Below are 57,871 nucleotides of genomic sequence, written 5' to 3'. Positions count from 1 at the left end.
TTTTTTTTTTTTTTTTTTTTTTTTTTTTTTTTTTTTTTTTTTTTTTTTTTTGAATAGTAAGAAAGTATGAGCTTAGACTAAGGTGCTTAAGACTAAGTAAGCTAAACAAAACCCTAGAATGGGATACCTCTAGAATACCGTGCACTTAGGCTCGTGAAACAATTACAAGCGGCCCAAATCCCAGTATTCTAGACCACGACAAGTTTGTAAGACCTTGCGCGAGAATTCTAGAGATGAATGAATCCAAGTCTAAACCACCAAGACCCGTCCTAGAAAGAACTAGTAGTACACCACGGTGTTTGTAGACAACCGAGGTAGCCGCCAGACTTGAGTAGTGTGGATAGTGTCACCAAAACCTCCACTTCCCTCTCTGCTCCGATACCGTATCGTCGAGACAAAACTCCGATACTAAGATCGTTGAGCTAGGCAAAGCCGAACAAAGAAGTGTGACCTGTGCCTCAACCTAACAGTGATAGCTAAGGGGTATTCTGAACAGGACCCCTAGGCCGTAGGAACCCGTCCTTGGGGGAGGGAGCATGAAACCACGTAGGGTGACTTAGTAGCTGACCGATACACAGAGGGTTCAAATCCCCAATTTTATCGGTTAACCTCCACACATGATGTTTAAGGAGAAATACTTATTCAAAACCAACCATACTATCCCTTAGTTTTACTCGGCCACTTTTTAAGGGTAGAAAAGAGAGAGTTAAAAGCTTAGTTCACCCTCCCTAAAAAGTTAAAGCTTAGTTCACCCTCCCTAAAATCCCGGGGGCTTTAGAGTTGATCCCGGCTTTAGAGTTCCGAGACATGACTGTGAATACCTACTTGCATACATTTTTGTAACCCATACACAATACTTTTTCACTTTTCTCATCGCTGTGACATGTGACATCACATTTATAAGCTGTGACATTTATAAACCCTATAACTTGGTGCACCTATTGTAGCTCTATGAAAAGTTTAAAGCCAAGCCTTCGAGAAGCATGGACGGTTGAAACTACGATAAAAAGTTCAAAAACTATCACGCTATTATATACCATTCTCTCTTATAATATAAGATTGTATCCTTCATTGTATGCATTAGTAACTTAACTCATTATCCACCATGTCTGAAAAAGTTACTGTACACAAAACAAACAAACAACAGCAAACTGCAACCTCGTAATAGTCGCAAAAGCAACTGAATTACCAAAAACAAAAACGACACCAGAAATGTGTCTGCAACCACTTCAATTTGCCGATTCCTGCGGTATCCGCACCTCCGCCTCCGTCCCACCGTGGTCCTTCCCCGGCCTCCCTTGCCCCGCCGATTGGTCTCCCGCTTTCCCCAGCCACGACCCCACCGTGTCTTTCACCATACCCACCACACTCCTCCCCGACTCCGTTACACTCCCTTTCGTCGGCTCCCTAAATGCACTTTCTCCAACTTTCACCACCTCCTGCTTCCTTCTATTGAAAGCTTCCGAAATCACTTCCGACAGGGCTCTGTCCTCCTCCCCTGGCTTCAGCTTCTCTGTCACTGTTAAAGCTATCTTCGATGCCACAAAATCCTTCGCTGCCACTGCTTTTCCACTAACGGCTGAACCCACAGCTGAGATCTTCTGAGCGTAACTGACCTGATCTCTGCTTTGATTCTGTTCGTCGTTTACTTTCATTTTTGCAAATGAACCCAAAATCTGCGATTCCCCTGCTTCTTCGCTCCCTAGTTCAAAATGAAAACGGACAGAGATTGAAAAAAGGGTTTTTTTTTTTTTTTTTTTAATGTAAAATTAGTTACCTGTGCTTGCGGGATCGTGAACTTTGACCTCGGAATTACGAGGGTGAAGGTGGGTTTTGTCCTTAGGCGCGTGAGGATCCTCCTCCAACTTACTTGGAGACAGAGGCATGGTCGTGTTTGAGGTATCAGCAGAGTTATCGACGGAAGTAAAGAGTGTGGTAACTGCAGCAGGGCGACTTGTCGTTTCTTTTGGACCTGGAGGAGGCATTCCAATTCCGACGCCTTCATGCTGCCTTTCTCCACCCACACCGCCCCTCATTGCGGCACCTTCATACACTGCCCATCGTATAAAAGTTCAATGTAATTTGGGTTGAGGATGGTTGGGAGGAATTCTACATTAGATAATTTTAGGAAGATGATGGGTTTATAGGAATATTCTCCCCATTGGTACATACCGTATTGGTATGTGGTTGGATTTATAAGAATATTCTCTCCATTAATGTGAGACTAATATCGTACCATTGTGAAGTCTCACCTTCGCTAATTTAGTGGAAGATGATGGGCTTACCGGAATACTCTCCATTAGTACGAGACCAATATCGTACCGTTGTGGAGGCTCATATTAGCTAATTTAGTGGAAGATTATGAGTTTATAAGAATACTCTCTCCATTGGAGACGAGACCAATATCGTACTATTGTGGAGGATTGTAATTTCTAACCTGGATGTCATGTTCTTAATTTAGTCATGTTAATAGAATCTTCAAACGTCGAACAAAGAAATTGCTAGCCTTGAAGATGTAGTAAAAAATGACTCCTATGTTGAACAAAGAGTGTACTTTGTTCGAAGGCTCCAGAAAAAGGAGTCGAGCCTCAATTAGAGAGAGACTTTTAAGGGCTACATATTCTTCCGGAGAAGCTCTATGGTATACTTTGTTCAAGAGAAGTTTGTTCGATGGAAGGAGGGTTAGGGAGAGTCGCTAATTTAGTGGAAGATAGGCTCCAAAAAAAGGAGTCGAGGCTCAATTAGAAAGAGACTTTTAAGGGCTACATAGAAGTTGAAGCTCTATGGCATACTTTGTTCAAGAGAAGTTTGTTCGAGGGAAGGAGGGTTAGGGAGAGTCGACTAATTTAGTGGAAGATCGTAGAAAATACCAACCATGAGACTCACATAAAAGTCATGAGAGATTATGCTCAACGTATACCATATCATACCATATCATTCCATTTGAGTTATTTTTTAAGCATCTAAAAGGGAAAAGAGATACCAGAATCTTGAAGGACCTCATCTTCTTCTTCATCATCGTCGTAGTCATGAGGATGGTCATGACCGCCATGCTTTGTAATATTGTCCTTAATCTTCTTAGCCTTAGCCTTCACTTTCTTCAACACTGACTGCTTCTCATGATGCTGCCCATCTTCTTCCCCTTCCACGCCTACCAAAATGTCATTTTTCCTGTTTTTCTACGCAAAAAACAACCAACTACAGAAGAAAAAGAATGATACCTTGGTGATGTTGTTGCTGAGGGGCGATTTGGGAGTCCATAATGAAAGAATGTGACAAGATAAGTATGAGAGATAGTAACTATAATAAGGAAGGGAAGAGGGTATGTCTTAGAGGGAGTTTTTGCATGGATGTGTGGCCGTTTAAGAAGAAGACACGAAGTAACTAGTTAAGGGTAATGCACACGTAGAATACAACGTGGCATGTCACTACTGTGGGAATCATCCTTTTTTCCGTAATGGATAATTAGAGACTGAAAGCCCCACCACCACAAACTGGGGAGAAGGTAATCGATGTTTATATTTTAATCCTGTTTAATTTTGAGTCTAATAAATTATGATATTGATTGATCGAAAATCGAGATCCAAATCATCGAATTAAGGAAATAGTTTTGATTGGATTGAATGGAGTTGGGCTAGTCAATTGGGACTAGTCGTCGAGAAACAATTATTGGCGCCTGTGTTCTTTGTATGACCATTTCTTTTGTAATGACTGAACGTTTTCTTTTAAAATAAGATTGAGAAAGCATGACATGTAATGGATCGGATATATATATATAATATATAAAAAAGTTGTCAGCCGAACTGATTGCCGGAGTTTTCGTTCGCACACGACCCACAAAGGGCGGCCGAAGGCTGGGATGCCACAGAACTCGACCCCGACCTTCAACCACCCCAAAACAACCTGCAAAGAACAAAAAATAGAGAAAATCGAAGAGGACAGATTAAATCTGACAAAACTCCGGCGAGGCCAAACCATACGAAATTGACGTCAAAACCTCCAATTTATGCAACAAAAGTAATCCCAGAACATTTTACACACATCAGGGGTCGATTTAGATGAATCCTATACGTTGAATATCGTCGGCAAGGGAGACAGAACGTCAGATTTCCGAACTTCTCCAAATCCGGGAGTGTGAGGCCTTTACATACCAAATCAATACCAAAAACGGAGTTAGGGGGAAGAAGAGACTCGGGAACGGAGGAAAAAGAAGGGAAAAAGGACGTCGAAACGACGTTAACGAGGAGAGAGAAAAGTGGCTGGAAAAACGCGCAAGCAACCAGGTGAAGAAGACGAAGTCCGACCCGAGGGTTGGATCCTGCAACCCGAACCGAACCCAATCCCCTTAGGTCAACCCAGTACCCGACGGTTCCTGCGGCCCAGTCATTTCAGCCCAAAACGCGTAAGCCAAGTTACGGCCCAACCCGACAGCCTCGACCGAGACTCGCAAGCCCAGTCCAACGCCGACATGCCCAGCCCAACCCACCTGCACTTTTCCGTCAGCCGGGTCGGCCTGTCACCTATGAACGACCCGTCACCCGCGAACGACCCGAAACCCGTGAGCGATCCGATAACCCGCGCCTCAAGGTATAGTAATGACGGCATAAGGTCTCACATGTGTGTTCATGCATCTAGGGGGATACCCCTATCCCATCACGAGGGTACGGACGCGTAGATCCAATGGAAGGACAACAATCGTTATGTTTTGCATAGCGCTACTGTGACGGTTACTAGTTTTAACGGGTCCCGACATAAGGGGCTCCTAGAGTATGCCCACCAGATAAGGAAAGTGACCCAGCGGTGTGCGAACTAGCTGGTGAGCCCATACTCGCACGTATGGGCTGTGTGTAGAGTATATGATACACGTCCACGATTACCCGTTAGGACAGCACTGTAGGGAAAACGAAACGAAACGAAACGAAAGATAGGTCCCATCATTTCATTGCATGTGATTGTTGCATAATCCCGACAGGGGGTCACTTACTGAGTATTCTAGAAATACTCAAGCCTCGTGCTACTTTACTTTTCAGATAAGGGCAAGGCACCCATGTGACATCGACGGCGGCATCGTACACCTCGAGACAGTGGCACATGCATAGGGTAGTTGTTTTCCATTTCATAGTCTAGGTTGAATTCGGTTTGCATCATTAGTATAGGTTAGTATAGGTTGAATTGTATTTGCATAATAAACTATAGGATAGTATAAGACATTCATTTTGATTTTATTCCTTTCCTTTATTCCAATAATGTTCTTTTCCTTTCTTTCCCTTGTAATCATTCTCTTTCACAAGATAATAAAAGGCGAGTGTAAATTGCATTTATGAACCGGGCCTATTTAATGTATATTCAACATTTCAAGGTATAGTAATGACGGCATAAGGTCTCACATTTTCAAATCACGACACATGGTTATGGTGCACATCATACTTCCATAGTTTTTATGATATAACCTTCCTATGAGACACACATACGTATACATAGACATATCATTCATTCTTATCATACATGACTTATCAAATGTCTCGTAGTTATAACTTGAACATGATATCATAACATACCTGAATTTTACATATTGGAAGGACATGCATCATAGAAAGATCATAAACATCACATGATAGAAGTAATAAAATTGTTATTCATCCAACATATAATGTCATAAATCAATTAATCACAACAAGCTATAATATCTTGTACTTAAATGGAAGGTCTGGTTTTTATAACATATGAAAAAGAGTGTTTGTATCTCTTTGGTGTTTCAATTGTGAGGGAGGTGACAATCAATTTCAAAAAAATTCAAAGATCGATAAACTAAGTTAGTTAGGAATCATGACTTTACACAATAGTATGATATTGTCCACTTTGAGCATAAGTTCTCATGGTTTTGCCTTGAGCTTCCCTAAAAGGCCTCAGACCAATGAAGATGTATTCGTTTACTTATAAACCCATGATCATTCTCTAAATTAGTCAATGTGGGACTCACTCCCAACAATCCTCCCCTAAAAAAAGTACACTATAAACCTCCCCATGATCGAGGCTCGACTCCTTTCTCTAGAGCCCTTGAACAAAGTACACCCTTTGTTCGACAATTTAGTCACTTTTTTACTACACCTTCGAGGCTCACAATTTTTGTTCGATATTTGAGAATTCTATTATCATGGCTAAGTTTAGGGCATGACTCTGATACCGTGTTAGGAATCACGACTCTTCACAATAGTATGATATTGTCCACTTTGAGCATAAGCTCACATGACTTTGGTTTGAGCTTCTCCAAAAGACCTCAAACCCATGGAGATATATTCCTTTACTTATAAACCTATGATCATTCCCTAAATTAGCCAATGTGGACTCACTCCTAACAATCTTCAACAGAAGAGACACACCATTGTTCACACTAGCTATGGAGGTTTGAAAAATGGACGAAGATGTCTCTCCCATTTGAGTCGTCTTTGTCGTATCTTGCTATGGTTGAAATAATTACAATAGTTTATTATTAATATTTTTAAAAGTATATGAATTTTGTAAATAAGATATTTTAAAAATAGAAAGAGCAATTCCAAAAAGGGTACTATCTTCTTTTCTCTAATCTCTAAATTTAATAGAAATATCATTAAAATGTTCTCTAAAAATGGAAAGGAAAGGGGAAGAGGAATGAAATGAATTACATCGCAATAGGGGTACTTTTGTAAAAAGCAAAGCTACTTAACTAAATTTAAAATTGGGGGATATATAATGCCCCCATTTGCAGCGCCAAATTCAGTTTAGCTTCACCGTGACCGTTGTCGCTCTTTTCTCTGTCTCGCTCTGTCTTTCGAAATGCGAACTCGGTTCCTCAACATTGATTTCTTCGCTCCAGGAAACGAATCCTTCCACCGCCTCCCTGTACCTCACCTCGTTTCTAATCCACTTTCCACTGTCGGCGACCTTCTCCACTTCGATTTTCTCCCTGAAATCTCTCTTGGAATCGACAGCTTATCAATCGATTCTGCTATCTCCAGGTTCTTTGACGACGTTCTTCCGCGGAGAATCGAGGATGATGATGTTTATCGCGATGCTGGTTGTCAGTCTTCTGGATTTCATGGTTCCGCGGAGAGGATTTTCTCTTCGGAAAGTGTTGGAACTCGACTTCGGGAGGTAAAACTTTTTGCTCAATCAATGCTATTCAATTTCATTACAGATCTCGAGTGAATGTTCTATACTTCTTGTGGCTGTGAAAAAAGATCTGTTCGTGAGAGATTCTACGAAATTTATGTTTAATAGCGTAATAAGCTTGATTAAGTCTAGGAACGGTCTTTAGCTCAATTTTTACGATTCTCAAGGCTATCTAATATTCTTCCGAAGATATCCTCATTTCTGCTTTAATTACGTGATTATATTTTTAAGAATGTTTGATTAATCACCCCAACTTAATGGTGTGAAAGTTATCTTATTTATAATCAAATAAATTACAAGGATATAGAAATAGTAATACATGGAAATAACTTCTACCTATAGTAGATATTTACCTTATAATAAAATATCAAATATAATATATAGGTAAACTATAATTTATTACTAAATATTCTTTACAATTTTTATGTGAATCTAAAGTGGTGATGAAACTCTAAGAGTCACGTCATTGTGAGGCAACAAATTGTCAACTGAAAGGATTGTTAAAACATGAAATGATTTCCAATGGATACTTTTATGCATGATTTTCATGTAAAGCCAATTTGAGATGTTTCGGATGAACTTTTGTGGTTTTATGTTTCTGTCTTCCGATCTAACTTTTTCACAGAAATGCATCTTCAAAGTGAAATATAATCTATATCATACAAAAAGCCTGCCATACAATATTTCTCACGCTAGGGAACCACAACCACGTAGGGCAATGTTGTTTCTTAAGATGAGGAGAGCGAAGAGAAAACTTGGTGTCTAGGAGAATGACTTCTTCCTTCACCTGTAGTTATCAGTACTTGATTTGATTGCAAAATGGCACGTTTGCTGACAATGATTAAAATTGCTGTTGACTGGATCGTCTCTATATTGTCGAACCCAACTAATGTTACCTATCAATAATTTAACTAGATGAGCTGGGACGAAATAACAATACTCTAGCAGTAATAGTGACCTTTAAAGTACATTTTGATTCTATTTTTTGTTTAACAAATGTGAATACTAATATACAACGTCAAAATGAGTTAATTTTTATCATACTTCATAACATTTTCTTTTCTTCTTCAACAATAATAACAATTATTATTAATATTGTATAGATTTTCAGTAATGTTTTTATTATTATTATTATTTTTTTTTTTTTATGTACATCACCTTTGGACAACCTTTAAAATTGTCATCTTAGACCCCCGCTTCTATCCTGATACATTTATTTAAAAAGATAAAATTAAGATTGAATTGGAGAGTAACCATCGAGTCCTTGAGACAATGTTTAAAATTACTACATCATTGGTTAAGAAGTAGCAACTCTTGAGATTCTCATATTGATGTATCAATACTGCTACCCAGATTATGGGCATTCTTTCAGGGTAGTTTTGTGATTCTCAAGGTATTATCTTGGAGGATCTCGTAATTTCTAATTTTATTCGTTAAATAAATGTTTCTCCATTGAAGGAAAATGTAGTTATGATTCAATAGTTAGGTATAAATTAGATCAGTATTAGATTGAGTAATGTCACAGAACGCCCATCATTCTAACTAAAAAGAAACCTCCATGATTTATTTTGCAACCTGCACTAGGAGAACTAGTTAGAACCAATCTTGACATACCATTTCTTCTTTCACCTTTTTTGGGCAAGTTTCATTTGTTTTTCCTCAAATAAAATAATCATTATTATGTTTTTTTTAACTCTTCATCTTAAACTCTAAATATTTTTCTTTAAAGGATTCTGGTAGTGGTATGTACCTCCATCACTTAGTCAGCGTTTCCTCTTTCCTTTTCTGGTTCATTTTTGTGGATTGCAGGAAGAAGCTAAGGGTACTTATGAAGATAATATGGAGGGGAGTTGGAAGAATTTTGGATCTGAAACTTCAGAGATGGAATTTGTAAAAGTGCCCTTCTAGCTTTCTTGAGATAAATTATTTTGTTGCATTGTTATGATATAATGAGGATTTGAATATATAATCTATGTTGTGGCAGAAGGATATTGGGACTGAAATACGGAATAGAAACTTTTCAAATGATATGATCCAATTTGAAACACCTCAGCTTGATGCGTTCTTGGTATGGTGTATGACTATTTAAACTGAAGAATACATTTGTGGTTTATTCTACTTAACTGATCTTTGGTTACATTGTGTTAATTGTTTTGTTCATATCTGTAGGAAAATGCCTTCTTGTTTGAGGAGGAGGAGGTACAAATTCTGACGGCAATGCCAGAGGTTGAATTTGATCTAGTAAGTGGAATATCCTTGTAAATAATTTCCGTAATTGATGTGATAAGCTAGATTTTATGTCGTCCATAGTGTTGCTAAAGAGAACAGGAATATTAAGACTTTCAACATTTTTTCATTCTTAGGATTCTGATGGACAATGGAACAAGAAGTGATGACATCTTGTTTAGAAGATAGTATTTGGGTACAAGAAAAATAATTAAGTTATTATAATTGATTGATAATGGTATAAGCAGTTACAGAATCTGGTTTAGAAGGCCTTAGTTTAGATCAAGGAAGATGATAACGTTATTATAATTGGTAGACAATGGATTAGGATGTTACGAATGACATTATTTTAGGATAAAGAAAATTGTAAAGTTATTATAATTAGACAGACAGGTGCAAAACGTTCTGCATGTCTTTGCACCTATCTGAACTCTGAAGTGAAGATTTTGCTTGGAAGAGATAACGAGTTTTCTCTCATTCTTATTGTGAGATTAGAGGATTGACAACTTAAGATGTATTGACTGAGAAATAATGATTAATTCGTTTAGCTTTTTCATAATGCACAGTATTATGTGCATTACTCAACTTTTTATTTAAGCCATATTTATGAAGAATTATCTCGTCAGTGGCTGTTGAAGGATATTTGTGTGATCCCATTAAATAATTTAATGGAACTAGTTGACTTCCTAATTTATCCTTTTGGATTTATTTATATTTAGTTAACTAGTATATAGAGATTTCAATAATATAGATTATCTAGTGATTTAGAAACAGCATTTCTCCCTTATAAAAAGGGACATGTAATTTTGAAAATTAATAAGAAAAGAGTCAATTTATACTTGCAACGTGGCTTTCAAAAGTTTACATATATTGCTATAATGCTGGTGATGCCAGTGTAAACCTAACTATCGGCAGGTCTCTCATAGCTATAACTAACTAACTTTTCTATTCAAGATTTTCTCTACTATTTCTTTCACATAGATGAACTTTCTTATTTTCCGGGTATCCTCTCTTCTTATAGAACTTTAGTTTTTGTGTGAAGTCTGAAAATCTAAAAAAGTCACATGTATCTTCCTCATGTTTTTTTTGTCTTCACAATTTTTAATGGTTTCTCGTTATAGGTAAAATGACGATAATCTGGATATTTATTGCAGGAGACCCTTAATCAAGGGCTTCTTAAATACCCTTCCGAGGTCAAAGAATCAATTTATGATGTTGAAATCATTCCCTCAGAATATCTCTTGGACCAAGAATCTTGCTTGTTTGAAGATGATTTTGCTCAGGACCAGAAGCTATCGCATCAATTCACCTTTCCCTTTTTAGAAGTAGACGAGATGGTTCTTGAAACTTTGGCATTCTTGTCGTTGCAGGATGAACTTTTCTTTATTCTTGAGAATACTGAATCAGCTCACAGGATACAAGATGATAATTTACTTGTCAATAATGAAGAATATTTGTCCTTCATGCGTTGTGATGCTGAAGAGTTTCTTTCAGATCATTTTTTGAGGCCATGTGCTGTTTCTGAGTTGGCATCCCCTGACATATCTGGAGGATCGTCTGACTTAATGAGCATGATGGAAACTTTAGAGATTGCAGTGAGCTCTGAAGTTCAAACAAAATCAAGTTGTGATTTGTCTGTAGAACCAGCTATTTTTGAAGAATTCCAGCTGCTGGACACATACTCAAATCAACATTTTGGAGTCATCTTTGATTTGGAAGTATCGGCCATGTCAGAAATTACTGACTGTACATCCATTGAAAACACGAATTTCAAGAGTTTCAATGAATTGATTGTTTGTCATGAACTTGTCCTTGTAGATGACAAGTTCAAATCATTACCTGTGCCTATACTATCTAGTCAGGGATCTGAAAAACCCCTGAATGCCTTCATAGAGGATGTTCTAGCCAACCTAAATAAACAATCATTATCAGCTTCCGATGGCATATATTTGGATTGGCATCTATTGGATGGAAGTAGCTACAGCTCTGGACTTTATTCTTCGTATCAGAATATGTTGGAAGAAATTAATTTGAAACCCGTAGAATTTGACCGGGAACCTTGTGAAAATGATGGTATATTTTATAGATACGTTTTCTCAGATGATGCTTTAGTAAGGGAAAGAACAGAAGACAAGGGTGAACTAAAGGAGTCTTTTCCTGAGGGTATTCCAATGCTTTCTGGTCAAACTATTGACGTTGCTTCAAGAAAATTATTGAATGAAAGATGTCAACAAAAAGAAAGGCAAGGTCTTGCAGCTGTTGGAAATTCCGAGAAGGCTTTATCGTCATGGAAATCAAAATCAGAGTCCAACGATCTCAAGTTTTTCTTGAATTCTCAAAAACCTGCTGGTGCTAGAAAGAGTGAATCTGTATTTAGTGCAATTGACACCAATACTACTCTTCCCAAGGTTTCACGTGATGGAATATTGACTAACAAACCTTCTATGTCCAGTGCTGATGATAGTCTGAAGCAATTGAATGTTGCAGTACATCAAGTTTGTCTGTCTGATAACATTCTACATCTCATTAATAACTCTGAGAAAACTTATCTCGCTATCTTGCAGAATGAGACAGAGCTGAGGAAGAAATATCTTCCATATGTAGCTGAAGATTATTTATTAATGCTCAGCCTTCCGAAACAGAAGTTGATAGACTGTATTAAGAAAATATATCTGCAAGGGACCAATACTTACTGGGAAGAAAAGATAATGACATTAGCCACGTTATATGCCACTAAGCAGATAGTTTGGTATTTGTGTTTCTTTGGTATCCACCCAGCTCATCTATATCTAAAGAAGTTATGTCAGAGCTCGGAGTGCTTAAAATCGAGGTTGGGTTTCTTGGTGTCATCGATTGAGGAAGCAGGAAAAATGGTTGACAAAGAAATTACCATATCGCATCCGGCACTTACTACTATCCAGGAAATCTTATGCTCGAGGACTTCTACCAGTAGTCTCAAAGTTCTGGTTGTAGCCAACCAAATTTTCTGGTGGTCATTGAAAATATTACTCGGGTCCTTGGGGATATCCTTTGCAGAGATAAATTATGGGAGTCTTACAGATGAGCAAGTATCTAACGCAAACGCTATGGTTGATGACCTTGCTTCCAATTGTTTATTGGTATCCCAAGAGTAAGTTCCAGATTTAGTAAGTAAACACTTCACAAGCTACTTGTTGTAGGTACATGTTTTAAATGCTAAATGAAACTAGAAACTTAACATGTAATGAACGATGAGGGAGGTTTGCATGGATAATTAAACATTCACTCCTTAATTATCAGTTGTTGACTTTAACGTAGGTTATATGCAGCAACAGATGAACGCATGTTATGAGTTTTATGATATCACTTTATTTTCTGCAGTTAGGTTTTTTTCCCTAGTGCATTATAGATATATTTTTTTCTCATGCTAGTATTTAATTTTTTTTTCAATGTTCATCATTCAAACGAATTATAGCCATAAATAGGGAATATTCAATGTGAAATATTATGCATTTGCATGTAGATAATCCATCACAGGCAACGTTTAAATGAAAAAAGGACTAGGGAGAATACCCTACGCAATGACACCAAAGAGAAAGAAAACCTATTTTCATCAAAATCTTTTTCCTTTATGGAATATTTGGCATCCAGGGCTAGATATAGTGTTGTATATTTTAATTTAAAACTAATTTTATTCCTTAGTTTTTAATTGATGAGAAGAATACCTTCTCCATGATATAATGGATTTGACTTGTACATGCCCATTGGAGTGCTTTTTATTTTTTATATTTTCACCTTGAGCTTTAGTGTCATAGAGCACTTGTTTTTTTTTTTCAAAATTAGGTCTGTAAATTGTTGCCTTTTCCTTTTGGTATTAAAACAAAAAAAAGCAAAGAAACTAGCTGATGCTCAAGCAGAGATTCAAATTCAAGTGTTGAGGTAAATTTTCATTTTTTAACAATTGTGAATTGTGACATGGTGTTCCATGCTTCTTGTATGAGTAAAAATTAAATCGAAATCAGAACGTATGGAATCCAAATGCGATAATCCTGGTATTGCAACTTTCAGAATATTTTTTCATCCAATTTCTGCGTTTTGACTTTGCGTCGAGTTCTCAATTATTATTATAGCACATTCTAAATTCAATAATGTGCTTGGAAGAACTGAAAATGTTTGTTCTTCCCCAATTTCAAGGTACATATCTGGGAGTTTTCCATTCAATAAATTTAGCATTGTCTTGGAATATGGAGGTCTGAATGGTTCTTCTCAGATCTCCGCTTACTTCTCAAATTTAATCGACATGCCTCATCTACACTTCATAATGTTGGAACTGGATAAGTGTGGCAATTGCAAAGCATTTTGTGAAGGTGTTGATTTTCCTCAACATAATGAACTGACAATCGTAAGTTTGTTCCTAATTCATGTTTGCGGATATATTGCTATTAAGTAATGCCAATGATTATTATAGGATTACATGCTTTTATTGAATTGGAAAAATATGTTACCATACCTATCCTTAAATTTACAATTGATTAATTCTTTCTGTATCTGTTCTTAGGAAGAGAAGTCGTTGGTGGAGAATCAGACCATGATGTTGGAGAAATTGTTGAACTTTTTACCTGTTGAGGAAAAGTATATATTGGCCTCTTCGAAGAAAACAATAGAAGCAGAGAATCGCAGAGTGCCTCTGCGAGCACCGGTAGTACCAGTCTCAGATAAATCACAACATACTGACCTTGTGTCCTTTCCTGAGGCAATTATTATTGTGAACACTCAAAAATTTGAAAAGGAAATGATTGTATGCAGAAGAAGTTCCTATCAAAGAATTCTTGCATTGGAGAAAGAAGGAGTGCAAGTTGTGGAACGAGATCTGTGTTTGCCTGTGGATCTAATAATTGCTCCTGGAATTTGCTTATTTTGGTATGACTGCACAAATATTGACAGGAAAGGCAGTACTTCAAATGAAGCTTCTTTGTGCTTGAATTTATGCATAGAAAATATTGCAACAGATGTTTTGACCTCTCTAAGTTTCGCTTTTCGTGGTTGCGTCCTGGTAATTTTTCTACTCTATGAAGACTGTTTATTCTTATTATTTATGAAGAGACTATTTCCCATTACCTTCGTTTCTTCCCTTTTCGACTCCCTTCCTATGCATTTGACATTATTGTCATAATTTTATAACTGAACTACTTTAGCATACTCTTGTATTCTTCTTGAAGATGCCAGAGTTATCTTTAATTTTTGTTGAAAGTTAGAGACATGATCTACCTTCCAGCTACAGGCTATAGCTCTGATGCTTAACATGAAAAATCATTGTTTTAGTTATGAGTTAGGAAGGTGCCAAAAATAGAAAAATTTGCTAAATTGCACAGGAGGTCGAACCAAACGAGGGAATTTAACGGCTTGTTTTCATGTCTTGGGAAGAGGTTTATCAGAATCTAGGGAATTTGATTGAAGCAATATTTTAGATATAAAAAGTCTGCTTCTGTGAACTTGTCCCTTCTCTATAAACACTGGCACTTGGTTTGTTCGTGGAAAATAAGAGTCCTTAATTTCCTGGAGTTTGCAAACAGGCTTGTATAATGTTTTTCATTTTCTTTAATCATTCAAGACTTGGTTCGTATTCACTCATTTTTTATATTTCAGTTTTGAAAAGTGATGTCCAAATTTGTGCACAAATGAAAAGGAAACTTTAGTCAAGTGATTACAGTGTATGCAGGATTCTGTCATTGTCTCTAAAATCTTATTCATTATTAGCTATACTTCAATTCCTGCATTTGCTTGCATGGACATGGAAATTTTTTCATCAGAGTGCAGGAATTAGTTGGTTACAAGACCTCAGTAGACTGATTGTTGCTTGTTGTTGGTATATTATAATCAGGTGCATAATCCCTGATATTGGTTATTCTCTCTTTTGATACAAATAGTAGATTTCTTTTCAGGTTTTCGAGGGAGAAATCAGTTCCCTATCCATCGTAATGGAATCATCAGATGGACTTTATGCTGCAGCAGCAAGTTTAGAAATTGATTTTCAGCTCTTCTGTTCCTATTCATCTGAGTTGACGGATGAAATTATCCTAGGCTGCATTGAAAATGTTTCTAAGTTGATGACCAGGCGCATATACCCCAAGATGTCTGAATCAGAAACTCTTGCTGAATCATTTCTTACGAGTTTCCCTTCAATTAATCCTTTGATAGCTCACGGGATACTTTCTTCAGAAAGCCTTCTTGCTGACTTTCTAGAGTGGCCACATGAGCGCAGGCTCCATGCAATTAGAAAATATAGTATTCCCGATGACTGTATCTCTCTATTTAGTGCTCTGTGCAAATATGGTGAGCGGGAGGATTCAAAATCTGTGATGACAGACTGCTCCTCTTCGCTATCTTCTGGTGCTGATTCAGAAAAGTGTCACTTTAATGGTAATTCTGAAAGGAAGAGAAGAAACTTCACTGGTGGTACCCAATGCATTGAGAAAAATACGGATTGCTTGTATTCCAATACGCTGAATCCGTTCACTGCTGGCACTGCAGAAACTTTAGTAGCATCCAAGTCATTTGGTTCTCAACTGTTTGAAGATCCCGAAATATTTTGTGATCTCAAAGGTTTATCTTCATCTGTAAATAATTTCTTTGATCAAAACCATAATCTAGCGTCTTTTGATGCAACTGTATCGATGGATCCTACCAGGGTCTGCAAGCCACGTGATTGTTGGATCTCCACAGCTCCTGAAATATCCGATGAGATTAGAAGACGTTGTTCATCATTTGTCCAAAATCAGGGTTTAGACCGAAGTAAAAAGAAAATACACAACTTTCATAATATGAATAAGTCTGAGAATCACCATGAGGAGCTTATAGCTGAAGTAGACAACCTGATTGATAACCCTGTATTAAAAGATCACTTTGCAACTATGGCTCCTATGAATTTCTTGCCTTCGATGCTTGATAATGAAACAGATTCATCAAGAAAGTCTAAAATTCAAAGAAGATTGTCTTATGGACAAAGCGATCACCCTTTCTGTGCAGTTGATGTTGGGAACAACTCGAGTTCAGATTTTTGGAGTTCTATCAATTTGCATGGACAGAGTTCACGAGGATTAGACAATCAGTTTCCAGATCCTAGTTTCGAACCCAGTATTATGCCTCTTAGGTACAAGGATGATCATTTAGATGAGGGTTTAATACAAAATCCCTTAAGAGATTCAAAAGTATCGTTTTCACTTTCAGAGAAGGATACATCACATTCTGATGTAACCCCATTGTCCGTTGCTCTCCGTTCAAAACATCTTCAAGAAAGTTCACCTTGGACTATGGAATTTCTTAACCGAATTAGGGAAAAGAGCAGAAATCGTCAGCATTCGGTTCCACGTGGCTCATCTTCACCTTTTCCTGAGAATTTGGGTAATGTAAAAAAAACTGTTAAAAGAAGAAGTCCCTCCATTCTTGAATTTTTCAAGTACCAAGGGGGAAGCACTCTGCGGAAGAAACCGGAACAAAAGAGACACAAACCATCAACACAATCATCAAACTCATCCAAGAATGTATTAGTTGCAACTCGTGAACTTTCTTCAGGGACGCCTATCGATAAAAGATCAAGACAGGTTTATATGTGCTTATTTCTGATACCACATGTTAGACAGTTTTCTACATTCTTTAAAACAATTTCTCTGAAATCACTTTCAGACTTTATCTTATGCAACTGATGGCAATGGGAGCCAAACTAAGCTGGTCTGGAGCAATGACAATTATGGTTTAGGAAAAAACTCACAGAAACTTGGTAATAAATGATCCAATGGAACACTGCATATGCTGGCAAACTAACAGGTCATTATTTCTCTCTTTCTTCTTTAATTTTGTATCTTTGAAGTTATAAAATACAGTAATTATGCTTAATGAGCAGATTTTCATCAGCGAACTATTCTAATACAAACTGAAATGGTGATACTGCAGCTTAATCGCAAAGATATATCCTTGATATTTCATTGGTAAGCTTTATTGGATCCACAACCATATCTTTTAATAGTAAATTAGAAGCATAGAATTCTCATATAGACATTGTCCCATCAACTACTCGTGATTAGTGGCAAACTGATACTAGCCTGTAGATGAAACTGTTATTTCTCTTTTGCGTAAAGAATATGCTCTTTTACTTTAGAAGCCTTACGCCAGAAAAATTAAATAGAACCATTTCTTCAAGTAATGCCAATAGTTTTAGTTTCCAAACATACAAATTTGGAGTTGTCTCGATTGGATCTATTTTCACCCATACATTTGTGACTAGAACACAGTGTTAATTTGTAGGAAGTGTTAATATAACAATTTTGAGAGTGATGTTTTGGTAATTTATGTTCTGTTATTTCAAAATCTGTAACTTGCGAGGTGCCACACTGCAACTGCGCTGTCGTGACCTTGACAGAGAACCAAAGCACTGGGATCATCCTCAGATGTGTTCAAACATCCTGTATCTTGACAAGCTTAGAATTTTATTATGTTCATACTCAAATACCACTTTACCTAATTTAATCATGAAAGGAAGATTTCTATCCATGTTTGGGAGCTCCTTATTCATGATTCTAGCAAAATGCACTGCATTGAATTTGTTACCGTGTCGAGATGAGTGGATAACTTAAAACTGACAGTTTTTCTCTTCATAGATGGAATCATGATTTTGATCATCTTAATAAAACCCTTACCTAGAATGGAGGCTCAAGAACATAAAAGTGTTGGCTATGATTATACCCTTTTTACCTAATTGTTACCATTAACTTTCTGAACCCAGCACATTGCGACCTTATTGGAAGCTAACTCTATAGGAAAAAATATCTGGAATATAAGGCCCCCGACTTGTAGTTTGGTGCTGAAGCTTGAGGGTAAGAAAAATGGGCTCGTCTCCCAGTAGAAAGAAACAAAAAAAATGAGGGAATAATCTTCTGACAGCAAATATCTATAATTTTCTAATTTTCAATAAATTGGTTATACCATACCAAGTTTTCTGTTTAAGCACTCGATATTTTCCTGCTGAATATTCTCAATGACTTGGTGAAGAACCAGGTAAAAATACTAATTTCTTTTACTATGTTTAAGGTTTCGCACAGTCATTACAAGTTGTTGTCTTTCGCCTTCTACTTCTGCAAATTTGAGACTTATTTCTGAATATCTCTCTTCGATTTCTTTCAGTTCTCTTTCCATAGTTTGGTTCTTCTCCTTAAGAGAGGACATTTCAGTAAGGAGGTCAATACAACAGTCATCGTTACTTTTACCAGAAGTTGACAATTTCAGTTCCTTATTTGATGAGTTTGAGTCCACTTTCCTGCAAATCAGAATTAACATTTGTATATTTAAGTAAAGAGCCATTATAAGACCCATAAAATACAAGTAAATTATGGAAATGAACATGCTTCTGATTGTTGAACTGATTGACTGCTTATACCTTCCACAAAGTTCTCCATGAACACTGTTCTGGTTCAGTCTCTCTTCTTTATTACTTGTTTTGGTGATACCAGAACGGTTGATGTCCTACATTTCAAAGACATCTGATGTGTTAGAAGTCTAGAACATGGATGAAGTTATATAAATGAAACAAAAAACAAGGTCTAACAAGGGCAATATTAGCCTAGTATGAGGCAAATTCATTTCATTTTTTATTTTTGATATCTCATTTTTCGCAGAGAACTATGATAAACACTAAGTTCTTGACAGTCTTTTCACATGCTCCAATAATGATGATCTGGAATTTATGTAGATGGAGACAGGAGTCACCCTGATGAGGTATTCTGAATGTGTATGATTACTTATAATGCTTCTCAGTAGAAAAAAATACGTTAGGTAGCTAAGTTAATGTAGTTTTGTACTTGCAGCAAAGCTTTGACCATTTAGATTAATTCTGAACATAATCTTGTTCTCTAAGTGACTGTCGAGATGATTCTTCTCTAGAACAAAGATAACTTTGTATTTACTACAATACTAGTTCCTTGCAGCTGCATTGCTTGCTGTCATACATTGACAGTAGATATTATCTTTCTTTCTTCTATTTCATTTTTGAATATATGTTTAATCATAAAAATTTAGTACTTTCTAACAATATAAATGGTGGGGAGGACTTGGAAAACATCAAATTTTCGGAATTGCGTGTAATATTTTGTATCTGGATATTTAGTTAAAGGGCTCGAGAACTACCTGAAGCGATTGCATCACCTCTTCTGAAGCTGAAAGCTCCTGCATGGTATGAGGAAGCGTTTGAGATACATTATGAATTGATGCTGAGGTTAGATTCAAAGCTGAAATTTCTTAAACTTCCAAATTGATGTTTGACATGCAAGAAGTTCTCACCTTATTTTGTAGTTCTAGTTCGAGTACCTGTTTTCTTAGGTTTTCTTTCTCAGAATTTTCTGTCCGTGATTTCTTCCTTAGCTCATTAATTTGTGCTCTAAGGCTTTCCATTTCAGCTAGTAGATTGTCAATTAATCTATCTTGCTCGTGTTTGGAAGCTTTCATTCTAATCAGCTCTTCCTGTACCTTTTTTGCTTCTCTCTTCGAAAAAGCGATCTCTTTTTCTAAAATTTCCCTTTCTTTCCTTCTTTCTTCCGATGCTTCCATTTCAGAAAGTGAACATTCAGGTTGTTCGCTCTCTGCCTGCTTTGCAATGTGCTTTTCTGCATTTAGCGTTTCTATATTTGATTTCAGCATTTGGATTTCCTCCTCCTGATAGTCTTCATGCTCTTTCCCATCTTCAAGTTGTCTGGACTTATTATCTAGCTCCATTGACATGTGATGCATTTCATTTGTTTTTAACTCTAGCTGGAAGGAAAGGTCATGCAGTTTTTCTTCGCTCTTTTCTGAATCTTCATTAGATTTCTGGAGCATTTCTTTCAATACTACTTTCTGCAGACGCAATTCATTTATTTCTTTGGCAGATTTAATGATTCTCTTTTCATTATCATTTAACTTGGAAGCCATTTCCATTGAAAACTTTTTACTTCTCTCCTGAAGAATGACGGCTTTTATGGCATTTTTCCATCTTGTCTTACTCAATGCTTCTTTTGCTTCTATAGCCATTTTTTCCAACTGAACATTGGCATGTTTGATGGCATTGAATTCGTCATGATACTCACGAGTCTGCTTTTCCAATTCTCTCTCCATGCGCTTGATCTGACCTTCAAGCTCATTGATTGAGATCAAAGATTCTGAAAACTCCTCAGTTTGTATTCGGAGTTTTTCTTCTAGCCTTTCTATTTCAGATTCCATTTCTTTTATAACAGCCAATGAACCCGAGTATTCATTCTGTTTTCTGAGATATTCTGCCTTGTTTCTCTCGAACTTTGCAGAAATGTCTTCGTTTTCTTGCTTGAGGATTTCATTGTCTGACATGAGTTGTTCTAAATGCATCTCTAGCTCTTCTATATTCTTCAAGTGCATTTCTATTTCTCCATTCAAATCTTTGATCTCCTGTTTCAACATGTCCACTTCCTTGACATTGACATACCCTTGAATCAATTCTTTTGGCAATTTTGGGTTCTCATCATTATTCCTTTTACAATCATAAGCAACTTTTCCATCACTCTCCAAGGATTCTAAAGTTCTTGAAAGATCAGCGATTACCCGATTCTTTAGCTCAACCATTTCTTCTAGATCTCTCACTGCAAGAACTAAATCAGAGTTGGAGTCTTGTGTTTTCTGCAGTTGAAGCTGTTGATCAGTTCGTAATTCCTTTTCCTGCTTAAGCTCTTCCCGTATTGCGGCCAGCTGAATCCCTGCTTCCTTTATCTCAGACTTCAAAATTTTGGAGTCCTCTGCCTCATCATTACATTTCTTCAAGAACTTGAGTTGTTTGCACTCTGTTTTGAGTGCATCCCTTTCCTCAGTAAGGCAAATGATTTGTCGTGATAGATTCTGCCCTTGTATGGTCTCCTTCGTGACCTGTTTACGAAGAGACTGCAACTCCATTTCTGTTACTTCAAGCTTTCTCATGAGCATAACATTCTCATTTCTTACCCTTTCAATCGAACTATTAGGAAGCTGGTGCATCTTTTCTCTTGAATTGTGTTCTTCAATACTATTTCCCGAGTCACCAAAACTTCCGTCTGAAACTGAACCCAGTGACCATTCCGTATTTGATCGCTTATGCGCTTGGTTTTTCACCCTAGTGGTGTCGACCGTTGCCTTAGTCATGGAGTTCTGTCTAAGGGATGACAAAAGGGTAGGACTTTGGATAGCATTCTTCTTTGATCTGGAATCCTGTTGAGTATTTCTTTCATCGTTACAGTATGATGCAAATTTAGCAGAATTACAGCCAAGGGATACTTTAGAGTTGCCATTTTGTTCTGCATCCTCACGTAAAGTACTTAAGTCGCCATTCTGCAATCCCACCAATATAATTTGGATCAAGCGAATGGGTCAACCTATCCTTAGTGATTACGAAGTTTCTTTTATTGAAAATGAAAGGGAAATCTTTCTTCAATCAAATTGGTTTTAACTTCAAGGAAACTATTCTTCATTAAAATATGTTTCGCAGGTGCTGTTCCTAAATTCGAAATGAATTGGAAAATTGGAATGAGACCTTACTTCTGTGGGATAATGGCTTCCTTCTGTACTTGAAAAGCTAAGCTGGCTATTAAAGAGGTTCTCATGTTGACATGTCGCAGCGCCGTTCTCTTCATAATCTCTGTTAATTGGAAGCTAAAACTTCATAAGGTGAGGCAGATGGAAAACAAGCAAAAAAAGAAAGGGTCACACTGTAAATTAAAATAAATCTCAGGTTCTTGTTATTACCTTTGATCATTATCTCCCTCCATTTTATGAATAGTCACCTGTTTAGCCAATTTCCATGAATATCAGGAACATCCACATATATAAGAAATAATGTCATGGCAGTTTTACTAGACTTCAAATTTCTAGGTACAGCTCAAGTGGATGAGAAATATAGAGAACCAACGTGTAGTATGGCGCCTGAGTTTGCGAACTTGAGAGGAAGGGAAACTGTCATGGGTTCAGTTTCTGCTTCAAAATCTGCAAAATCAATTGAAGCTTCGCCCACAAAGCCAGATTTTGATGATCCCTGCACATACACACAAAATTTTACAACTTGCTCCACCAGATGGCTAATTACGAACTGGAGAGTATTTGGAAGTCTGTGTTGCTATAACTTACCGTTGAAACCACAAAATGGTAAATTTTCTCATTGATTTTTCCTGTTTTTATCTCCCTAACAAGCTTGACTGTTTCATAAACAGGATTCTCCCACACACAAGTTCCATCTTGAATAGCAGCTTTCTCAAGCTTCACTGTTGCCTTTCCCACATCATCTGGCACCAAAGATATCATCAAAGCCGGTTTCTTCAACTTCGGCACCTGAAAGAAAGCCAATAGTACTGGGTAAGATCCTGTCCCTTACAAAATTGAGTTGAAAAGTTCATACTTCAAATATTCTCTAGCCATCAGCGTATTATCTCGTTAAAATTACTGAAAATTTATAACTAATTAACATTAATATTTTTAGAAAACCAGTAAAAATTACCGACATTTCATGTTGAGCAGAGAAAAATGTAGTTAACTACTCCGGCTTTCAAAATCATTACCTCTGTTGCCTGGAATTGCAGTTTGAATACAGCTTTGATCTTCTGCTTCTTGCTCCATGATTTGAACATTTTTCAAATTCTGTTTCAGATCTCCAAGAATGAATCTCTAGTTCCTGACCAGAAAACCCACCAGGCTCTTATCGAATATAAAATGTTGTTTAGAACTTGAAGTCGGTCTGATGAATTGTTCTGGTTTGAACCGGAATGAATTCTCTCCTCCCTGGTCGCTGCAATATTGGAAAATCCTGAAAGCAGCAAAAAAGATGGGGGCCTATAAAAATTAAGTTGTGGAGATGGAGATGGAAAAGATGAGGCGAAACAAGTAAAGAACTAGTTACGTGGGAAGAACAACTGAGAAGTTTCTCTCCCATGGCAATCAAACAAGCAGCTGTGCACTATTGGAAGAGGAACAACGCAGTGCATTATTATTTACTTTTGGCTGCAAAAGGCAGCGGTGCAATGCTGCCGCTATTTTCTAAATGACAAATGTGACCCTCTACTTTAATGATACCTCTCCATCAACTAAATGAAAACTTTATTTCAACGTTGGGAACAATGCGGGTCACGAGCTTTTGGCCTTCCACGTTATTCCAAGCTTGGTAAAATTTCTCACATTCAACTGTTTATTTATTTATTGTGTACTCTTAAACTTTATCATTGGTCTAAAGTTGGTAATATTATCTTCGATATTATAAATATTTCAAAATTTTTTAAAAGAATTTTCTTGAGACTTAGAACATGGTGTTTGAATTCCAGTTCTATTCTGGAGGGCATTTTTGTAATTTTCTCTTATATATATTCTGGTTAACACTCATTTCTTCAACAATTTTCTTCATTAAGTTGCAGTTTGGTGCCTTGTTGACTTCAGGTTGTTTCATATCAATTTTATATAATAATTTCAATGGCAGTTTAGAGTTCTCTTTTCCAGAGCACAGTGGTCCTGCACTGTTGAAGTGTGGTTACAACCATATTTATATCTCCAAGGTACGGCGACTCAGATGGCATACTATTCAACATATTGATTACTGGTTTAGATCTATAGTATCAATGTTTTGACTAATTAAATTAAGTTATATTTAAATTTGAGTTCTTAATTTCATCTCATTTAGAACCTGGTTCGTTCAGCCTATTTCGAAATTTTATTTGCCCTACTAATTAATAGCCTTTCTGTCCTTTTCTCTCTAATTAGCTGGATTCAGAGTGACCTACAAGTTTTTTTTTTTCCTTCTTTTTTTCTGTTTTTGATTCTTTTAGGTTAACATTCACTTTTTCCCCTTTTGTATTTTGAGTCTACAATTTAGTTGCCTTTTATTCTACTTCTTTGTTTATTTATTTGTTTAAGGTGATTTTGATGTGATTCCCCACTATTATTAACATTAGTACATTATCATGTTTTTAAATTATTTTGTGTTATTGATGCTATGCTTACGTTCCATCACTTCCTTCAGACTAGTCATATTTTATTTTATTAATTTCTTTGAATTTTTTGTGGTAGATTGATATTAAAGTTTTAAGTTTTAATTCCTCAAGGTTAGTATTTTATAAGTGAAGCTTGAAATAAAAATGTCCTATTTCAGTTTTTCAGGTTGTGGTAGATTTCAAATTCAGCCTCGAAATTAAGCAAATGTTGATCACTAATATATGTGATTCATGAATCCAGCTAAACTGGTGGGTACCTTTACTTTTTGTTTGAATTTTTGGAAATTTATCATGTGCAATTAATAATACGTGACATATTGTTGTAGATTACCATTATGTGTAATTAATGAAGAAAACCCATCATGTGTTAATAATCAATATCATTCTAGAAAAGGCTAGTTTTGATAGGGTAAATAAAATTGTCAGAAAAAATAGAGCCATTTGAATCTATAAAATGACCAAATTTTGTGGTATTGAGAGTGTTTGTAGGATAATGTTGTGCCTACTTAGTTTGCCAAAGCCACAAAAGCTGTATAAGAAAAGAAAGAACCTCATGAATTGGTAGGTCGCATTATTGGTTTGTTAAGGAAAATGTGTGTAAATGAGACGAAACACGTGGGGTCATGTGCCATTTCCACTACATATATATATACATATATATCCATTAATCGATGTGGTGTGTTGGATATTGAATATAGATTCCAGCTGGTTTGCTCGTGGAGGTTCCGTTCTTCATTCTGCCATTAAAAAGACCCCACTCCAAGCAATTATGGACGACGTAAGTGCTCAAACTTTCTGCTTTTTATTTCATTTTTTATATTTAAATTTCTAATCTCAATTGATGCTAGATGTCTTATCAATTCCTTATGAAGTATTAAAAGTAAAATTCAATTAATTGAGCATTATCTGTCTCTTATTAAAGATTTATTATAAATTTTAAGGTGAAATTATAAATGGAAAGTTACTTTTATCCTCTCTTTTAGTTTTGCTTGCATCAGACCTTTGCTGAAGGATAATAAAGTGAGTGCTTAAAAGCTAGATATGCATGAGAAAGTGAGTGGAATCTGTATGTGGGTCTAGATTTTGATTTGAGAGTAGATGAGCCAATGTCTGAAGGTTATTTAATCCCAAATTATGGTTTACATAGGTATCATATTTGACTCTTTATTATAGGCAAATATTTCGATGATTGAAGATATTTAGTCTTTCATTATGATTTATCATAGGTACGATATTTGACCTTTTATTATGTGTAAATATAAGTATCATATTTTTCCTTCTATTATAGGCATATCTTATATTCATTTATTGATCTTTTCATTTTTTTTTATAATTTATTTGATTTGGTAAATAATTATTTATTATCATTTAAGGCGATGGTTTTAACAAATATTCTCAAAGAATATTGATTAGATATCGAAACGGAGTAGGAGGTCTAGTTACCGTCCTACTTCTAAGATAACGAAAGAACATTGCTTGTTTTCATTTATTGCTGTCATTCGGACCCTTCTTTTAGGTATTATTATTAGTTTTGTTCTAAAATACAAAAATAATTATTATTAGTTTAAGAAGATAGGGATTGTTTCTCTAATGATGTGACTCATTCCTATACTTTCAACCTATCTTAAAATTAATTTTTATTGTTAGTGTTTATTAATGTTTTGAGTTGGTAAAATAATTATGATTATTTTCATTTATTGATAAAATTAGAGGACTGATTAAGATGGAACAAATGATATTTTAATTTAAAATTATTTTACTTTTGTATTGATATGTAAGTGTTAGTGACTAAATTTATAATAAAACTTTTAAGATTCTCAGTTTTAAGTTTTTTTAATTTCTCTGGTCTCTGTTGTGTGACCAGTCCAGTCCTTTAGGGAGATTAGTGTAGCTGATGATTCCTTCAGTCATGTTGGATGTTTCTTATTTGGATATAGATATTATTGTTGTGTTTAAGATTTTCTTCTCTCTCTTTTCGCCAGCTTCACATTTTGTCCCACGTATATTGTTTTATGATCGTGTTGGATGTTGATTTCTAATGTTTCATTGGCTCTTTCATTCTTACTTTACTTTCGAGGATGAGATAATGTTTCTATCAAAAGCATGAGGATCTTTTACTTTATTTATCTTGAATGCTTTGGTTGAAAATATTATTTATAGTGCCCGAAAAGAATATAAAAATAATATCTAAATAAATCAAATAATTGTGTTTAGTCTTGTATGAGAGAAAGAATTTCGTATAAATAAAATATTGTTAATTGTTATGTTATTTAATTTTAGATAATTAATATATTTTATTTTTATTAAGTCAGATTATTAAAATTTCAAGACTATTTAGTGCTTAACCTATATCACATATAATCAAATTTAATAAAAAAAAATTATAAAATTAAATAAATTTTTACCAAATTGAAAAGATAAGTATACATGTTATATTAAAAATATTAAATATAATAAATTTATCTCACTCCCCATATAAAACACAAATATTTTAATTTATTATCATTTATCATCTCTTCTCCTGATAGGCTTATGAACCATTTTAAAGCTCCGAAATTGACAGATAAAAATAAGTAATAAAAAATAACGAGCAAAACATTCAATATATATAAATAAAATCATGCCGAGGTGATAAAAAAAAAATAAAGTAAAAGAAGTAAAAAAAAAAAAAAATGTATTCCAAACGAAAAATAACAGAATAAAAGAGGGTAAGGAATTGAGGGAAAAAAAAAACAAAAACAAGAGATGGATTTTCAAAAATGAATTTGAGAAGAAAAAAAATTCATTTTTGAAGGAAACACTTCTATAGAAAAAGGATTTTTTTTTAGTGTAAGAGTAAACTCTCTCACATTTTCATTATAAATTTTTTTAAAATATTCTGACAAGATAAGGAATCACTACAAGAGGAGTAAGATTCAGATTATCTTGTTGATCGAATATCTCAAGACAAGAACATTGTTTGAGATTCGAATCACTCCACAAGCAAGATTGATCATGTCTAGCTTGAATGATTTTTGTTGATCAAATATCTCAAGATAAGAATACTTGATTGAGATTCGAATCACTTCACAAGCAAGATTTTGATCATGTCGAGCTTGAATAATTCTACATGCAACCTAAACTACATAGAATTGCAAAGAAACTTAGTCATTGGCTAAAGAAGAGCACAAATACTTCTTTTACTATATTTTTCAAGTCTACTTACAAATACAACATACATAGTTTTATATAGACTCAAAATGAACTATTAAAGGGATTCAAAGAGTTATAACATTTATACTTAATGCCCATAATTAACCATTATGTAATTGTAACCTGAAGTAAATAAAAAGCCTTAAAATACGTTAATGGAATACAATAACTCTAAATTATAATCCACCCAAAATTTATAACATGAAACTTCATTCTTCTTCAATATGGCATGAATTGAAATATATTTTAATAATTTTAACAATATTTTCTTCGCATCTTCATGGAAACATATTATATGATTGATGTCTCTTAGTTTATATCACTAACTTATTAACCCAAATCTCTATATCTTTACTTCTCAAAAACTCACCACATTTAGCCATTAATGCCCATCCACCGGACTAACAACTACCACTCACCATTGTTGACTGCCAATGCCCAAAAGCTAGCAACCACCTCCAACCATCACTGACTGCCAATGGTCATCAATGACTACTTTCACCACCATTGACTTCTAGTGACTAGCGAAAAGAACTTGTAGCTGACAACAACAACTAGGACTAAGGATGGAAAACCAACTATCACTTCAATAAATCGTTGGAGTGATCATTGGTCACCGACCATAGTCTCTTGTGTTCAAGTCTTAGTGTCACAATTTAGTTCAAGTGGTTTGAATCAACGATTTTGACAAAATACATAATTTTTTTTGCCTTTAATATGCACCGTATACTTGATAAACAATAAAGAACTAGGGCCGGTTTAAAATACATAATAAGTTGTAAGAACTAGGGCCAGTTTAAAATACACAATAAGTTGGATGATCTTGATCGTGGCCATGGATGTAGGATACCGCTAAGGTACCGTACTCTTAAGTGTTCATTCTTGAGAATTTGAATTTTGAGTCCTTGATCAATCCATGTCTAGACCTCGTCCTATATACCCATGTAGTCCCTCATCTCTCTCAAGACAGATTTACAAAACATGAGTTATATCTGGAAGTCTACATCTATTTCCTGCACTTACTACATAGTCATATACTGCTCTCAATCCACGTACCCACGTGATCCCTCGCCTTTCTCAAGGCAAGTTTGTAGAGGATGAATCTAATCGATAAGCCTATGCCCATTTCCATGTACAATACATATTCATGAATTGATATGGCTCGTACGTACTCATGTGGTCCCTCACCCTTCTCAAGATAGTATACAGAGCATCGTATCTGGAAGTTCATGACCATTTTCACACACAATACATAGTCATAAATCGTGAATCTGAGATATTTTCTTAACTAGACCAATCTAAGTCGTCGGTACAAAATTGTGACGCTACTCGTCAGGCTAGTAGAATCATACATGACAATTGTCAATTGAGACAAGGCACCCCACCAATCGAGATGAGAAATCATGAGTTCATGGCATACTAAAGAGGTAGGGAGGTCTAGGGTTGTTAGGAATGGAGGGAATCTCTCTTTCAATTGAATTGAAGAATGAAATTGGCTATTATATAGCTTACCGAATCAAATTAATTGGTATGACTAAATCAAATCTAATTTAAATAATTAAATCAAATCTAATCCAAATGACTAAATCAAATCTAATCCTAACAATTCCTCTCTTTAAATTGAACACAAATAGTAATCAATATTTATCTACGACCTCATAACAGACTTCCACCCTAAGCTAACTTCATCTTATTGCTTCAAATCCATGGCTTGCCTCCATTTCTCACTCTTCAATGCGTCTTTAAATCAATGTGTCTTCAAAGTTTACAGGTTTAGTAGTGGTAAACATGGCCGAGTGAGGTTCATCATCTTCTTTACAAAAAACTTCTCCTATTGCATAGTCTTTCATCCAGACTACTTCATCATCTTCCTCACAAAAATCTTCTCCTATTGCATAGTCTCTCATCCAGACTGGTGGTCTCTTATTCCTCGCCTTATTCGAGCTAGGAGAGCTTGCTTCAGCCAAAGAGCCCAGAAGAACTATTTTCCTCTGAAGTGTTTTCATCTGTCGCTTCTATATCATAGAGTCTGTAAGGTTTGGACTCTTCACTAACTCCCAGCAAAACATAACTCAAACTCTTATCATCTAGCTTAGTTCTCTGAGTTGCCTCCTCTTTTTGTCTCTAAATCAACTCGAGCTCACGATATTGTTCTTCTTCCTTCCATTGCAGCTCCAGAACTAATCGTCGCTGAGCTTTTTCTACCCTTCTTCTATTCTCTTCCAGCATTTTATTAGCTTCTTCTATCCTTCTCCTATTCTCTTCCAGCATTTTATCTAGCTCTTCTCTCTCTTTCCATGCTTGTTCTTCTTTTTGTCTTGTAGCAGTAAGAGCAACTTCTTTCTCTTTCTCAAGCTGCACATCAACATCATCAAACAACTTCTTGCGACCTTCCTCTATTCTCCTCTGTATTTCTAATTTAGTCTCCTCAGAGTTTAGCCTTTCTTCAACATTCTTCTGAATTAATTATTCCATCCTCCTAGCTGCATCTTCTTCTAACTTCTTTTCGCCGTCACAAGTGACCTCCTTCTTTTATATCCCCTCTTCTTTTGCTACCTCCGTCACCACATTCTGGACTTCCAAGTCTTTATCTTCTATTTTCAAACATTTGTCAACCAATGGCTTCATCTTTGCATGAACTGAGAACATGCGATTCACCATCATTTGTGTGTTCATTATCAGGCCCCTTTGTTGATGATAGATTCTGCAGGTTTCTTCTTTGATTAAGATCACCAAGCACTTCTCCTGTAGCTGCCCTATGCTTAGCAAATTGTTGGTGAGATTGGGGACATAGTAGACATTTGTCATAGTTTGTGTGATACCTTCAACTTCGAATCTGACACTGCCTCTTCTTTCAACGGCCAATTTTGAGCTATTTCCCAACCTAATAGCGTGTTTGAAACTTTCATCAAGCTCAACGAACCATGTTTTGTCCCCTGTCATATGATTTGAGCACCCGGAATCGAGAAACCAAATGCCTTCTCTTTCAACTTTACTTTTCTTTGTGTACGCCATTAATAGCAGTTCTTCCTCCTTGTCAAATTTAGTATGAATGACAGCTTCTTTTTCTAAGCCCGGACATTCAAATTGGTAATGTCCTTGCTTTCCACATCAAAAACAGTTGATGGTCGACCGGTTCACAAAAGATCTACCTCTTCCCCGTCCTCTGAGTAACCTCTTCTTCTCTAAAATGTCCCTCTGTCTCTTCCTTGTCCATACTTTGGTACATTCTCCACCTGCAGAACCTGCTCTTCACTCCTCTTATCAATCATCTTTTGTTCATGTACAAGCAAAGACGCATGTAATTCATCGACTGTTAATTGGTCAATGTCCTTGGATTCTTCAATTGAGCATACTATGAAGTTGAATTTATTGGTGAGACTTTGAAGTATTTTCTCAACAATTTTTGACATCCAACATATCTTCTCCGCAATTCCTCATGTCATTAGCAATACACATAACTCTTGAAAAATACTCAAAAACACCTTCTCCTGCTTTCATCTCTAAAGTTTCGAATGTTCTGCGAAGTCGTTGTAGCTGGGCTCGCTTCACTCTAGCATTTCCTTGATACTTGAGTTTCATTGAATCCCACAATTGCTTGGAAGTATCCTTTTTAATGATAGTTTTCATAATCTCTTATCAATGGATTGAGAGAGATAATTCTTTGTTCTGAGATCTTTGAGCCTTGCTTCATTGATTTCCTTTTGCTGGGCTGCGCTTAGTGCTTCGTTTCCTTTTGGTTCCTCGAAACCAGATTGAATAGCACTCCAATATTTCTTGGCATGACCAAACTCACGTGCTCGTAGTCTTCATCGAATTTAGGAACACATGGTGTAGCAAAGCTTCCTGAATCACTTGCCATTTGTTTAGTGTTTTTCCTCTCAAACACTCAATTTGCTGGAAGAGAATAGGAGAAGGGTAGAAAAAGCTCAGCGACGATTAGCTCTGGAGCTGCAGTGGAAGAAAGAAAAACAATATCGTGAGTTCGAGTTGATTCAGAGACAAAAAAAAGGAGGCAGCTTAGAGAACTAAGTTAGATGATAAGAGTTTGAGTTATGTTTTGCTGGGAGTTAGTGAAGAGTCAAAAGCTTACCGACTCTATGATATAGAAGCGGCAGATGAAAATACTGCAGAGGAAAATATTTCATCTGGCTCTTTGGCTGAAGCAAGCTCTCCTAGCTCGAATAAGGCGAGGAATAAGAGACCACCAGTCTTGATGAGAGACTATGCAATAGGAGAAGATTTTTGTGAGGAAGATGTGAAGTAGTCTGGATGAGAGACTATGCAATAGGAGAAGTTTTTTGAAAAGAAGATGATGAACCTCACTCGGCCATGTTTACCACTACTGAACCTGTAAAATTTGAAGACACATTAATTTAAAGACAGCATTGAAGAGTGAGAAATGAAGGCAAGCCATGGATCTTGAGCAATAAACAGAAATGGCATGGGAATTGATGAAGTTAGCTCAAGGTGTAAGTTTGTGATGAGGTCGTAGATATAAACTGATTACTATTTGTGTTAAGTGAGGAATTGTTAGTATTAGATTTGATTGAGTTATTTGAATGAGATTTGAATTAGATTTGATTTAGTCAATACCAGATTTAGTATTTGATTCTGTAACGGTCTATTATAGCCAATTTCATTCTTCCAACTTCGGGTTGTGATACTAAAGTTAGGAATGGAGGGAGAGATATGAAAGAAATTCCGATATGACTAAATATGGTATTAACTAAATCAAATCTAATTTAATAACTCAATCAAATCTACTCCAAATTACTAAATCAAATCTAATCCTAACAAGGATACATCTCTAAGCTAGGCTCGATCCATCTCGTAGGGGTGATACTTAACTATTAGAACGTTGTGTTAGGGTCATGATTCTCGCTGTCATATTATGAGTTTAGCCTACTTGGCTAGCTATAATCTTAGAGCTAAGACATGAGGTTCTAAGAAGTTCATCATAAAAGATTAGCCACGACAGTGTTATACGTGTTTAACTCATTTATAATTGTCCTATGTCAAAGCTTAAATATCATTTAAAGTTAGTGTAATCGGTAGTTGATATACATGAGGATTTTGTTCAAGCAATAAAATTAAAGGTTTACCGTATATGGATATAATTGAGTTTCTTATCTTGATAACAATATTGATACGACTCACTTTGTATTTATTATAAATGATTTGATTCAAATCGTTATGTGGAGACACGTGAGTAGGGTATCCTATACAATGAGTTCTATAAAACAAGACCACGAAATATTTAATATATTTTTATAAATCCGTTAATTGAGAAGATTAATATTTCACAAGATAATTATATGGAACTCGATCTTAATCTTTAGTGAGTTATGTACTTCTACTTTTAAGGGCTTGCCTTCGATTTGTGTCATGACCGGATTTTTATCTCGAGTCGCAACAACTTAAAACATACTTGAAAACATAAAAGACAAAATAAAATGTGTACAATAAAATTTTTAATGCTTAAAAATATAAATACATTTTATTTACAAATCAATAATAAAGTTTAAATACATTAAATCCGACAAACAAAACAATTTAGAATTAATATCAAATCAATTAAAACACAAGGTGGTTCTATATGGCTACGACTCCAGATCCGTATCTATTCTCAACCAGCTCTATCTGATCATCTTAAAAACATGAGAGAATATGAATGAGTACAAAGGCTTAATAAGTAGCTCTTACTCATGTATTTTTGGGAATGCTAAGATACTACTCTTTTAGTTTTTATCTTTAGTTCTTGATTCTTGATCATAGTTCTTAGTTCTTGAGTTCTTATTTTTGTCATTAATCCTTGTTTTTGGTTCTTGAGGGGCTCCAAGCTGTCTTCAAATTTTAAAATATTTGAGGCTTATATAGTACTACTTTAGGGCATGGGTATGCAGTAAATTTATTTCATGACCTTAAGGTAGAAAATTAAAGCTACTTAAAGTTTATCTTAGAGCAACCTCTTAAGGGCTGACCTAGAGCTCATCTTGAGTTAGGGTAGCCTACTAGTTGCTTAAAAGCAAAGACCTATCATAAAGTTTATCATGATGTAATAACCTATTGCTTGAAATCCAAGTGCCAAGCTTGAGCTCATCTTAAGTTAGAATAGCCTTCTAGTTACTTGAAAACTAAGGATTATCCTAAAGCATGAGATAGAATTTTGATTGCTTAAAAATCAAGGACTAACTTTGAGCTCATCTTGAGATAGGTTAACCTCCTAGTTACTTAAAATTCAAGAATTATCTTAAAGTTTACTCTGAGGAAAATTCTCGATTACTTAAAAGTCAAGAATGAACTTGGAACTACATGCATAAATCTTAGGGGTTTGTGAGGCATTCTAGTCATATCCCTTCCACCTTAACTTATACCCCTAACTTGGTTTAGGTTCTAAACTTAATCCAAATATCTTAAAATCTTAGCATAACCATTTCTTAAAATCGTGAGTCAGAATACTTAGGACTTTGAAATGACTTATGGTTATTCTTAGAACATTTCAATAATTTTTACTTTAATCCTTGGTTCCGTCTTTAAACCTTCTCTAATGACTTTGAAATCTTGCAAAGCCTCTTATATTCTTAAAAAATAGGTCATAGGGTTTATTTGGTCCATAAACCAATAAACCAACATTTAGGGATATTTTGGTCATTTACCAAGTTAAACTTGGTGCGAGCCTTAAACATGATCTAATGATTCTAAAACTTTGCATAATGGGTAAAAATCATAAAATAAAATCTCTTATAAAGTTTTATGACATTTAGAGGTCGTTTGGGTCATGAACGGTCAGTTACCTTTTACTTTAAGGGCATTATGGTTATTTTACTAACTTTATCCGATGACTACAAAATTTCATTTATAACCCTAACATGTCATATTATTCTAAGTATTAAAATTTTATAGGTACACGAATTTGTTTAGTGAGTTATTTTAACATTACTTGATTCTCAAGTAAAACACTCATTTAGATCCTTAACTCACATCTTTGTTCATTTCTTTCATATTCTTTTAAATCATACTGAAACTTAATTAAAAATTAAATTTCAAACGATTTATACAAATATTTCTAAAGAAAAATCGAAAATGACTATTTAGATTTTGAATCATATTTAAATTTGTAGTCGTGGTTTGATTAGTTAGTTGTTCACCACTTTAACTTAATTAAAAATTAGAAAAATTATATTTTTTCCCTTTTTGTTCCCAACTTTTGTAGGGCGTTACACAAAACTATGAAGATTTTTGTGAAAGAATAGAAAATTCAACTATAGAAGAGTTAGGAGTAAGAAGATTAAAAATCTACTAGACCCTTCTCTATACTCTTCCATGGGGATGTATTTAACCTTTAGTTTTATTTAATTTTAAATAAAAACTAAGTTGATTTCATTTTTTTTTCACTAATGAATTAAACCATCATTCCCAACCTTTCTTATTGGAAAATTTATGTTAAGAATAATTTTACCCAACATTATGAAATAGGTATATAAGTTTAATGTATTTTGCTTTTGAAGCAACAAACGACTTAAAGATATGAAAAGCGTTTTAAATATGATTTAGTCCATCACTATTTATTAGTATAATAGTGGTACAAACACTAATATTAATAAAATTTCTCGCGATGAGAGACATTTTGATATATATAAAATGACTCTATAAGCTAAAGTGATTAAGAGTTCACCTACCATCTCTAGATTTACTAGACGTGTCTCAAACGAAGAAGCTAGAGGACATGTTAAGGGTATAAAATATTTGTTGGATACATATCTCACTTTGTTGAGATTTATAACTTAAGACTTGTTGGATGATGAAAGTCCCACATCGGTTAATTTAGGGAATGATCATGGGTTTATAATCTAAGAATACACTCTTCATTGGTATGAGGCCTTTTGGGAAAGCCCAAAGCAAAGCCATGAGCACTTATACTCAAAGTGGACAATATATTGTGGTTTTATTTATTGGTATATGGGAGGATAATATTCAAGTTATAACTTAAAATGTATATAGTGTATATATATATAAGGTTGTGTAACGACTTAATCTAAGGTCGCTACTGTACACATATCATGAACACTGAATGCAAAATTACCTCCTTTAAATTTCATAAAACATAACTTTCATCTTAAAACACGACCATGGACTTACGTGTTCAAAAACATCTTTAAAACGACACAACAAAACGACTACACTATGCATGTGTCATGGTCTCGAGTTGCGATATTGTCGTCAATCGTACATGGATGCCTTGCTTTTACGCGACATTGAAGTAGCATGTGAACCCACTTCTACACACGGGCCCCTGCCTAGTAGTGTACGTGTTCGTACTATCATGAAAGAATAGGGATATTCTCCCATGCATGAACAAACAATAATGCACTCCTACACATGGGCCCCTACCTAGTAGTGTACGTGTCTGTACTATCGTGAAAGAATAGGGATACCCAATGTATGAACACACAATAATGCATGAGGTTCAAATAATTTTCATTTTTAGTATTATTTAATACAACCTCGCTAAGCATTTTGTTCATCCTGAGTGAATTATGAATGTATGTAAGAGATTGCTCTTTGATTTGCATGAGTGAGAATGACTTTTGTAATGAATTTAATGTCCACCACTTTATAGACTTAAGGAAAGAAAATGACGGGAAGGATATAAAATTAACTTCTTCCAATAAAAGGTAGGTAGATGAAGAGTTCTGTGACTTTTTGACTTAAACAATTGGTCACACCCTCTCACTAGTTCAAGAGGGAAGTAGCTTATGGTTGGATCATAATCAAATTATTCATTAGAACAAGAGTGATTAAAATAAACTTTTGATTAGTTGTAATTACAAATAACTCGTGAAAGATTGACTTGTTTACTGTGGTTCCATCTTTGGACACAATTTTTCTTTATTAATTGGAAATTCAATTCTTTTTACCTCGTCTATCCTCGATAATTTTTATTCTTAAAATGAATTTTTGTTGGGAAATACATATTTAAAAAAATTGTCAATATTATCGCATAGAACAATTTAATCATCTCCAAATTGCTGATTGAGTCACACATAACACTTTACTTTTTTTCTTAAAAATAATTTTTGTAACCCAAAATGATAATTAAAATCTAAATAATTGTAACTAGATAAGATAATTCATCTCGTTGAGTTTGGTCTTGAGTTGAGTCTTTCAAGCAGAATCAAAAGAAAGAAAGAATCAGAGAAAGAAGCCGAGGTTCAGGAGAGAAGCTGCTTTACCGAAGGTAAAGGTGAAAGAGTGAAATCAGTCTAATTCATCTTGCTTCTTCTTCTTTTCTTACTGTGAAAGAAGGGACAGGTCCTTGAAAGTGTTTTAATCTCGAAATAATTGAGTTCTCGTTATAAGAGTTCTTTGTTAAGTCTTGAAGCACAATTAAGGAATTTTTTTTTTTTTATCAAGTATGCCCTAATCCATATGAGTCATAAATATTTCTTTGCATGCATAAATCTTTCCTAAGCAATTTGTCACTTGGTATTCATAAAAACCTTGATTTTTTTATAAAGTGTTTTAAGAGATAGTTAAGTATTTTTCCTCTTGACTCATACTCCAAGGTTGTTCTTGTTGTACCACATAATGCCACAATCAAAATGCTCTGATACCACTTGTGCTATAGGGTCACAACAAAAAAATTCTATGATACATAATGCAATTCTTACCTATAAGAAATGTCAACTTTCCACCCTTGTTTCACCCATCTTATAAATTGAAAGACATGATCAAAAACATCTTAACAAACTCAGTTGTTTGTTCGATGTGCTCATAACAATAAAAAACCGCTTCACTGCCCATTTCAAATACATTATAAACAAGAGATATCAACAAATATTATACTTCCAAACTTTTCACATATCCAATAAGATAGGTGAGTCATTTTCAAACAAATTTAACAGACAAAAGAACTTGTCCATCCTTCTTTGTGTGAGCCTTTGCCCATAACATAATCCTTGAGATCAAAGTTGGATCCGAAGAACTTTTCTTCTGTAAAACGAAATAAGTATACTAAATTCACAGATACAAAATATTGATAGTTACCATCTCTTAATCCAAACGAGTATACCCTTTTCTACTACACATACGAGGGAGTTGTCTCTTATTTAGCACTTTAAACTTTTCACTTTTCAACTGTTCAACATGATGTTTTTGTTATAGCAGAGTATATAATAATTTCAAAAACATCATAGGTAACTTTTTGAATATATGGTTTGTGCTCTTACGCTTATGTTGCATTTTCCTTCTTGAGTCTTCCTAGAGACCACCAAGAGGAACTCGAGACATGGGAAGCCACCATTTTTCTTCTTTAACGCAGTAGTACTCTATGGAAAGAGGAAGACCCATTAGTCTCAGGGCCCAATATCCCTTGATCAACATACTCGAACTCACAAACTTCAAAACTATCTAACATTTCCTATAAAAAGTTTATTTTACCAAATTCAAAACAGATCTGAAATGATTGTAACACACAGACTAGTGAACATTGGTGATCATATAAGAAGCATGTTGTCCCGTTTTCGAAGAGCAAGAAGATTAACTAAAGATTCGAGGGTGGTTTGTGCGCCATAACCTGAAGGGTCATAAAAAAATCCCATAAAAAATTATGCTTTACAAAACCTAAGCATATAAACTCTCCCGTTTTCACATTTTGGACGCAGTCCCGTTCTTTGAACGAAATTGGAAATCTTATGATTGTATTGAACAAAAAAGAATCCTAACTCAAACATAAAACCCAAAAAAGAGATTTGATTGTTGAAGCTTTTGAGAATGGATGGGTGAAGCTTTTAGATTGTATTTGTACAAATTTACTTATAGCATAGTAAATCAAAGATTCAACTAATTGCATATGCATACATTATATACTTTTAATGTTTATATATGAAATGTATTCGTATTGCATTCTCAATGATATTGGCATTTAGTTATACAAATAAAGTTATGAAGGCAATCGTATGGAAGACAAAATAAATAGACAGGCAATCCCAAAAGGCGTAAGCGTCATACTTAAAAAACAAAGCTCATATTGCCATAAAGAGCTCGTTTGAAGTTATGTAGTACCTCAAGTTTACTTCCATTAGGAAATGTCTGCCAAGTAGGCGTCAACTCGACAATGTGATCGCTAACACAAAGAAGCCAATCCATCTCCCTTCTCTTGTGGAATAGGTTCTAATCGCTACAATTGCGTAAACAGAGTGCCTATAACAAAACAATGAGGAAGGAAATCAACATTACACACCTAGATAGAATATTAGGCAATGAGTGGAAAAGAGACAAAGCATACCACAAAGATTTTTAATGGCATTAGATATAGTAAATGTTGTACAAACCTCATTTCCGCTTATCTTCTCCAAGCTGCCATTTAGAAAATCTTTCCTTCATCATCTCAATCTTTGTAGCCTCACACGACATTAAAAGACTAATACAATTTATATGAAGAAACCCCGAAAAGGAAAGAGGGCCAAAATTACACGATGAAGATATTTTCTTCTCCAACTTCATATTATCAACATAGTTTTTTTTCTTCATTATCAACAACATTAAGTCTAATACAATCGGGTCCGTTAGCTTTCGTGTGGACTAACTCAATGAAGAAGGGGAAGATGAGTCCTCAGAGCCACTGTGACTGTACTTCTCAAGCCCTGTGGTCTTCGATGTAAGAAAATTAGAGCTCGAGCTACTCTCACGTTCATGTTCTTCAATCAAATAGCCAAACGTCTCATTTTCAGGCACAATGTGACCAATTCCTTAGCTCTTTTTAACCCCACTCTCCTCCATTACAATTTTCCCTCCTCAATCATAGCCATAACACAAAATCAAAGCAACCCACTTAGACTCCACTCACTAGAAGCCTCATCAATCCAAACCCTTCCGCAAATTAAGCTCAAAAGACACAGTTTGGACGGTGATTCCAACACCTATAAAGCCAAATAAAAGAAAATAGGGTTCAAAATGATTTATGGCCACCATTATTAAAACTAAAAGATATAGAAAGATAGCCATAAAAAATCAAAGAGAAAAAAAAGTAGGTCAAGCATGAAAAAATTGAAAAAAAAAATACTGGTTCATCTCACCATTCCCCTCGGATTGAAAACACAGAGCAGAAGTTCATCGGCAGAAGGAGTGACAAATCATATTTGACAATTACTAGACATGGATGTTTGGAGATTACAGTGGCAGTGACATGGTCAACAAATTGAAGCTTAGGGTTTTGAAATTTTGTATCGAGAGAAGAAGAAACACAACCAAAGTTATTAAAATAAAAATGGGCCGAAGAGCTTGAAGGGAGGAGCATCATAATAAAAAATGAACATAAATAAAAAAAAAAGCACTAAATGAAACTTTCTTGAGCCTACTGTTTTTTCAAGGCCTTTTATCATGGGAAAAATGCTATTAAATGTACAATTTCTAGTAGGGGATACTCAATTGTTGTTGTGATAACTCTATAAAGAGTAAAAGTCATATCAAATCTTTTTGTATTTAATATGATACTCTTATTCACCATTTTCTCATTGTTTACCTTATTTATTCTACTTAGTGAGCATGAAATTGTTTATTGTGGTCCAATATGAAAAAAATATAATTTGGCATAAATTGATTACATTTAATTGAGTTATGTGGTAAAATTTCAGACATTTATGCTGAACCACGAGGGAGTAAGCAAATTTGTAAATAAATTGGGGATGACATGAAAATTTTAAATCTACATCAGCATTCAAGTAGGTCATTGACTAACCAACTAGAAACATTCTATATGGACAACTTATTTCTTTTCAGCCCTAAAGGGAACCCATGTTCAATATAAAAGGAAAAGGAAGACCAAGAGGAGAGCCACACTTTGGGAGAAAAATCGAATTACACAGTAGCAGTGTCTGCTGCAGTGAATTGCTGTAAAACTAGAGAAGAAGAAGAAAACCGTGATCCAGCCGCTGTTGATAGTAGAAGGAAAATGAGACCAACAAGGATTGATTAGGGCAAAAAGGTGGACGTAAGAGCTCAAGAGGAGAGAATTTCTATTAACGAATGGCAACAAACGGGGATAGCTCTCTATTTCCTTATTCTCTTTTCTTATTTCATCAATTTTACATGATGAAGATGCAGATTACTCTGTTTAATTCAGTTTGTATGGAAAGCTAAACTTTATAGGGAGGCGAGAGAGTTTTATATAGATTAAGTATGTTGACAGTATGATTTTAGTTTATTAAAGAGTTGTTAATGATTTACATGTGTAATTAATTAACTACTTTACATACATAGTTGTTCTCTTGTTCGGGAGAAGAGAGGGAGCAATGAAATTCTCTTTAATACTTTAGTTCACTAGCAAAGAGACTTGAAGGGTAATAAAAGGGTTAGAAATAATTTTTCTCCTATAGCCTTGTTAATAGAGTTGTTGTTAATGATTTACATGTGTGTTTAATTAACTACTTTACGTACATAGTTGTTCTCTTGTTCGGGAGAAGAGAGGGAGCAATGATAATGTGACTTGACTCCACACCTCGAAACAAGGCTAGACAAGCCTTTGCATAATAATACTATTCTCATACATAAATCAAATAAATGAGAATATTAATCAAAAAGGTTTTAAACTAAAGGGTTAATAACTAAAATAAATGAGAATATTAATCAAAATGGTTATGACAATACATCTTCATAACAATTTACAACAATCTCTATCTTTTGAGAAGATTCCAAAGTAGATAACCGAATCCCAAAGCAGATAACTGGTTTGATTGCCACCAAATCAACATGTTACATCTTTCTTCCAACATTCACTAGATTTAAGCAATGTCAAAATTTTTCAGGAGCAACCACTTTTATCAACATATCTGCAGGATTGTCAGCAATTCTAATTCTCAATAAACGAATGTTACTTTCATTAATAATTTCTTAAACAAAATGAAATCGGACATCAATATTTTTGGTACGAACATAATAGACTTGGTTCTCCGACAAACAAATAGCACTTTGACTATCACAAAACACATCTATGTGTTCGTGAAAAATACACAAGTCATTAACCAAACCATGCATCTAAATAGCTTCTTTAAAAGCTACTGTGACTGTCATATACTGTGTTTTGGTGGTAAAAAATTCAAGAGTAAACTGCAATATTAAACGCCAACAAATAGGTCCACCAGTCATTGTGGAAAGATAACTAGTAGTGGACCGACACTTATCCAAATCACTCGCATACCTGAGTCGCAAATGTCATAGGTTCGATATATCTTGTTCTTTCGAACGTACCACAGTAGTATGACCCATTATTGTGGTTCCATTAAGGTAGTATATGCAACCTCTTCTAGTCCCTCTAGTTACCACCTAAGTTCCACAATCTACTTTCAAATTTCCTCCTTCCAAAGTGATACGATAACTATTCGCATCCAAAACATCAAGAGATATCAAATTAAGAACTCTTTGTTAAGGACATACCTTACATCGTACAAAGATTTCTTCAATCTACATATCAAAATTTGTTGCCCAACTACTCGAAAATCAAATGACGGTGTCATATATATTTCTTCTTCCAAATCTCCATACAAGAAAACAGATTTTCATACTAGGTTGTGCAAGCTCAAAATTAAATTGAGCAATCAAAACCAACCAAATTCGAATAGATGGTGACAATCACAATTCTTGAAAATATGATTTCCATGCCTTACACAAATTTCTTCATTCTACGTACCAAATGTCATTGTCGAACTGTTCAGTTGTGTCATATATATTTATTCTTCCAAATCTGCATATAAGAAAACAATTTTTCATACCAAGTGATGCAAGCTCAAAATTATATTAAGCAACCAACAACCCATACAAGATTTCTTCAATTTGCATGTGAAATGTTGTTGCACAACTACTTGCCAACCAAATGACTGTGTCATATATATTTCTTCTTCCAAATCTGCATACAAGAAAACAGTTTTTCATTTCAAGTTGTGCAAACTTAAAAGTAAATTGAGCAACCAAAGCCTAAAAAATCCAAATGGAGGGCGATTATCACAAATCTTGGAAATATGATTTCCAAGAAACAAATATCATCAATTGTCCATACAAAGATTTCTTCAATATACATGTCAAATGTTGTTGTACAACTACTTGAAAACCAAATGGTAGTGTCATATATATTTCTTCTTCCAAATTTTCATGCAAAAAAAATTGTTTTTATATCGATTTGTGCAACCTCAAGATCAATTTGAGCAACCAATGACAACAAAATCTAAATGGATGGAGATAATTACAATTCTTGAAAAATATGATTTCCAAGAACAAATAAGCATGCTTGCAATGAGAAACTTATTTTCGATAATTGATGGTGAGTGTGAGCACGTCTAGTGGTTGATGGGGTTAAGTCTTTCACCATACCTCAAATGCCACAACCTGACGCTTTGATACCACTTGTTGTACCCCCAGAATACCACAACCAAAATGCTCTAATATCACTTGTTGGGTGATAATACCACAACAGAAAATGCTATGATACCAATTGTTGTAGCAGAATAGCACAACAAAAAATGCTCTAAAACACAATTGTTGTAGCGGAAGCAAAAGCAAGATCGATCGCACTCACACACCCACAAACAGAAATTAAACAAAGAGACATAAAGATTTACTTGGTTCGGAGATGAAAATTCTCCTACATCCACGGGTGGTAGCTAATCAGTATATCCAAAATGTTTACAAATGTATCTCTCACACTCCACGCTACAAAGTCTCTCAACAAAAGTTCCCCCCAATTGCCTCTAGGCAAATACAAAATGACCATGACTCCACTTACCTCCACACCTCAAAACAATGATAGACAAGCCTTTATAAAGGCATAACAATACTAATTCTCATACATGAATCAAATAAAGGCTAATATTAATGAAAATGACTATGAACTAAATAAGAGTTAATAAACAAAATAAATGAGCATATTAATCAAAATAATTATGAAATAAATGAGAGTTAATAGCCAAAATAAATGAGAATATTAATAAAAATGGTGATGACAATACATTTCATGACAACTTACAATAGTCCTAATTCCCTAAGATCTTTCTTAGTTACCCTTGGTATTGTAAATGAGTCTCATATAAATTTTTGTAATATTTTGAGTATTTTAGCGTCTTGATAACATTTTAGAATTCTCCTGGGATTTTTTGTCATTTACTAACAAAAATTTTGATTTAAATCTTCAACATAATTCAATGGCCTTATAACTTTATAGGATCCTTTAAACCATGAAATAAGACTCATTAAATTTCATGTAATTTAGAGGTTATTTTGGTCCTAAACCAATGGTACATAATTATAAGAGAATTTTAGTCATTTTACAGCTACATTTGGTTTAGCCCTTATCATAATTTTTCGTAAGTCTACTACTTACTACACAACTACCATCATATTACTTATCATCATAAGCATACAATTTGGCAACAAAAAATATTAATAAGCACACAACTAGGTCAATCATTATATTACACTCAATAGTATAATCAAGACTAAAATTCCATGTTAAGTTACATTTAAACATAGTAAGTGATCATAGCATAGACAATACTTGTAGCGATCACTAGAACATGCTAGCATGTGAGTATATCCTACCTTAGGTGGTAAAATATGCATGATTGAGAGTGTAGATCGACAATTTGGATGAAAATGCTATGTATGTTAGGTAAAATTATGAAATTGCCTTAGGATGAAAATTTGGAATGCTTGTTGACCGTAATGCTTTCTGTTTTGTTAGAATGGGGATGGATGTGATATTTGTTCTATGTGATTGTGGATGTTATCTCCCCATTGAGTTTGCAGAAATGATTAGATTATATATTCGGTGCTTTAGGTGATCGATAGAATTTTCTCCCTAACAGAGCATGCATGAGTAAACATGTTGAGATTAGAGCGCTAGAGCTAGGTCGTTTCGATGTTGCCTTAAGTCAATACATTTCCAGTAGATCAAGCACTCTAGGATCGTGAGCGTCCTTAAAATGTGAAATGAGATTTAAAATCAGCCTAGACCCTCTAAGAACCTAGTCAACCTCCGTGACAAGAACGACTAAGAAAGCTTAATAGTAGGAGTGTACATGAATCAAATTTGGTTGGATTTAGGAAATTTTTTAGACCAAACTAAAAGTTTGTGTTAGTTGGATAGGTAACCCAACCCAACCCTAAAATTTTCACAATCCAACCTTCTATTTTTGGGTTGGATTGTCCAATTTAAAAAAAAAAAATCAAGTTGGGTTGTCGAGTTCTTAAAAAAACTAATTTAAAATCTTTTATTTATCCAAAATTCATAATCATTCACTACAATCTTAGATAAAAAATATATATATATATATTAGAAGTTCACAAACAAATTAAAATCAATCTATTATCATTCAAAAAAAAAAATAAATTGTTCAACAACAAAAAAAAAAAAATAATAATAAATCTACAATCTTACAATTAAATATAGACGCTTGAGCAATTAGTTACTTTCAAAGTGAAAATATAAGGATAGATTTTGAAATTAAAAAATAATAAAAATAATTAGTTTAAACAAATTATACCTAACAAAAATAAAAAATACTACAAAAATGTTTTACTTATATTGAAAGATATTCATGAATGACTGATAACTCTTCAAGTAGAGTTATATCAAGTTTTTTTTAATAGTAAATTTTGCATATACTCACAATTTTTTCATTAATTGCTTCATTTATTCTAATTAGTAAACATGAAATAGTCAAAAGAAGATCAATTTGCATAAATCGAGCTTAATTGAACACTTAATTGAGTTATTTGGTAAAATTTCATAACATTTATGAACCATGATGTTGTAGCAAATTTAGAAACAATATTGCTTGCAAATTTGGAAATAAATTGCTAACCTTGATGCTGAAGCAATACGGAAAGTAAACTTTTCAGGGATAACATGAAAATTTTAATCCACATCAGAATCTACTCGAGTCATTGACTACCAAATTATAAACATCTTGTATGGACGATTTTATCCTTTCTCAATTGTGAGAACAAACTCTACTTGTGAAATCAGAAAAGAAGAAGATAAAACCTTAATCCACCCTCTATTGACAGCAGAAGAAGACCAAGAATGATTGATTAGGGCAAAGAGGTGGATGTGAGAGCTCAAGGGGGAACTTCCATTGAAGAACGGAAATAAAGTTGGATAAATTTCTAATTCCTTACTCTCTTTCTTATTCTATTAATTTATTATAATTGAGATGGTTACTCGGTTTAATTCAGTTTGTGGGGAGAGCTAAACTTTATAAGGGAGGCGAGAGAGTTTTATGCCGTTTAAGTATGTTGACGGTATGATTTTAATTTATTAAAGAGTTGTTGTTGTTAGTGATTTACATGTGTATTTAATTAGCTACTTTACATACATAGTTGTTTTCTTATTTGGGAGAAGAGAGGGAGCAATCAAATCCTGGTTAATACTCTATTTTCATTGCAAGGATACTTGAAGGTAATACAAGGATTATGAATAATTCTTCTCCTAGAGTCTTGTTAATAGAAATTAAGAAACGATTATGGAAGTAATCACCCTGCATGACCCTCGTGCGTGAGGTTGAGAATCTATTATAAGAAACTAAAATCTACCACAAAACTCAACAACTACTCTTAGCCGAATCTTTCTTATTATTGTTGATTTTCTCATCATTTTCTGTTCTTCGACAACAGTAACACTCTCGTTAATTTGGTTTAATTAGTTTAAAATTACCAACACCATTTGAATGTTACCCAAAAACTCACTTAATTTCCGGCGATAAAATTAACAAAAAAAAAAGATAGGTTCTCTATGGAATCAATAATAGTGTATACTTACATCTATTCTTGTGAATTTTACCTCATTTTATTATATACATCCATAAGCAATCAATGACATTGATGAAATTGGAGGACTCTAAAATATCATAAAAATATAAATTGTGATCTAACAACATACCGTAGGTTGTAACAAATAGATAATAAATAAGTTAGAACTTATAATTACTCTGAATCTTTGAACAAAATCTTCAAACGATGGATAAAGATCTAATGAAACTAATTTCTTACCTTATAATTACTCTGAATCTTTGAACAAAATCTTCAAACGATGGATAAAGATCTAATGAAACTAATTTCTTACCAATCGAATTTTGTGTCCCGTATTTTAGTTGTAAAAAAAATTATACATCCGTACTAAATATTGATCATATTTTGGACAACTTTCAATAAAATTCAATATTTAAAAAGAATTATTAAAAAACATTCACAGTAGTCCGGCAATAAATTTTCATATTAAAAAATATTTCATTTAAAAATTCATAACATGAAATTATTCAAATATCTTTGCTTTAAAATAATCTAGTAAATCATAATTAAAAGAAAAAAAATTATGGTTGATGGTTTGTTACTTCATCCATATTATAAATAATGTCTTTAAAATTAGTATAAAATATATGGATATTTGTTAATTTATTAACAACCTATTTAAAAATAGTCCAAAATATATGAATATTTGTTGGTCAGTTTATTCCTATTATTATATTTTATTCCTTAGTTTATTCCTATTATAAATAATGTAGTTAAAAATACTATGAAATATTAAATTTTTTTATTTTTTATTTTGAGAAGTTTATGAAATAGAAAATTATATTTGCTTGACCTCCAACAAAATAATAAAATAAAATTAAAGAAGTAATGCATATGATTAAAATCAAACTTGCACACGGACTGTTACGATTGCCAAATTACCGTTCTACATACTCGAAGAAATCTTAATATATTTTATAAGATTTTGTTCGACTAGTCTGCTCGAAATTTTATTAAATGAATTCGAAATTCAAATCAACTTTATTCAGTTTTAGAAAATTAATTCAATTCAATCTGAAATATTAATCCAACCCTTATAAATCGGGTTCAATGTACACTCCTAATTAATAGACTTAGTAGTAGTATGAACAGGGTCACTAGAGTCTCTACCCCTATCTTTCTAGTACAACATAGTGCTAGCAACGCCCTGCCATGTAGTAGTTGCATAGTAGCATTATCATCGAGCCAAGCCTATGTTAGATAGTGTAGTTTGTCGAGGTAACTAGTTGTCACTATCATACGTGGAAACAAGCAAGGGTCTCATGAATAGGTTTGTTGTACTTTAAACCTATCTTGAGAGGGGTGAGAGACCACATGGGTAGACTTAGTATCTGGCAGACACGTGGGATCACTCCCCCAAATGTTGACTGTATGGTATTTTAAGTGGAATGGTCGCTAGTTAACCTTACACAAATATGTTCAAACGAGACACTATATTGCCTTATAAGATATGATGAGATCACGCCTCAATGCAAGATACAAGTTATTTACGATTGTGGCTATGTAAGCTTATTATCTATGAGAACAAAGAAGTTGATTCACCTCAAGGTGAGATTCTTCGTCCAATAGATCTGCAGCTTTAAAAACCGATGAATAGCTTTCAAACCCTCAACAGGGTCTATGACATATAAGATAACCAATCGAAACTTCAAACTTCCTAGAGCCTAGAGCAAATCGTGTAGTAATCTATCATCAAATCCTCGATAGGCTTTATAATCACTCCATTCTACATTTATTTTTCAGGTGTTCATTGACTATCAATCATATAGGAGACCGTTCAAGAGTTGCGCGATCATAGAGTGGATGGTTTTGAGAAGTCATTCTAGTATTTGGAGTCTTTTATGTTTTGTTTGAAAATGTATCCCAAACTCATTTTTAGTCGGTAAAAGCGCCTTCTTTTTTATTAGGGTGCTATTTGTTTTTAATTTTTGTAAATTTTATCATTAATTAATTATTTATTTTATTTTAGTTTTATTTATTTATTTATTTTTGTCTGATTCTAAACATCAAAAATTGGATTGTAACCCCATAACTTTAAGATGAGAAAAGGACCTTAGAAAAGGATCTTAGGGTAGCTACACTCTATGGTGCTAAGTTGGGCTCTCTTGTTGCTTTCTGAGTCTTTCTATCATCAATGCTCGAGTCTTTACATCGGAAAAAGCCATTAGGAACCATTTGTGCCTTATTTGGTTGGAGGTGGTTTTCAAGTATTCATACCATGGCTATCCCAACATCTACGTGATCTAACCATAACATCATTACGCTCAAAGACTTCGCTTAAATTACAATCTCATTTCTTCCTGTCGATAAATAGAATGTTATTTCAATCGAGTAAGGATGAATCAACAAGGAAGAGAAACTCTTTGCTTCTCATAACCACATATTCAACAATGAACTAGACCCAACTAAGAAAATGCTTCAAATGAGGATTGACAACTATATTTTGAATTTTCATCATGGGCAACACAATAGGAGACTCGACCATATCTGCCTGAAAACATGTCGAAGTCGAGTTGTTGGAAGATCTCGATAGGAACTATCCGAAATGAAATACAGACACCGCATGTAACATTGTTGGGAATATCGGAGAAGTGTTTTAGATGTTTAGTGTCACGGTCATGTTTGTGCAAGTCGTGTTGCCCATGGTCGCATGCCTGTTACATGCCAAAACCCTTGTCTTGTATCACTTTATTGCTTTCCTTTGCTACTTTCATGATGTATAGTTTCCTTATTGTATCTTTTAAGTGTAACGTTTCGCAAAATCATATATACGTCTCTAGATTTGAAGTGCCTCAGATTATACTATATGGGAATACCACTAGTCATCAATTCTTCCTATTCTGAGTTATATGCTATTTAAGCTCAGATAGTTTCCTTATTTATGCTATATATGGTTGTTTTTTTCAATTTTTTTAAACATTGTTTTCAAACTCTCTTTCTAAAATCCCTATCTACTTCCAGTCTTTTAAAATTTTCTTCTCAATGCATAGTTAAATTCTTGGACATACGTCGTCAGACCGAAGAAGACATAATTTTGAATCAGCTGATTCACTCAATGGTGAGAGTGAGTGCGACCACTACGTAAGAACGCGATTGTGACAAATTGGATGGGCTAGACCAAATGTAGCTACAAGTGGATTGAAAAAAAGAAAAAAAAAAGTGACGATTGAGAGTGATGGTGGCCATTGATGAATTGAAGGAGAAATATGAGAATGTTTTTCTTTTTACATAATAAAGTGTCACGTCAACATGAAATTAATGGTAAATTGACACAACTCCAAAATGCTTTCACTAAACTCAGCAATTAAAATGTTACCAAATCCGAACTTATATAACTATCGCACTTATTAAAACATTACTCCGCGAAAAATACAAGCACATTTAAAATGAATTATGTCGTTCGTTGGATCTAAAGTCATGGTCTTGAGCTCCAGTTCTTTCTTATGCTTGCATCAACTTTATGCCCATAGTTTCATTGCACCGTTTTCACCCACAAAACCCACCAAACTCACATCATTTTCATGTTCTTTGGGACTGGTTGAGTACGTGTAATGTTTATATATAATTGATAACAATCTTGTATACACCAACCCTATACTAAATGCTTTAATGTTGAGAAGGACACTTGAAAATTCATAAAAAAGTAGAGAACATGATTTCACGCCTATATAAATAACATACCTATATGAGATTCCACGAGCTCGAAATATAAACTTTAAACTTGATGCATTATAAAATCCTTCTTTTCGTACAACGTTCTCATAATTTGTATAGCTATATATACATCTTTAAAATCATAGTGAGAATTCTTACCAGATTAACCTCATGTTTCATGTTAGGACTTTTATAACATATATCAAATAAACATTTGACCAAGTTTATATGATATGAACCAAGAGACATCAATCATACAATATGCTTCAATAAGATGAGAAGAAAAATTTAAGACTTTTTATTTAGTTTAGGTTACAATTACATCATGGTTAATTATGACCATTAAGTATGAATGTTATAACTCTTGGAATGCCTTCAATAGTTTCATTTTGAGGCTATATAAAACCATGTATGTTGTATTTGTAAGTAGACTTGGAAAATATAGTAAAAGAAGCATTTGTGCTTTTCTTTACCCAATGACTAAGTTTCTTTGCAATTCTATGTAATTTAGGTTGCATGTAGAATCATTTAAGCTCGACGTGATCAATATTGCTTGTGGAGTAATTCGAATCTCAAACAAGTGTTCTTGCCTTGAGATATTTGATCTACAGGAATCATTCAAGTTAGACATGATCGATCTTACTTGTGGAGTGATTCGAATCTCAAACAAGATTCTTGTCTCGAGATATTCGATCAACAAGATAATCCGAATCTTATTCCCCTTGTAGTGATTCCTTATCTTATCATTATAGCATTCCAACAATAAAATCACTTAGCAAACAAAAAATTAGCAACAATACACTCAACTCCGGGCCCTCAGACCATGTTTTCAAAATCAAGAATTTTAATCATACTTAAAAAGTTTAATCAACCCAAAAACCTCCAATCCTTGTTGGTCTTGCTCCAAATGGGTACATTTTCACATATAGAAAGTTGTTGGGTTGTGGATACTCAAGTTTGAGCATGGTCGAAGTCGAGTCGATTTAGGTATTTTAAAATAAAAGTATGTTGAGTATTTTAGGAAAATGATTCAGCCATAAATTATTAAATATTGTAGGAATAGATTATCTAGTTTCTCTTCTAAATAATACCCACACTTTATTAAGGTTTTCTTCCCAAAGAAACTCTAAACAGATTAAGTATACCAAATTGTAGTAGTATTTTATAGAGTGTTTTGTAATTTCTTATCGATTGATGTTAATAAAAAGTGTAATTGTTTCACAAAAAGTTGTGTTCAACAATCTAGTATCAAAGCGAGATTGATGTAGGTTGTTTGATCTCTTGAAATTCTTAGTATGTTTTATGGTTATAGCTCTATCTAATTTTCCACATAAAAATGATTTATTGAGATTATTAGTTAGTGAGTTTCTTTGTGTCATGAATATTTCGTGACTCTGCAAGTTTTGTGTAGAAAAAAAAAAAAAACTTATTTGATGTTATTGAGGTATAGACAACACGATGGTGATTTTCAAATCGTTGGAGAAATTAGAAAACTCAACAGTATCAACTACAACTTGTTGGCAACTTTCATAATGTCCTATCTACAAGGATAAGACCTCTGGGCGATCGTTGATGGAAGTGAATCTACGTCGTTAGAGGAGAATTCTAATGGCGTCTTGCGCAAATAGAGAATTAAAACAGGCAAGACAATGTTTGCCTTCAAAACCACAATCGAAGAAGCGATGTTGTGACACATTTGAGATGACAAGACATTCGTGATGATTTTCTCAAAGAAAACGATACAAGGTTAGAACTTCTAGAGAATGAGTTATTATCAATCTCACAACGCGGTATGACAATTGCTTAGATACTTCCACAGGGTCAAGTCGATCTATCGGGATATTAAATTGTGACATTCTCTCCCACTTGATCTTGGTATCATTCCAATGACAATTCAAACATCGAACTAGTTGTTAACTGACCGACTTAAAAATAAATGTGCTTTATAATAAATATAAAAAATGCACACTACTTATGGGCTATCCTATTAACGAGCTCTTTCTTCGTTACCAAGACTCACATCATAAGCACAACAAATACAATTGCTCAATGGCTATGGGCTATCCCACTAGGGATCTACCTTACTCTTCTCTCGGACTAAGCTCGAGACTCACCAAATAAACCATGAAAAAACTAGCATCGATATATCTTTGCTTGAGGTAAGGGGTGAGCGCCTCAAACGTGGCCATTGAAGTCTCAATGCAATGGATGCATCCATCATTTTTTAGCATCTCCACCACAAGGAACATCCTTATCATCCTAATACTTGACCATCACTGGTCATACACAATGGTGAACATTGTAGTCGCTAACACTACAAAGTTGACACTTAATGATTCGCTAGGAGGTAACCGCCTCCAATAGATCTGACATTTCTTTGACTAGGTTGAATGTCACGTTTCTGGACAGCATCAAATAGATCAACCTTAGAGCCTATCTATCTTTAAGCTTCCACTACGTTTCTAGACAACGTCAATTGGATTAGCCATAGAGTCTCCAATCCTTGGTTGCCACTACATTTCTGGAAAGCGTCAACTAGATCAATCCTAGATCTTATCGATCCTTGAGCTTCTACTACATTTCTAGATAACATCAACTAGATCAATCCTTGAACGTCCACTATGTTTTTGGACACCGTCAACTGAATAAACCCTAGAGTCTACCGATTCTTAAGTTTTCATTGCGTTTCTAGACACCATCAACTAGATCAACCCTAGAGCCTACCAATGCTTAAGCTCCCTTGTATTTTTGGATTGTGTCAACTAGATCAACCCGAGAGCCTACCGATCTTTGAGCTTCCACTACATTTTTTAATAACATCAACTAAACCAACCCTAAAGCCTATCAATCCTTGGGTTTCCACTACAGTTTTGTACAACGTCAACTAAATAAACCCAAGAGCCTTTCAATCCTCGAGCTTGCATAATACTTCTAGACAACTCAACTGGATCAACCTTAGAGCCTATAGATCCTTGAATTTTCACTACGTTTCTACAAAGTGTCAACTAAATCTACCTTTAAGCCTATCAATCATTGAACTTCCACTGTGTTTTTGGACAACATAAAATAGATCAACCTTAGAGTCTACTGATCCTTAAGCTTTCTCTCTGTTGTGGTTAGGGAATCCGACTTCATCCGGGGGGTGTGTCAGAGCCTAGAAGAAGGGTGGACAGTGAGTGGGGTGCTAGTGAGGAGGTTGAGCTCCAAAGGGGGTGGACACCGGGTGATGTGCCAGCGAGGACGCTAGGCCCTGAAGGGGGGGTGGACACCAGGCGGTATGCCAGCGAGGATGCAGGGTCCCGAAGGGGGTGGATTATGAGATCCCACGTAGATGGTAGAAGGGCACGAGTGCCAGTGAGGACGTTGAGCCCCGAAGGGGAGTGGATTATGAGATCTCATATCGATTGGAGAGGAGAACGAAACATTCTTTATAAAGGTGTGGAAACCCCTCCTTAGTGGACACGTTTTAAAAGCTTGGGGGGAAACCTAAAAGAGAAAGCCGAAAGCAAATAATATCTACTAGCAGTGGGTTTGAGCCATTACATTACATCTTTTAGAAATCGATATTAGATCCATCCATCTTTGAACTCAATCTTTGAACTTATTATAAATAAACTCGAATGGAGGGGAGTTTTCAATCTTGGTGTCTCCGGGTATATTTCTCCTTATATTTTATTTTTTTAATGTTCTTCATCTAAATCTAGTGGATGAGTTGTGCATTTTTAACAAATGTAACCAGAGTTTAAAGGAATTCATCATGTTCTTATGAGAAAAAGAAAAAAGAAGAGGTCTCTAATTGAATATGTCAACTACCCTAAGTTAGGAATCAAGGATCTCCACAATAGTATGATATGGCCAGCTCTCATAGCTTTGCTTTGGGCTTTCTCAAACGACCTCACTTATAAACTCATGATATTCTACTAAATTTACCAACATGAGACTCACTCCCAATAATCCTCAAAATTCTAGGCATGAAAAACCAGACACGCCACTGTCAACGAGTGAAGTTAACCCAAAAGTTGAAATCTTACCTGAGAATGTGAATGGCAACAGCCCAGTTGCTAGAATCCCACAGAAGTTGGTGGACGAAAACGACCCATATGAGAAAATTAAGGTGGAGGAGATGCTAATGAAGATGAGAGATCATATAGTAGAAAGAATGAGCGGTTACCAGGTGCAGATGATAATCAAAAAGAACTTGATGGCAATAGATACAAGGGTGGATCAGGGGCGCCTATCTAGACGAAGGAACCCATCAATGGCCAAAAGAAGCTTAATTCTAACTCGGTTCAAAGGATGAATCTTTTGTACCATAAAATTTGGAGAAAGATGTTATATGTTTTCCGCTTTGACATTGCTGGAAATGAAGAGAAGGTTCATTCAAGTACGACCATGGTTGGTTTGATCTGATATTAGTTTCAGGATGATATAGATTGTACTAGAAATATCTTCATGAACTCTTGTGTTGGGATGAAGATGGATTCCATGACCACGGAGCAGTATAAGCTTAAAGATTCACAGGTTGGATCAACTTCTAGAAGATGTCGATTGAAGATTATCTATACCATAAAGATTTTTGCGAATTCTTGTCTAGAGTGAAGCTCCATGAGCACATAGCAATAGAAGCTCAATGATCATAGGCTCTAGGGTTGGTCAATTTGATTGTTGAGATATGATTCAAAGTATTCAAAAAATATGATTCAGAGTAGTTGAGATATTCAAATATTCAAACTACCAAAATTTTAGGAGATTTTAGGAGATTGTTAGTAGATTTGAATTTTTATAGATTTCGATGATTTACTATTTCTGGTCCATGTATAAGCTATAAATACGGGAATTGTGTAACCCTCTAAGCATCAAATCAGTAGACAAGAATAAAAATAAAGCACTGTAGCATTCATCTATTCTATCTATTCTATCTATTCTTATCTCTTTCACTATCCCTTTTTTCCAACAATAATGTCTAGATACGCAGTGGAAACTCAAGGATCGAAAGTCTCCATGATTGATCTAGTTGATGCTGTCTTGAAATGCAGTGCAAGCTAAAGGATCGGTAGGCTCCATATTTAATCTAGTTGATACTCTCTTGCAACACAATGGAAGCTCAAGGGTTGATAGGCTCTAGGGTTGTCTAGTTGACGTTGTTCTGAAACGTGGTGGAAGCTCAAGAATTTGTAAGCTCTAGGGTTGATCTAGTTAACACACTCCTAAAACGCAGTCGAACTCAAGGATCAGTAGGCTCTAGAGTTGATCTAGTTGACGTTGTTCTAAAATGCAGTGGAAACTCAAGGATCAGTCGACTCCAAGGTTGATCCAGTTGACATTGTCTTGAAATGCGGTGGAAGCTCAAGGATCGGTAACTCCAGGGTTGATCTAGTTGATGTTATCTTGAAAAATGGTGGAAACTCAATGATTAGTAGGCTCTAGAGTTGATCTAGTTGACATTATCTAGAAACGTGGCGTTCAACACCGTCAAGAAAAAGACAGTGTCTGGTTTGTTGAAGGTGTGATTGAATATATATGAAAAAATGTTAGATAAGATAGTCAAATAAGAAACTCGAGGGTTAATTGAAGACTACACAAGTGCGTTACGAGTGCTAGATTCATCAGGGTAATTGTGAGTCAGAATCAGAATAGCTTTGGGGTTGAAGTCAGACTTCTTAAGTTGGGAAAAGTCTTACCCATCAATAAAGCAAGAATCACACTCATCTGCCAAGAGCTTGGGGTACTAAATTGGGCTGATAATCATCGAAAAAATCTCGCTGGAAGAGTAGCAGTTGAGAATTAATAATGCTTAATGAAGAGTATTAGACACCAGTACTAGAGAACATTACTTTGAGCTCATACCTTCTGAGGAACGACTCTAAGAGGAATGAACATGAGAGGCGTGACGCCCGTGGAAGTGCTTTGAGTAGAGTGAGCACGAAAGAAGCAAGCAGCACTCATTAAAGTGCTCCAAGAAGATAGCACACGCGTATTCCTTGAGCCATCGGCTCGTGCACTAAGAGGAATGACCACGAGAGAGGTGTGATGCTTGTGTAAGTGCTCCAAGAAGAGTGAGCACAAGAGAGGCAGACCGCGTCCATAGAAGTGCTCCAAAAAGTGAGTTCATGTACATTCCTTGAGCCATTATCTCGTGCTTAAGGTGGACCGTTTCACAAGGGATGTCAAGATCAACATTTGCTCAAGAAGTAGCATTGGGTTGGCATATTAGAATGAAGCTACAACAAGCCTAAGAGGAGAATCAATCATGAAGATTGTTAAGTAAAGAGTTAGCTAAAAAATAGTATCAACAAGTGAAAGGACGGTATTAAAAAACTTCTAAACTGTGCTTTAATAAGAGATGTCGATGAGGAAATATTGTTGTTAGTATGTGCTGACTAATAGAATCATTTGTTAAGGCTAAGATGGCCTCACTTAGCTTAGGCGAGGATATATCAATGCTAGTTTTTGTCATGATTTATCTAGTGAATCTTGGGTTGAGTTCCAAAGAAAGATCTAATAGGTCTTTGGTCAGATATCCACCGCCATTGGGTAGTTTATTTGGCTGATGCTGTGAGTGAAATATTCATAAGTAATACATAGTTTTTCCTATTTATTTTGAGGCACGTTTATTTCTAGCAAATTAGATAGTAGGCAGTTCGATGTTTAGATTATCATTAGGACGATGCCAATATCAAGTGGTAGAGAATGTCACAATCCATGATGCAAATTGTGACCCTGAGAAATTCTTTGAGAATGATAACGAAGAGAGTATCACAACCATACTATGAAAGAAGTAGGTTGTGATCCCAACATGCAGACACACAAGGTTGCTACACAAAAGTGGTGTCCAACCAATGCTGAGACTAGACAAGTGTCATATAGTCGGTGAACAACCAAATCTATCATTAAAAAACAAAACACATTATAAGACGATACCATTTCGACATGTTAAGAAAATGTTGGTATTTATATAGTTTCTACAAATGTTGGTGTGCAGTGAAGATATTGACGATGAGAAAAATAATTTCAAAATGAATTTTAAATTGACGGGATCAGTCTCCAAACGGGAGAATTAAGTTGTGGTATAATCACGTGAGAGACTAGAAATTTTAGATTTTGAGCAATTATTTAAATTAGGATCTAATTTTTCAATGGGTTATTTGAATTTTATTAAATTTATGTTTTGAAAATAAATGGGCCCTTATCGAGAGCCTGCTTAGCTGCACTACTTGGATTGGGCATTTGAATTAATGGTTGTGAAAAAGTTATAAAAACAAACAGGCAGTGTTCGTTGTGATGAACGGTGAGCAAAACGACACGGTACTCCATATAGACCAATCTTGACAATAAGTTCCAACTAATCCAAACCCTACACGTGGGTACTTATCTACGTCGATTCTCAAAAAGGTTTAAAAAGAAGCCTCCGGCGTCAAACCCAAACCGAACAACACCACACCATCAAACAAAACAAAACCCACAGCGGCGGAGAGAGAGAGAGAGAGAGAGAGAGAGAGAGAGAGAGAGCGGCGGAGAGAAAAGCATGGGGCTACCGGTGAAGGCTTTTCCGTTCACTGTGGTGAGTCATGTACTCGCAATCGTGGCGCTGATTCTTGTCCTCGTTTGGGCCGTTCACTTCAGAGGCGGCCTGGCTTGGGAGGCTGTCAATAAGAACCTCATCTTCAACGTAAGCCTCTCTCTCTCTCTCTCTCTCTCTCTCTAGAAACTAAATATTTCGCTATTTTCTTCATAATTTCGAATTTCTCCGATTTCGCTAGGGTTCTTTTTCCTCTTTTTTTTTTTTTTTTTTTTTTTTTTTTTTTTTTTTTTTTTTTTTTTTTTTTTTTTTTTTTTTT

At 34.9% G+C, this 57,871-nt stretch overlaps 4 protein-coding genes and 2 long non-coding RNA genes across 9 annotated transcripts in view; 2 read left to right on the top strand and 4 right to left on the bottom strand.

The window, feature by feature from the left end:
- Positions 1-1,010: 1,010 nt before the first annotated feature.
- Positions 1,011-3,292, bottom strand: LOC111470536 (low-temperature-induced 65 kDa protein-like). The gene is made up of 4 exons (XM_023116075.1): positions 3,222-3,292; positions 2,984-3,151; positions 1,778-2,053; positions 1,011-1,702 (listed from the first exon to the last, which is right to left on the bottom strand). The coding sequence occupies exons 1-4, from the start codon at positions 3,259-3,261 to the stop codon at positions 1,230-1,232; spliced, it is 957 nt and encodes a 318-aa protein (XP_022971843.1). The 5' UTR covers positions 3,262-3,292; the 3' UTR covers positions 1,011-1,229.
- A 3,491-nt stretch (positions 3,293-6,783) lies between these two features.
- On the top strand, positions 6,784-17,958 carry LOC111470528 (protein SHORTAGE IN CHIASMATA 1). 3 transcript variants are annotated; one of them, XM_023116066.1, is made up of 10 exons: positions 6,784-7,131; positions 8,959-9,039; positions 9,134-9,217; positions 9,319-9,390; positions 10,530-12,505; positions 13,549-13,756; positions 13,913-14,407; positions 15,297-16,955; positions 17,038-17,178; positions 17,255-17,958. In XM_023116066.1, exons 1-9 carry the CDS (start codon positions 6,814-6,816, stop codon positions 17,140-17,142), a joined length of 4,998 nt encoding a protein of 1,665 aa, XP_022971834.1. In that variant the 5' UTR covers positions 6,784-6,813; the 3' UTR covers positions 17,143-17,178; positions 17,255-17,958. The 3 variants fall into 3 exon arrangements, with proteins under 3 accessions (XP_022971834.1, XP_022971833.1, XP_022971832.1); XM_023116065.1 differs by having other exon boundaries at positions 8,959-9,045; XM_023116064.1 differs by having other exon boundaries at positions 8,959-9,045; positions 15,285-16,955.
- A 324-nt stretch (positions 17,959-18,282) lies between these two features.
- Positions 18,283-23,389, bottom strand: LOC111470530 (interaptin-like). 2 transcript variants are annotated; one of them, XM_023116067.1, is made up of 10 exons: positions 23,267-23,389; positions 22,929-23,173; positions 22,501-22,701; positions 22,286-22,408; positions 22,123-22,160; positions 21,916-22,015; positions 19,684-21,708; positions 19,531-19,569; positions 18,785-18,870; positions 18,283-18,664 (listed from the first exon to the last, which is right to left on the bottom strand). In XM_023116067.1, exons 2-10 carry the CDS (start codon positions 22,995-22,997, stop codon positions 18,415-18,417), a joined length of 2,931 nt encoding a protein of 976 aa, XP_022971835.1. In that variant the 5' UTR covers positions 22,998-23,173; positions 23,267-23,389; the 3' UTR covers positions 18,283-18,414. The 2 variants fall into 2 exon arrangements, with proteins under 2 accessions (XP_022971835.1, XP_022971836.1); XM_023116068.1 differs by having other exon boundaries at positions 19,711-21,708.
- Positions 23,390-38,501: 15,112 nt separating this feature from the next.
- Positions 38,502-39,170, bottom strand: LOC111470553. Its single transcript, XR_002715055.1, has 2 exons — positions 38,876-39,170; positions 38,502-38,744 (listed from the first exon to the last, which is right to left on the bottom strand). It is a non-coding gene; the product is annotated as an uncharacterized LOC111470553 (long non-coding RNA).
- Positions 39,171-39,198: 28 nt separating this feature from the next.
- Positions 39,199-39,750, bottom strand: LOC111470555. Its single transcript, XR_002715057.1, has 2 exons — positions 39,620-39,750; positions 39,199-39,463 (listed from the first exon to the last, which is right to left on the bottom strand). It is a non-coding gene; the product is annotated as an uncharacterized LOC111470555 (long non-coding RNA).
- A 17,695-nt stretch (positions 39,751-57,445) lies between these two features.
- LOC111470542 (transmembrane ascorbate ferrireductase 1) overlaps positions 57,446-57,871 on the top strand; it is a 2,732-nt gene continuing 2,306 nt past the window's right edge. The window contains exon 1 of the mRNA XM_023116080.1: positions 57,446-57,702. Within this exon, the coding sequence (XP_022971848.1) occupies positions 57,559-57,702 (144 nt within the window). The 5' untranslated portion in view covers positions 57,446-57,558. The remainder of the gene's footprint in view (positions 57,703-57,871) is intronic.

This window comes from Cucurbita maxima, unplaced genomic scaffold (assembly GCF_002738345.1).
Source record: "Cucurbita maxima cultivar Rimu unplaced genomic scaffold, Cmax_1.0 Cma_Scf00046, whole genome shotgun sequence".
NCBI classification, from domain to species: Eukaryota; Viridiplantae; Streptophyta; class Magnoliopsida; order Cucurbitales; family Cucurbitaceae; genus Cucurbita; species Cucurbita maxima.
This window is presented reverse-complemented; position numbering and strand designations above follow the sequence as displayed.

Excerpts from the sequence above, each read along its gene's own strand:
- LOC111470528 (XM_023116064.1), top strand. The coding sequence starts at position 6,814 with ATGCGAACTCGGTTCCTCAACATTGATTTCTTCGCTCCAGGAAACGAA. Across the intron at positions 12,506-13,548 it reads TGTTTATTGGTATCCCAAGA|GTACATATCTGGGAGTTTTC; the intron begins GTAAGTTCCAGA and ends CCCAATTTCAAG. Across the intron at positions 13,757-13,912 it reads AACATAATGAACTGACAATC|GAAGAGAAGTCGTTGGTGGA; the intron begins GTAAGTTTGTTC and ends ATCTGTTCTTAG.
- LOC111470536 (XM_023116075.1), bottom strand. The coding sequence starts at position 3,261 with ATGGACTCCCAAATCGCCCCTCAGCAACAACATCACCAAG. Across the intron at positions 3,152-3,221 it reads TCAGCAACAACATCACCAAG|GCGTGGAAGGGGAAGAAGAT; the intron begins GTATCATTCTTT and ends ACATTTTGGTAG. Across the intron at positions 2,054-2,983 it reads TGAGGTCCTTCAAGATTCTG|TGTATGAAGGTGCCGCAATG; the intron begins GTATCTCTTTTC and ends TACGATGGGCAG.
- LOC111470530 (XM_023116067.1), bottom strand. The coding sequence starts at position 22,997 with ATGTTCAAATCATGGAGCAAGAAGCAGAAGATCAAAGCTGTATTCAAA. Across the intron at positions 22,702-22,928 it reads TGCAATTCCAGGCAACAGAG|GTGCCGAAGTTGAAGAAACC; the intron begins GTAATGATTTTG and ends GCTTTCTTTCAG. Across the intron at positions 22,016-22,122 it reads GAGGGAGATAATGATCAAAG|AGATTATGAAGAGAACGGCG; the intron begins GTAATAACAAGA and ends TCCAATTAACAG.